This window comes from Lynx rufus, unplaced genomic scaffold, assembly GCF_022079265.1.
Source record: "Lynx rufus isolate CCGP_SWC_20201006 ecotype Redwood Valley unplaced genomic scaffold, mLynRuf1.p SCAF_11, whole genome shotgun sequence".
NCBI classification, from domain to species: domain Eukaryota; kingdom Metazoa; phylum Chordata; class Mammalia; order Carnivora; family Felidae; genus Lynx; species Lynx rufus.
This window is the reverse complement of record NW_025814825.1, coordinates 41,008,038-41,078,654: the sequence shown is the minus strand read 5'-3', so window position 1 is coordinate 41,078,654 and position 70,617 is coordinate 41,008,038. Positions and strand designations below refer to the sequence as shown.

The 70,617-nt window shown below is 53.4% G+C and overlaps 1 protein-coding gene across 1 annotated transcript; it reads left to right on the top strand.

Annotated features, from left to right (window-relative positions):
* The first annotated feature begins 35,371 nt into the window (after positions 1 to 35,371).
* Positions 35,372 to 36,911, top strand: LBX1 (ladybird homeobox 1). Its single transcript, XM_047072688.1, has 2 exons — positions 35,372 to 35,696; positions 36,391 to 36,911. The coding sequence occupies exons 1-2, from the start codon at positions 35,372 to 35,374 to the stop codon at positions 36,909 to 36,911; spliced, it is 846 nt and encodes a 281-aa protein (XP_046928644.1).
* Positions 36,912 to 70,617: the final 33,706 nt, after the last annotated feature.

Genomic DNA, 70,617 nt, shown 5'->3' with positions numbered 1-70,617 from the left:
TATAGCACCACAGTAACTGGAAAACCAACCATCACTTGCCAAAAAAGGAAAGTTAATATAAAAATAAGTAAAATTTGAAAGAAGCTAGGATATTCAGTTCCAGCTGGATACCACTGTCTGCTGAGAGCTCCTGAGCTTATGCTGAGCTCCTTTCTTTGTTAAAAAGGGAAGGAAGAGAAATATATGTTAGAGAGGTGTTACACTACCACCAAACGGAGACTTTCTCTTTGATAAAACTGGAAGAATCAAACAACCCAAAATGCCCATCAATGGAAAATGTGTATATTTTTTATTTATGTAATTTTTAAAAATGTTTTTATTTGTTTTTGAGAGACAGAGAGTGAGCAAGGAAGGGACAGAGAGAGAGAGAGAGAGAGAGAGAGGGAGACACAGAATCCGAAGCAGGCTCCAGGCTCAGGCACAGAGCCCCAATGTGGGGCTCAAACTCACAAACCACGAGATCATGACCTGAGCCGAAGTCGGACGCTCAACCGACTGAGCCACCCAGGCGCCCCTGGAGATTGTTTCTAATAGGTAAAATATATGGAACATGTAATGTCGCCATTTTAACCATTTTTTTTAAATTTTTTTTTAACGTTTATTTATTTTTTTTTTTTAAATTTTTTTTTTCAACGTTTATTTATTTTTGGGACAGAGAGAGACAGAGCATGAACGGGGGAGGGGCAGAGAGAGAGGGAGACACAGAATCGGAAACAGGCTCCAGGCTCTGAGCCATCAGCCCAGAGCCCGACGCGGGGCTCGAACTCCCGGACCGCGAGATCGTGACCTGAGCCGAAGTCGGACGCTTAACCGACTGAGCCACCCAGGCGCCCCCATTTTAACCATTTTTAAGTGCACAGTTCGGTGGCATTAATGACATTCCCATCGTTATGGAACCAATCACAGTCACCCACCACCACGCATCTCATCTTCCCAAACTGAAACTCTGTCTCTATTAAACACTAACTCCCCATTCCCCTCGCGCCCCAGCCATTCTACTACCGTTCTACTTCCCGTCATCGCTATGCAGTTAACTCCTCTAGGGTACCGCATATAAGTGGAATCACACGCTTATTTATGCCTGGCTTATCTTACTTTGCATAATGCCTTCAAGGTTCATCCATGTCATAGCATGTGTCAGACTCTTTACTTGTAATCTCCAATTTTTTTTCAAGATTTTCTTAAGTAATCTCTACGCCCAACATGGGGCTGGAACCTGCAACCCAACCCTGAGCTCAACCCAACCGCGTGCTCTTCTGACTGGGCCAGCCAGGCGCCCCAGAATTCCCTACGAAGGCTGAATAGTATTCCGCTGTATGCATGTACTACATTGTGTTTATTCATCTGCCCGTGGACACCTGGGTTGCTTCCAGCTTTGGTTCTTGAGAAGAATGCTGCTAAGGACATGGTGTAAGGAAAGCGATGCCTTTGCACTAGCCTGCGGTATCCTCCCACGGTGGACTATGAAACCGTAGTCAAAAAGAGGAAGCCAACTGGCACGCGAGGGTATAGATGACTCAGCAGTATAATATTATGTGAAATAGCAAGTCCAAAATATTTATATTCAGCCTGATACCACTTTTGAATAAAATTAAAAGCAGTTAAAGTTAAAAAAAAAAAAAAAAAACAGGGAAAGTCTAAAATACACTCCTTAAGGGGCGCCTGGGTGGCGCAGTCGTTTAAGCGTCCGACTTTCGCCAGGTCACGATCTCGCGGTCCGGGAGTTCGAGCCCCGCGTCGGGCTCTGGGCTGATGGCTCGGAGCCTGGAGCCTGTTTCCGATTCTGTGTCTCCCTCTCTCTCTGCCCCTCCCCCGTTCATGCTCTGTCCCAAAAATAAATAAACGTTGAAAAAAAAAATTTAAATACACTCCTTAAGATTACAAAACGAAAAAAAAAAGATTACAAAACGTTGCAACTCTATTAAACGATATTAAGTATATTAAAAGGAAAGCAAAGGAATGGTGAACATGGGATTCAGGATGTCAGTTGCCTTGGGTCAGAGGCAGGGAATGGGATCGGAGGACCATTTGCTGAGTTGTTAGTTATTGTCAAGCTCCGAGATTTTGTGTTGGGTGATAAATTCATGGGGGCTTATAATATTCTTTTCAAACAACTAATAAAAATACTAACTATAATAATAAAGTAGTCATGCAAGGACCACGATGACGCTGTGTCATGAACTGAGAAATATGATGACTCCAGTTCTGTGAACCCAAGGTTCAATAGAAAAAAAAAGAAATGGCCAAGAAAATAACTTTCTCACTATGGGATTCAGTGTGATTTAATGTGTTGTCAATGCACCATCGAAAATCATCTGGCATCCTGCCAGAGGTGCGGGTTCCGCACTCGGGTAAACAGCTCTAAAATATCTCCACCATGAGGCTGCCTGCCTCCGCCCGCCGTCTTGTTTACCTCCAACGTGAGGGAGCTCGGGACTTCTAGAGGCACTTACTTGGACGGAGCCTTCTGTTAGGAAATTTTCCTTTGCACGGACACCATTCGGCTTCCCCGCAACTTCTGCCCACTGTCTTGCTCTCACCTGGGTGCCTGGCACGGGCTTGGGCACACAGGAACCCAGGATTTGCACACCAGTTGCTTCATGTGTGAGCCTCCAGCCCCAAAGCAGGAGCTGAGCTGGTGTTTCTGTCAGACAAAAGGATCCCAAACGTGTGTGGGTCGGGGCCTTTTCGTCTCGGCCGTCAGTTTCCCATCTACCTCGCCAGTTGTCAGTGCGAATGTGATGCATCTTCTCCAGACTGCATTTCTGTACGTCCATTTTAACAGGTATTCTGACCACTGGTCTTTCCTCTAAATGCATCAACCAGGAGGTAATCCTTTAAGCGGTCTCTTCCAGGTCTCTTCACTTGCAGTGAGACTGAAATAAAACGTTGACACATGCTCATAAATAAATGTTCTAAACAGCCTTTTTTATGTGTGTTGTGTATGTGTGTTTCTTTAACACAACTTGAATACTTGCAAGTGGGCTAGAATTTCTTAGCCATATTTTTACTAATCCCCAGGCTGGGATTAACTGAGACTTCTTGATCCAAAACTCCTTGACCAGACCCTGTGGGGCCCCCTCCCAGCTCTGACCAGCCACTCTCTTCTCCTGACAGAGTCCGTGGCCTTGGGAGTTCCTTCCGGAGCAGGAATGGACGGAAGGAGGGAAAGGGAGGAATATAGGCCTGAATGTATCTCCACAGATCCAGGTCCTCCTTGAATCTCAGAACTAGGGACGAAGCTGCCTTCACCCCCTTGCGTGGATCTGAAAGCCAGAACCACTTACTGGGGGAGGGGGTAGAGACCCCCGGTCAGAGGCTGACTCTGAGGACCCCTCTATCCTCTTTTCGAGGACTGGGGTTGGGGAGGCTCTGTGAACACTGGTGACTCAGGTAGCTGTTTGGCCAGCTCAGTCCTGAAGACCTGGCCCCTGTCCAGCTCGGAAATGAGCCCCCTGCCTCCCATTGGACACGGGATTGTCTTCAGGCACAGCTGACTCCCAGCTGCTGAACCTCTGCCCCTCCCCCATGGGCTGCCAGAAAGGGGGGGGCCCACCCAGGATCACCAAAACAGACGTGGGGAGTAGACGTGGGCCTGGGGTCTGCAAAAGTTCTAGGTCTGCCTTCGGAGTGTCAGCCTGACCCCAGGATTATCTTCTGAATCTTTGTCATCATTTCTGAATTATAGATGTCGACAGAAGTCTGCGAACTATAGAAAAGTGTAAAAAATTAAATCATGCATAGTCTTACATTCAGAAGTCACCACTGTCTATATACTGCTGGCTTTATTCGAGTCTTTTTGTTTAAGCTATCGATTTATTTATGTTTCATAATGGGACCATTTTATACTTTAATGCCTTGTATCCAATTTTTTTTTCTGATGATGTCCCCAAACCGTTCTTTGTGTGATTAAAATTCCTTGAATATCTGAATTTTAGGGGACGTGAGTTAGCATAAAACCCACAAACCACAATGCTCTCCCTTCCACACCCAGTTTCCAAGGGTTCCCAGTACAAGGTCTGCAGAGCTGTAAGTCCTCTCTGGGGGCAAGGGGAGGGCTAGGCAAAGCCAGAGGAACTCTCAAACTCATCCTGCGGGCAGATTCCTCCAGTTCTGGAAGCTGCTGCACCCCTCCCCCTGCCCCTGAGAGAGTGAAGGGGAATCTTTGCTTTTTGTTCATCCCCACCCTAGTCACCCACGCCGTCAGTGCTCTGTCTTTCCTCAACCCGCGTTTGCCCCAGGAAGTGGGTTTCCAGCATCTCTGTGGTTGCTTAGGCAGCTGTTCGACACTCTGACCAGCCTCAACATCCCGTACCACTTCCCCACTTCTCCGTGCTTCAGGCAGCCCTGGGCTGGAGTTGCCTTTTCTTGGGAACGGTCAGTGCAGAAGCTGAATGAATGGGAGGGAATAGTGGGTGGGGAGTCCAAAGGCAAAAGAAGACCAGGAGCCAAGGTCAGACATCCGGGTTAGAAATCTCCACCCCCTCCTCACCTGCAAAGCTTCCAGGAGCCTCAGAATGGCCGAGCAGTGGCGCCCGGGGGAGGAAGGATTGGTGAGGCCCTGGGGACAGAGGGGCACTGTCCCCTCGTCTCTGCTGCCCCTCCTCTCTGCCTCAGCAAATCCTTTGTCCCAGGCCTTCCTCCCAGCCCCCCAGGTCCCTGCCCTAACGGTGCCTGCCCACCTGTCATATGCCTCGCGCAGGACCACCTCCACACTGGCGACCCTCGGCGCACTCGGGCAGCGTGGAAACTCCCCTCCTGCCCCATGAGGAAACCTCTGGGCCCAGACTCTAGAGGCAGGCCAGGGACAGGTGCCAAGCATCACTCAGTTTAAACTGACCTAGAGAATAACAAGACTTCAAGGGTTGCTCCCAGCGCTCCTCCCCAAGCCCCAAGCGGTAACAATTCTATCAGTTGAGGAGGGCACCTGTTGGGATGAGCACTGGGTGTTGTATGGAAACCAATTTGACAATAAATTTCATATTAAAAAAAAATAGTGCATTCGGAGGCACCTGGCTGGCTCAGTCAGAAAGTGCACGTGACTGTTGATTTTTGGGGTTGTAAGTTCAAGCCCCACGTTGGGTGTAGAGATTACTAAAAGAAATAAACTTTAAAAAAAAAATAGCTCATTTTGTGCAGTACTCTAAGCAGCGTATGTCCACCTGTGTCTTCTCGTTTGATCTGCTAACATTGCTATCCGACAAGTAGACCTGGTCTTATTTTCCTCATTTACAGGTGAAAAACCTGAGGCCCGAGGTGGCCATTGGTAACGTCAGAATTTAAGTCCCCTGATCTGCACACCCCAATGCAGCCCTCCTTCCTCTACACTCGGCTTCTCTGAACGCTGAGAAATGAAGTTCCCTCCGTCTTGGCTTTTCTGGCCTGCAGATTTCAGACAGAGACAGCCCCTGGCTCGTCCAAGCTTAAATGCTGCCCGGTGTCCATCGAGAAAAACCCTTCTCTGTCCAGGCATTTGTTTGTCTTGGTTCATTCCCCTTCGTGGATTGTGTTGGGAGGGGTGGGGAGGAGCTCCTCATTTTGAAACCTGTCCTAATTGACTTCTCTCTGATGAGGTGCCATAATCCCTTCTGGCTGCCCTTCCTGAGTCTCCAGTTTCTTCCAACAGCCTCTCCATACCCTGTCTCCCAGCCTCCCACATCTTCCCTGGGCTCGAAATATCTTGATTTTTTTTCCTGGATGCCATCATCCATGACAGGCTTGTGACCCACATGTCGGTCAGGAGAGCCCAGCCTCCCAGAGCCCCCCACACAGGTGCACACAGGTACACACACACACACACACACACGCACACGCGCGCGCGCTCTCGGGTGGGGGCAGGGGTCTTTCACCACATTCTGCTTTGTCCACTCTGCACAAGTCAGACTGAGGGAGAACAGCAGCTTCAAGGATGAATTTAAAGAATTCTGCCTGAGGTGAGGTCTTTCCTGCCAAATCTATCAATGGCTTGCTGGGGGTTAAGGGAAAGTGTGAGGCCTGCCGCTCATTCTTTGCTCAGCCTTGGGACAACCGGGGGAGACAGGCTTGCCTGGGTAACCCTGATCCTCTGGCTAAGGGAAGGCACATTCCCCTAGACCGCTGGCTGCCTTTTCCTTCAGGTCCCCTATCTCCTTCACTGACTCCCCTTCCCGGGAGGAGAGCCACAGAGGCCAGCTGGGCAGACATAGATGTCTCTGGCCCCAGACCTCCGATGCCGGGCTAGACCAGAACTCAAGCCTCCCATCCTATCATTCTTGTCCCCCCTTTCATCCAGCCGGTGCTGGGGGAGGGAAGGAGATTGGCTGGGTGCAATGCAGTGTTTCTGGGGACTGGGGTGGGGGGCAGGGGAGTCCATTCAAATTGACAAAAATAGAACATCAGCCTCATATCATTTTTCTCAAAACAAGATTTATTGAAGTTCTGTCGGTGAAAATCGCTGCTGTGTGGAACGCTTAACTTATAGATTAGATTACTCAGTCGTGCCTTACTACATTTTTCATTAGAAAAATATTGGCTGGGAGAGTTTGACCTCATAATCTCTGCATTTTAAACAATAACCAGAGGAAAACCAAATAGAAGGCACAAGTTAACGGGTTTTTCCCCCCCGGCATTTCCCCCTGGGAGAGATCCGAGCGAGGCCGGGAAGGGAACAGGAGCGGAATCTGCTGCGTGAGCAGTTCCCCATCTCCAGACCTGCTCCCCAGAGGCTGTGGGAGGCGGCTGGGGGGGGGTGGGCAGAAGCAAGTGGGGGCTGAGCTGAGTCCTCGGGGCTTAGGCCCTGGCAGATCCCTGCTCAGGGCGGCCTGGAGCTCTGCAGGGCCCTAGCCCAGGCGGAGCCGTAGGTCAGCGTCCACTCATCCCGAGGGGGAGGCGCAGGAATCAGGAGGGAAAGGTTCTTCCCTGCCCCAGGCAGTGCCCAGTCTGGGTGGGAAGACCAAGCAACAGACAAGCCCCAAAAGAGTCCAGAACCCCAGAGCAACGGTGGGGCTCCACCTAGGCTGCTGGACTCAAGGGGAAAGGGCACCGCTACCCCCTTCCTCCCCCACCCCAGGGGGAAAGTCTCCCTCCAGGAGGATTTCGTGGAAGAGGGAGCTTCTCCCAGGCTAGGCCAACAGGGATAGTCTAGGCTGGCCTCAGGCATTCTGGCCATTCTTCTGGGCCCAGGAGCAAGGGCTTCTAGGGGGACCCAGGCCAGAAGCCTCCAGGGTGAGGGGAAGCACAGGGTGCTGGCTGGCTCCAGAGAAGGGCAGGGGACCGCCCAGGTACCACTGGATCCCTGGCTACTTTACGACTCTGATCTTATTCCTTGGAGAGTGGCACCCCCACCCTGTCTCGGTTTCTACTTTCTGAGGCTTTGGTGATTTCCAAGTTCTGACACAGTCATTAGTTACAAAGAGCAATTATTTTTTTTTTTTGTCATTAAGTCATTTTTTAAATGGCTCCGGGCGACATCACAGAACAAAGAAACAAAATATCCATGAAAAGACTTAATCACAAATTACTAATTATTTCACCCCCTCCTCCCTCCCCAAATCGTGAAATCTGAGCCCCATGAAAAGGGAGAAGGTCTCCCCAGCCATGAGCTCTCCATGGCTCTTAGGCACCTAATCCATCATGGGGGGTGCATTTCCTGCCGTCTCTGAGCCCCCTGGGGGGGGGTGGTGGTGGTGGTGGCAGGGAGTCCCCTGTTCCTGACCTTTGAAGTCACCTTCCGCCCGTAGATACAACCCCTCAGCCAATGGTGTGGGGGGGGGATTTGAAAGTAAGTGGGGGACCCCATCCAGAGCCCCACACCTTGGGCCCCTCCTCCCAGGCCGGCATTCTCCCCAGCTGGCATTCCACTCTGGGCCCTTTGAAGCCTCACGGGCCAGAGCAGAGGAGCCGCCCCCCTGCCGTGGGGCTCCTAGAGTCTCCAGCTGGAAAACAAGCCGGAGGAGGAAGTAATCCTGGAGGGGAAGCCCCCGAGCCCCCAAACGTGAGGAAATAAAATGTGTTTGACACCAAGATGTATGGGAGGAGGGGGAAGTCCAGGGTATGGGCCCCTCCATCTGGCCAGGCCTTCTCCTGGAGCTGATTGTAGTTTCCTTATCTGACCCTTGGTGAGTGAGAAAGGGGCTGCATGGAGGAGGAGGCCGGCAGGGAAGCCCTGTCTCAGTTCAAGAACAAAGGTGATTCTGCCAGGGGGGTGGGCTTTGAGACAGGGCACCTCTTAGGACCGGCGCTCACTTGCCCTCTCTGCTCAGCACACGTGGTTCCCCACGAGAGTCACCTTAGCAATTGTGGAAGGAAGGTGGCATTGCCGGTCCCGAATGGAGTCCCTGAGAAGGAGGAATATGTGTCCAGCGTGGAGGGGCTGCTATGGAGTCCCCAACCTCAAAACCCAAGTAATCTCCCACAGGCTCCCCTCATACATCAACTCTGAACCTGACTCCGGAGTAAACCCAGTCCCAGCATTCACCCATTCAACACATGCTTATCAGACCCCTCCCATGTGCCAGGCTACGGGAGTAGGTGACCACAGAGAGACCTAGACTCTACCTCCATGGATACATAGTTTCCTTTTCTTGGGAAGACCTGGACCAAAGAGAAAGTCAAAGCCCTGCCATGCCCAGTGTCCCATCCCTTTGCTCACTCCTTGGTTGTTTGGACAGTTGCCCTGGGTCGTTTTCTGACTCCCCAGTCACAACGTTGCCTTAAATACAGGCCTCATATTCCTCAAAAAACTAGAACTAGAACTACCCTACGACCCAGCAATTGCATCACTAGGCATTTATCCACAGGATACAGGTGTGTTGTTTCGAAGGGACACATGCACCCCAAGGTTTAGAGCAGCACTATCAACAATAACCAAAGTATGGGAATAGCCCAAATGTCTATCGATGGATGAACAGATAAAAGAGATGTGGTATATATATATATATATATATATATGATGTGTACATACACACACACACACACATACACACATACATACATGGAGTATTACTTGGTAATCAAAAAGAATGAAATCTTGCCATTTGCAACTACGTGGATGGAACTGGAGGGCATTATGCTAAGTGAAATTAGTCAGAGAAAGACAAAAATCATATGACTTCACTCATATGAGGAGTTTAAGAGACAAAACAGATGAACATAAGGGAAGGGAAACAAAAATAATATAAAAACAGGAAGGGGGACAAAACAGAAGAGACTCATAAATATGGAGAACAAACTGAGGGTTACCGGAGGGGTTGTGGGAGGAGGGATGGGCTAAATGGGTAAGGGGCACTAAGGAATCTCCTCCTGAAATCATTGCTGCACTATATGCTAACTAACTTGGATGTAAATTTAAAAAAATAAAACAAGTTAATAAAAATACAGACCTCATATATCTCCTGGATCCACCTCCCTGCCAACCCTGGGCACCTGGTAGAGGAAGAAATGGTCATAGGTGGCAAGAAAGAAGGCAGGCAAGCAGGCTTTTAATAAACAGAGCCTACTTAACAAGTGTTTGCGGCCATTGTTCCTATGTCGCATGACCAGTGAAGACCTGGAGTATAAATGTCTAAAATATTGGAATCATAGTCACTGTCCCGAGCAAGAGAGCTTAGAATTCAAATAATCATCCTTGGCCACACATAGGTACTCATTTCTCCTGCTTATTGAACTGTCCTCTTTCACCCCTCTCTTAAGACCTTTCTGATCAAGGAACATCTGGGAATATGCTGAGACTTGGACTGCCTTTATTAAAGGCATTTCTTTAAAAGGAACAGGATTTAAAAAAAAATTAAAAAAGAAATAAAGGAACAGGCTGTTCTTGGAGGTTATCTGCTCTACTCTCCTGCTGCCCAAGGCTCTATGCTCAGACCTGTTGGATGTGTGAGCCTGGGGGCACAGCCTCACTCTGAGTGCAGCAGACTGCCAGTTGTCCCCTAATATCCATTCTCCCCTTCTTTTTATAATTTTTAAAAAAAAATTTTAATGTTTATTTATATTTGAGAGAGAGAGAGAGACAGAGTGCAAGCGGGAGAGAGGCAGAGAGAGAGGGAGACGGAATCTGAAGCAGGCTCCAAGCTGTCAGCACAGAGCTCAACATGGGGCTTGAACTCACACACAAGCCGAGAGACCATGACCTGAGCGAAGGTCAGGCTGAAGTGGGACCCTTAACCGGCTGAGCCACCCAGGCGCCCCTCCCCTTCTTTTGAAATAACAAAACCCCCAAAAGTTAGGCGGAACCTGACCACTCAGTTTAGGACCACATTCCCCAGACTCCCTTGCAGCTAGGTGTGTCCAGGTAACGAGATTCTGGCCAATGAGATGCAAGCGGAAGTAATGTTATACCTCTGGGCTCAGCCCTTAAAAAGAAGGAGCCGACCCTCCACATACTCTAGTCCCCCTTTCACTGGGTGTGAAATGGACATGGCAACAGGAACACCCATCTTAGAGCTCAAGATAGAAATCATGTATTGAGGCTATGGCCTTGACACTGTGGAGTGGAGCTGCCATCTCTGTGCCAGAGGGCTTCTGCTTAGACTTAACGGGAGACGGAAACAAACTTGTTATGTGCTTAACCCGCTGTCATTTTGCAATTTGCTTTGTTTCTTTCCGTTGGCCTCCTTGAACAAAGGAAAGGCAAACGATCTAAGGCAGCGCTGAACAATATAATGTGAACCGCATGCGTTACTTAAAATTTCCTAGTAGACGCATTTTTTAAAAATGAATTAATTTTCCAAATCCAATGTCTATTTTACACTCCCATCTCAATTAGGCTAGCTGCATTTCAAGTGTTCAGGAGCCACATTTGGCCAGTAGTGACAGGACTGGCCAGTACAGGTCTAAGAGAACCGCCAGAGGTTGAACCAATTAGGGACTGCGGACCAGCCCTCAGGTAAGTATAGCAGCAGCTACAGTAACCAGTCCTCCTACTGCTACAAAGAGGGCCAGATGCCTGGCATGTCCATTATGCTCTGGCTCCAGCCCATAAGGGAAAGACCTCTATACCTTTGTTTCCTATATTGGGCCTTGGAGAAGGGCTATTTTAGGAAGCAAGTAGACCCCTCGGGAGATGGAGAAAGGGAAGGGAAAAGTGGGATGTGGGTTACCCTCCAATCTCCGCTTGGCCTGTAATCCGGTCTGATCACAGAGGCATTGAGTTTGATCACCTAAAGGATCAGGATCATCTCGTACCCCGATTGGGATTAAGAAAACACCAAACCAAGAGTCCACATTTACGAGCGTAATCCTCATCACCAACTCCTCCATCTGGACAATTCAGCAACTCTACCATCATCACAGCCACCGTCGCCTGGGACCATAATTATTATTACCACCATCCGGTGATACTACCATCACCCCCAAAATGATTGCGCCTGTAACTGCCAGTTTCAATATTACCACGTTTCGCCATGACAGTAACCATCATCACTTACTCCCCTTATCACCATAGCAGCAATCATTAACAACACCATCATGACCACTCATCACCCCATTCCGGCTATCACCACGATCATACAGTCACTATCATCAGCCTCACTACGACAACCACTTCTACACCATCACCATAATATTAGGACCTTCAACATCTCCTTCACCTCATTTTAATTTTTTTTGATGTTTATTCATTTTTGAGAGAGAGACAGAGTGCAAGCAAGGGAGGGGCGGAGAGAGAGAGGGAGACACAGAATCCGAGGCAGGCTCCAGGCTCCGAGCTATCAGCCCAGATCCTGATGTGGGGCTTGAACTCATGAACCGTGAGATCATGACATGAGCTGAAGTCGGACGCTTAACCGACTGAGCCACCCAGGCGTCCCACCTTCACCTCATTTTATAAAGTCACCCCCAGTTTGTCCCTGTCCTAATTAGAAGTCCTTGGAGTGTACCCCTCATTTCCACCTGTTCAAAATAACCCCTTGTACCTCAGCATCCCCCTCACTCAACCCTTCTTGTCTCAGAATCAAGTTTTCATTGCCCAGTTTGAACTTCTGGATTCTGGACTTTTGCCTACACTGACCTGTCCACTGAAATCTACAATCTCTTTCTGCCTGTTTGGATGCTCTGGGTTTTGGATCCTTGGTTGATCTTTAACTCACAGCCGCTTAGTCCTGGACATTCTGCCATTAGCTACAGAGGTCCGCCTGGCTAGGCCTGGGGGGCTCGGCATCACCCTGCCCTCGCAGGGGACTAACATCCTGCCAGCACCTTTTCTGGAATTTTCGCTGAGTGAAAACAGCCTGGGTGTGTACAGGTGGTTCCTAAAGGCTGATTCGGTGACTCCCAAGCTCAGAGGAAGCTGGGAAAGGGTTTGTCTTTTGTTTTTTGTTTTTTTGCAGGATGCACCACAGACAAACCTAGTGCATAGAAAGTATGAGAGGGAGAGGAAAGGTTGGGGGGTTGGGCGGGGGGGACAAGCTCTTAACTCTCCTTGGTTTGTCCAGTGGAGATTACAGTAAGATGATTGTCCTCATATATTTCCCTGCCAGCCCTAGAAGGATTGGGAACCCTGCTCTTTTATGGAAAGCTTGCTGTAAAGAAAGAGCCTGGGCATCTCTTATCTCTTCCACGGACAGTGAGATCTCTGGGTGTCAGGTATTTTGGGAGAGGAGGCTAGTGATGTCATCTCTCCCCACCCCCTGTGCTCCAGCTGTGGTCACCAGTCACCCTCTTACCCTGCCAGGGATGCACAGGTACCCGGGTGTTCTGCAAGCAGTCAACCCGTCCAGTCACACCTGGTTCACGGGGAAGGAAAGGATGTGCACCTGGATTGAGTTTAGATCTCAAGGTGCATCTCTTGGTTACCCAGAAGGAATGGATCTCCCATCCCTAGATGTGAATAACATTTACCAGGGGGGGGTGAGGTCGGAAGGAGGGAACTGGATCCTTGTTTTACATATATTTTGAGGCCAGCCCCCTTCTCAGTGCCTGCCAAGAGGTTCTGCCCCAGGCGAAAGGGATGGATTTACTGCCCATGAGCACGGAGGGTGGAGTTGGTGGCTCCAGGACCTATGAGCAAGTCTGCCTACACGCTGGGGACAGCCAAATGCTCAGGGATCGTGACCCTCTTCCCAAATGCTGGGCCAGAGGGTTGTGACATGACTTGGGGACGTGGCAGGCGGAAGGACAAAAGCGGCCGCCCCTTGCCACCACAAGAAGATCTTGTGGTTATAAAGGTAGCCATTCACGAGCACCACCTCCTCCCCATTTCCGTCACCAGGGAAAAGGGGCAAAGTCCCCCCCTCGCCCCTCTCTTATGCTTTCATTTCTCCTTCCTGTTGATCAAGCAACTGCTAGATGCTGAGCACTGAACTGGACTTTGGAGACACGAACACGTACAAGACTTGGTTCATATCCTTAAGGAGTCCCCAGTTGTCACTGAGAAGAGAAGGAAAAGATCCACTGGCCTTTCCGGCTTGTCAAAGGTCAACCAAATGCCTGAGCCCGTCCGCCCGAGAGGGCAGTGGGCAAGACTTCAGCAGGTAATGGATGAGGGCAGCTATGCCCTGACAGGGACATTACCTGCAATTGGTTCCAGTCATCTACGGAGCCATGCGGCTTTGAAAATCGTGGGAGGATGGGGACGGAGGAGAGCAGGCCCCACCCCTCATCCCTAATCTGTCCTGATCCCCCTCCTGTGAGAAGCAGGGTATGGTCTTCCATGGCCAGAAGTGGGGGAAACATCGTTTGCCTCTTCTCCCTGCTGGGCCAGTCTCCGCACAGGCTGGGAACCACCCCTGGGGAAGAAGCCCTGAGGGCCCTTAGGAAAGAGGCCACCGGCAGGGACCGCCGGCTCATGAGGTCAGATTCCAGAGCAAACAGCAAGCTGTCTGCCTTTCCCGACTCTAGAAGGATGGGAGTGGGGGTGGGAAAGGAGGAAAGGTTAGGGTCCCTGTGGGCTAGGGGAGGGGCCTCCAGGGTCTGACTGGGCACCCTCAGGACATTGTGTCTGAGCCTTTGCTGGGAAAGGGAGGCCAGAGGCGGCCACTGAGTGAGTGCAGCCGTCAGATTTTCTACATAGAGTCCCATTAGCACAGTCTGAGCTAGAGGAAACCTGGCAGGGCATATGGTCCTCCTCCCTCATCTTGAGGGGAAACTGAGGCCCAGGCCACACAAGGACTACCACCAGCTCCAGTCTCTTCTGTTGGCCTGCCCTTTGGTCTCCCGGGCTACTCTGATGTACAGCAGGGCCCCCTCAGGGACTCTCCGAGCATGGTTCCCCAGGTGAGTAAGTTCCTACCTCCATCCCCAAATACCAACATGAGTGGAGCTAAGGGGACGGTTTCAGATTTTAGGGGCAGCGGTGAAGCCAGCCATGCGGAGGGCCACCTGGGACTCTGGTGAACTCTAGACTCCATGGCCCCCACCCCCTGCAAGGGCGTGGCCAGGCGGCTGCCCTGAGCCTTTTGCCTCCTGCTCTGCCCCAAACTGTTTAGCCCCCAGCATGTTCACTTTTCTGTCCCCTCATGCCTTCTGAGCTCATTTTCTCTCTGCTCTCCTGCAGACCTCCTTGCCAAACCCACCGCCCCTTTGGCCCTTGTCTATAACCCCCTGCATACCTCCCTCAGAGTACTGGGCCGCAGGGGGCTCTCTCTGCTTTTCAGGAACTCTGTCATCTTCAGGGAGGCAACCGAATCGCCTGCCTACCTGAGCGAGTCTCACGGGGACAGGAGCAGGAGTGGTGAGCCCCGGGGGCGGGGCGTGCAGGGTGGCCCCCAGGACTGGAGCCTGCACGGCGTGGGCGTGGTTCCTTCCAAGTCCGACTCTGAGGACCAGTGTCAAGGCCCGCCCCGGTCCCGGGTGCCTGGGCACCAACCCACGGAAATCTTCGCAGAGCCTCAAACAGGCCCGGAAGACGAGGCGGGAGAGCATCCAGGCGCGCGGGAAGGTGCAACCCCTCGCTGTCGCCGCAGCCAACAAGCCCAGGCTGCTGCGCAGGGCAGAGGTGGAGCAGGCCTTCTCCTCAAACGTCCTCCTGTCTCCGGGCCACCCCTGTCTTTGGCCTATTTAGGGGCAAGGGCTTAGAGGAAGTAGGAGAGATGAACGTGCTGGGGACGACACTCACTTGTGCACACACATGCAGCAGATACACACGAACTCCTAGCCTGGGTCCGCACGTCCACATGTGCGTGCATTCACAGATGAATGCACGCACCCGTCCCGTTCGCTCATTTAGTCACGCAGCCAACTTTGGCGGAACTACTACTCTGCCCCGCACGCTAGGCTAGTAGTGTTACCGCCGTGAGTAAGACAGACGTAGACAAGGGGTCCTAGCCTCCACAGAGCTTACAGCCTCGCAGCGGGGACAGTGATTTAAAAGATACTCACACGAAACTGTTGAAGACGTTAAAAACATGACAAGTGCCACGGTGGGGCAAATCGCACCGAACTCTAAAAAAGAGAGTAGGGAGCCTACGCAGGGCCTTGGCTTGGTTAGGCAGATTGCACTTGACACAAGAACCCTCCGTGAGAGCACAGTGGGGAGTTGTGTCTTCGTGTTGGAGGGGGTACCTTTTTCTAATCCTCACAAAGGCACCTCATGGGCCGGCAGAAGCCTGAGATCTAGCCTAGTCTCAGGGTCAGCGTCATAGCTAGTATCTCATACCCAATCTCATGTCTCAAGGCCAATTTTAGGGGCAATCTCACTGTCACACCCACGGCATTATACAGTACCCTAGCGTGCTCTTGCTCAATCGCGCACACATATTCAACATCACACACAGGCTCACGTTGGCTCCAACACCGTCTTACGGACATGACTTTGACACGCGCTTAAGGAGGCCCCACAATCACACGCAGACTCTCACGCACGAACTGTCACATGTGCAGACACAGCTTCACCGCAGTTGCACATAATCCTTCATATCCTGTTACACACACGATTTCTGTCTCCCACTGCTTCCCTATAGTTGCACACAGTCACACCCTGTTACACACACACACACACACACACAGTCTCTCGCACACACAGGCCGCCACGTTCCTGTTAGGCTTCTGGAGACAGGCGTGTGCAGCCCCTGATCACAGCTAAATGTCAGCGAGTCCCTCTCCTCCCAGTTAGAGATGAATTGTTGCTCGGGAGATATTTCATCCTTAATGCCTCCTGCTTGAACTGGAGCATGCGTCTCAAGGAGGTTACGTTTTTCCCAATCCGTCGGCTGCCCCCCGACCGGCTCAGGGAGCTGCCCTCCTGCCTCTCAGCTTTCATGGGGGGAGAGGAGGGCTCCCTCTCCCCTTACAGCCTCTCCTCATCCTTTCCCTCCCCGACAGCTCAGCTCCTGGCAAAAGAACAAAGCCCAGGCAGCCTCCCAGGCGCCCTCCCCAGCTCCCAGCACAGGAGGCGTCCCCAGAGCCCAGGGGCCACAGGCCGGCCACACCCCAGCCCTGCCCCAGCTGCTGGTTGCATTCAGGGCCCACCCGACCGGACCCATTGCCTAGAGAAGAGCTGAATGTAGAGAGAGGGATCTGGAAATGAGAGACAGCCCCTCTTAAGATCTTCTGCACCCACAACCCACCCCCCCTTATAAACTCAAAAACACAGCCTGAGCCATGCTGGCATGAGAGTAAACTGGTACAACCGTTCGGGAGGCCACCTGGATGAGCGGGAGCCACAGCTTCTACACGATGTGTCTGTCCCCTTTGCCCCAGCAATGCCGTATTTAGAAACGCACGGTAGGAAATCAACAGGGATAGTCCAGACCATTTAACTTCAAGGGGGCTCATCCCAGCCTGGTTTATAAGACTGAGAAATTGGAAACGGCATAAACGCCCCACAGTAGGGACTGGCAGTGGCACTACCATCCGCGGAATACCACGGAAACGTGTGGAAGAACGTTTAGCATCACTGAAAGGTGTTTACACAGAATGCTGAGTAAAACAAGCAGGTTGCAAAACAGTATGTGCACTAAACGGGATGTGGGGCCTAGATGGGATCCTGGAGTCAGAAAAGGACATTAGGGGGAAAACCAGTGAAAGCCAAATAAAGTCTGGAGTTCAGTGAATAATAACCTACCAATGCTGCTTTCCCAGCTCTGACAAAGGTACCCTGGTAAAGTAAGAGGTCACCATTAGGGGAAACTGGCTAAGGGGCATATAGAAACTGTACCATTTTTGCAAGTTTTCTATATATTCCAAAATGAAAGGTTCTTTATGAAACCATTATGTATATATAATGTGATCCCTCTTTTTTATTTCTATTTTTTTAAGTTTATTTACTTATTTTGAGAGACAGAGAGAGAGAGAGAGAGAGAGAACCAGTGGGGGAGGGGCAGAGAGAGACGGAGACAGAGGATCCGAAGCAGGCTCTGTGCTGACAGCAGAAAGCCCGATGCGTGGGGCTCGAACTCACGACCCGTGAGGTCATGACCTGAGCCAAAATCGGATGCTTAACTGACTGAGCCACCCAGGCGCCCCTCATCTTTTTTTTAAAAGTATATATACATCAAGCTCTGAAAGACTACTCACCAATATGTTAACTTGAGGAGTATCTGAAGGGTGGGATTATAGGCGATTTTAATTTAGTTTAATTTTGATTATTTGATCATTTTGCTAAATAAATTTGATCGTTTTGATCATGTTCTTTTTGCAGATTCATTACACTATAATTGAAACACAACAGTGTATATTTAAGGTGTTCAATGTGTTGATTCGACACACTTACATATTACAATATGATTGCCACCGTAGCATTAGCTAACACCTCCATCATATCACAGAATTATTATTTCTTTTTTGTGGTGAGAACATTTAAGATCTACTCTCTTTGCAATTTTCAGATATACAACACACTACTGTGAACTGTAACCACAATGCTGTGCATCAGATTCCTAGATCTTTTTATTAATAAAGGAACATGAACTACTTGTGTAATTAAAAAAAAAAAACCCTCAAACCTGAGAAATTCCAGGGGATGCTGGATGCTGAAAGCAGCTCAATCCCAAGCCACCCCGCCCAGCCTCTCCAGTCCTCTGGAGGTATTGGGCCCAGCCATTCTGGACAGTTTCTTTTGCTTCTCTCCAACCACTAACTGGCATGACCACCCCTCACCCCTGGCAACTCCAGAATTTCACAATCTGAAATCGCTTCTTCGATCCCAATCTCCTTTCCTTCACCTCACCCTTTCCCTCATTTCTACTGAGGCATTCTCTGGTCCCTGAATCTCTCCACTTTCTCCCAGTCCATCACCCCCGTTCTGACCTTACTTCCTCTCTTCCTACCGAGGCGCCACATCAGCCATTTCAACAACGTGCTTCCTGCCATCCTGCCTCCCGATCTCCAGCCTTAAGCAACACTGCCATCCACTTTCTGGCTCCTACTCCTGGGCACACTGGACCTGGTGAAAAAACTGGCCCATTTATGCTGCCTCAACTCATGCTTCACCTGTATGCATTAAAACACAAACAAAGGGGCGCCTGGTGGCTCAGTTGGTTAAGCATCTGACTTTGGCCCAGGTCATGATCTCATGGTTCGTGGGTTCGGCCCCGCATCAGGCTATCTGCTGTCAGCATAGAGCTCGCTCCGGTTCCTCTGTCCCCCTCTCTCCCTGACCACCCCCCTTGTGTTCTCTCTCTCTCTCAAAAATAAGCATTACAAAAAACCCCTCTTTTCTTCATCTATAGTTGACTCCTCATTAGAATTCCACAACCACCTCATACTTCCCTCTGCAAATCTTCAACTCTAAACTGAGCAAGAATATGGAATCAATCCTTGAACAATGTTTCTCCGTTCCACCTGTCCCCAAACCCATCAGTTCATCCCAGAATTTCCCTGGGCCATTACCTAGTTTCTTCCCTCCTGTCCCTGAGGAAGAAGTTTTTCTTCCTTACCAACGACCCAACCTCTACAGCATTTTCCAGAACTTCCTCCATTGAGCACCTTCTCCTCCATCTTGTCCATTTCACTCTCCCTCCTTTTTTTTCTCCCAAACTTTTTGAATGAGAAATCACCCTAATCGCCTCTAGTTCTTTGCCAGTCACTTCTCATGCAACATCTCCACCACCCTGTAGTCTCTTGCAGTTGCCTGTGACCTTGGCATTACCAAACCTGCTGGCCATCAACTCTATTCTCCTCAGTGATGAGTCTGCAGGATTTAATACCCATTCCCTCCCTTAAAACTTCCATCATCTCCAGGCCACTAGCTTCTCTTGTTTTCTTCCTAACTTCCCAACTATTCTTTCTTAGTCTCCTCTGACTCCTCTCTTCTCCTTCAACTCCCCAAATACAGAGATCTCCCAGGATTCAGCTTCTAGTCTTCTCTCACTCTGCCCTTTCTGTCTTCTGTCCCCAAGTTTCCACGAGCCATCTCTTTGGAAGAATCCTTAACTGACAGCTTCTGAGGTCCTGTCTGGAATGTCCAATTTCCTGCTAAGCATCTCTGAGTGGATGTCCTGGAGCTCCTCAAACTCATTGTAACCACGATCATTTTCTCTACCCCCTACCCCCAACAAGCGCTGCCTTCAGACTTCCACCATTCTTGCCAACGATCAAGCTGAACACCTAGGAGTCACTGGGGCTACCCACTTCTTTCTTATTCCCCCCAATCCATTCACCTGCCACGTTTGCTCAATTCTACATTAGCCCTGCCTCTTGCCCACACTCCTTTGTGTTCTAACTTCTGTGCCCCCACCTGGTTCTGGCCTTCCTTGACCGGACTATGGCAATATCCATGCTTATCCATGATCCTTCTGCCTCTCAGCCTGCGCCGCCATCACTAATCCTAGCAGAGTAATAGCCCACAGCCTCTAAACCTGGAGTAACCATGTACTTCGCAGTTCGAATCTAGATACTTCGGAAAATGAAAAGGGACTCCGTAAAGTAGTAATAATAAAAAAACTTTAGGAATAAAAATATAATAATGACAGTGGGGCAAAAGGCATGAACTGAAACTGCCCTGGACATAGGGTCATCCTACCTAAAGCACATGTCTGTTCACATCCCTCTCCTGCTCAAAGACCTTCCATGACTCCCTATTGAATTGAGTTCACATTCGTGTTGGCATTCAAGTCCTGCTTTTCAGCCTCTACCCCAGGCACCCCCCCTCTCCTGATAAGCAGAACTAGCCGGTGGCCCTTGAACATGACTCGTGCTATCCCAGTCCCGCACCTGTGTTCATGCTTTTCCTCTCTTCAGGAAATCCTTGTTACCAACTCTGCTCCCCAAATCCCATCTTATTTCAGGACCAAACCCACAAACTGCCCTCCAAGAAGTCTCCCCTCATCCTTCTCCTGCCCCTCTCCTCTAGCACTCTGCACTTTCCCCTAAATATGATCTTATTTCTCATCTTGGATGTAACAAGGATGCTGATCCGTGGCTGCACACGGCCCCCCTCCCAGCCAGCTCTTTGGCTGGGCAGCTGCTTACAGTGTGGCCTGGCATTAAAAGATGAGCTGGGCCAATCCGATTTCTTCTCCTGGGAATTTGAACTATGAAATATGGAGAGACTAGAGCAGTTAGCAGAGGTGATGTAGAGAGAGGCTCAGAGAGGCCGGCTGGTCAAATGCAAGTCACAGTTATGAGAAATTATGAGGAAACCCAGGAAGCTCTCAAGGCTGCACAGAGGTCAGAAGCAGTTATGAGCTGGGGCTCTGGAGGCCGACCTGAGTGAGAATCCTGACTCCTCCACTTTGTGGCTTGCACTTAGGGGCAGGGTACCTAACCTCCTTGAGCCTCAGTGTTCTCATATGTAAAATGGGGTAATGATATCAGCTAACTTGCAGTGTTCTTAATAGGATTTACTGAGATAGCATGGAAACCAATGTGTCGGGCATTTAGTATGTGTCCAGAGCTGGTTAACCATCATTCCTCCTCCTCCTATTATAATAATTATTATTTCATTAATATTAACGAGGAAAGAGACACACAAAGAAAAGAGAGACCCTGTGGTGTGCCCTTCCACCTTACCCTGAGAGAGAAGGTGGTCCCCAGAGCTGCCTTGGTCCCTGCGTGCTGTCTGGGCCCAGTTCTAACGCCAAGTCACGTGCTTCGATGCAAAGGCCCTTTTTCTCGTGATCACATAAGTGTACCTCTGTTTCTTACAAACAGAAGGACACCTGCCCAGATTCCTGTCTTCCTCCTGTGTCTGGACCTGAGCTCCTTACAGCTCAGTATAATGAATGTTCTACCTCAATATTCTGCCTGCGCCTTGAACACAGCTCATGTTTATTTCTTGATGAATGAATGAGTGCATAAGATTCTAAATCCTCTCCTGCCTCTACAGAAACACGATTTTTTTAGAAGACTCAGAACTCCATGGGGTACGTGGTTGGGGAGAGTCAGCTCCCTAATTCACTGTTTCATCCCTCAAAGCAAGAAAGGAGGAAAGCCAGGACTAGGGTCACTCTAGAGATTGATGCCGTAGGGTCTGAGTTCTGCCCTCATGCTGCCAGGCCTTGCCTCCTCCTTTCCTCACTCCCTCTGAGCCCAGAAGTGGGGCAATAGGGTCACAGGAGGGAAAACGGAGGCAAGAAATCTGCCAGGTCAGGTTGCCAGCCTACTGAAAAAGAGCCAGACATCGCTTACCAGGCCCGGCCCCGCCCCACTTCTCCACCCACACCGCAAGCCCCAGTCACACTCACATCTTTCCACACCCTTACCTTCACCGTGCACTTTCTTATTATGTCTTCGTCCATGCTATTCCTTCTCCCCCACAAAGGCGCTTCCCTGCCTTCACGTCTGATGAAAACTCTTACCGGTCTTTCCCCCAGTGCAGAGCCAGATCGTCCCTGGATCTCGCAGGCAGGGTTGAGTGCTCCTGCTCTGTGCTTCCAACCCTTGTGGAGATGCTTCTGAGCCCTTTTACCAATTACCAATTACCCATGTATTTGTCTGTCTTCCCCTGAGAAGGTCCCAAGGATAGGAATTACGTCCTAGTCACCATCGTGCCCCCAGTGCACCGATGTAGCGAAGGACTTAGCACATAGTAGGCTTTCACTAAGTGTCGTTGACTGACTGTATGAATGTATGAATGGATTAATTAACAGTTTCTCTCAGCTCTGGGAGCCCGGGGCCCTGCTTTTTTCTCTCTTCTCTAGCTGTCTTGGGCATTGCTTGAAGACTTCTGCAGTCTCACGATGATTTCTCCCAAAGGCACCACTACTCATCTCCAGTCCTGAGCAACATCTGGAGTCCACCAGGCAGGACACTGCAGGGCCGTGGATCTGGAGCATTTCAAGGCTAGAAATTTGGGGGTTAAGCATTGAGCAGGGGGCAGAGGAGAATGAGACAAAGTGGGGCAGGCTGGGGGCTTGAATGTCTTCATTGCCATTTGGGTCCTGGCAGGTGGGTCCAGGCTCTCCCTCCCAGGCAGGCCTCTGACTGGGCTGCTGGGCATGGCTGCCACTTGCCTGCCCTCCTATCTCCCCAGGCCCATGGCTGAGCGGCTGGCAGAGGCAGCACTGGGCCAGCCCGAGCAGACAGCCTTGCGCGATTGCTGGCTCCAGGCCTCCCAGCCCAGCTTGTAGCTCCCCCCAGAGTGGCGGGATTGATTGGCTGCAGCCGGAATGGGCACCAGTCTCCCTGGCTTGGACAGAAACGGGGCCATCTGTTACACCTCTAGTTAAAAGTACATAAAGTTGAGCATTTGTGCGCCGACAATACCACCCCTGACACCCTCCACGCGGCACAGCGCTCCGGCTCCTTGGCAGGCTCGCGCTCCGCGACAGGCCGGCAGAGCAACGCCTACACGCTGGCTGGGTTGGCACCACCGCAGGCACCACGGCTCCACCCTCCGGCGCCCTGGCCCAGCTGGGTTCAGCCTAGAAGCCGAGATCCCACCTGTATCAGAGGGTGGAGGGGAGGGCAGGGTGTGGGGGAAGGGTGCAGATGGGTGGGTGGGTGACATTCAAGGTATTCCACCAATGTCTTTTCCCACTCATCTTCCGCTGGTGCTCTTTCCAGCTAAGCCAGCCTTCCCGACTCCAAAACCGCTGTGGGCAGTCCCGCTCTGCCCTCTTGCTCTGGTGGCCCTCCCGCTCTGACCTGGAATACTCCATTCTTCCCATCGGCCTCTCAATTTTTCCCACCCTTCAAGGCCCAGCTCTAGTCCCAACTCTGCCGTGCAGACTTCTCCCTGCTCTCGCCTCCCAGAGGCCTCCTCCCCCACCTGAATGGCCTCTCCTGAGGCTTGTCCAGTATGAGCCTTGAGCTCTGCCTGCGTTGCCAGAACTGGGCTGGCCCTTGTCTTACCCACAGACTAGAACAGGGCTGGGTCCACGATGCGGCAGGAGGATCTATAAGTCCTTGCCTGAACTCAGCTCAGCTGTGGGGCAAGGGGGACAATGACTGCAGAGGTGGTACCGGCCCTCCCAGTAGCCACCCAGATGGCTTTGCTGGTCGTAGCCCGGAAAGTATATGGTCAGGCGTACAGACAGTTCTTGATAGTGGTTTACTCACGTGTTTGTTCAACACATATTTGTTAAACGTGTGTTATATGCCTCATTCTGTGTGGGGCATGGAAAAGGAGGGGGAACGGTAAAAAAAAAAAAAAAAAAAAAAACCCATGAGATTAGACACAGTCGGTGCCCTTAAAGAGTTTACCCACTAGCAAAGGCCATGAGACAAGTCCAAATAATACCTATAATGCAATGAGCCACTCAAATCAACAGAAGTGCCCTCTGTCTTCTGCAACAACAGACTCTCAGAGCTGAAAAGGACCCAGAAGTTCAGAGACTCTGATTCCCATCCTTGGCCCAAACACGTTTATGTGCATTACATGAGATAATGTGGGAAAACTCTTATGTGGCACAAAGGGAGTGATGGTAAAATAGCGAAGATGATGAGGATGACAATAAAATTGTGTCTACCAGCCTTCTCGGCAGATTCTAAGCCCCGCTTGCATACTCCACCTGTTGGGGGGAGCTCACTCCCACACAAGGCAGCTCATTCCATTGTCTTCGCTTCTACCCTTCAGAAAGCCATTCACAAGGATAAGCTGAAGTCATCCCATCTCTGCTCAGCAATTTGTGGTGGTGATTCCACCCCTGGGACCACACAGAAGAGCTGGGACTAGGGTGAGGCAAATGAGATGCTTAAGCCCGGAATTTAAGTACATAGCGCTCAGAGCGAGTACCCCCTTCAGTCCTGTGCCCAAGGCACCTCACTTGCCTCACCCGAGTCCCAACCCGGCCACACAGTGGGTCTGTATCCTCCTCCCCCAGCCAGCCCAGCTGGAAACTGTCAGATTTGTCCAATACCCTTAGCCTCCAAACAAACTCCACCAGCAGCCTACAGTGTGGGGGGTGCCCTAGTACAGCCCCAAATACGAGGTGATGGGGGCACAGGAGGACTATGGGAGGGTATTAGTCATAACAGGGGGACTTACCTGCCCACTCCAATCTTTGTCTGCACATCACCTCCTTCTGGCCTGGTCTAGTTGCCCCTAACCTTTCCCCACAGCACTGGTATAAGACAGGCTGATGTTCCCAAATCTGGGCCTTAAAAGAACCCAAGCAGCAGGCTCTAAAGGACATTGGGCAGTGAGCCTGGATGTGGAAATCCGTGTGACTGTTTCTCCTTCTCCTGAGCATCCCCAGGTAGGGGTGTGTGTGTGTGTGTGTGTGTGTGTGTGTGTAGGAAGCAGAAATGCAAAGCTCATAAGCCATGGAAAACCCTGGAGGATGGGGCTGGAGAAGGGAGGGGGGGGAAGGTAGGGAGCAGGAGGGCTGGGGGAAGAAGGGAAGGGAGCAGCGTCTGAAGACGGTATGATCCAGCGTGCTACATTCCAGCGGGGGCACCTCAAACAAGCCTCTTGACCATTCTGAGTGTCAGTGTGCTAGCTGTAAACTGGACTACGGAGACCGTTTGCCTACCTAGGGGGTGAACCATGGGAGAGCCCACTGTGACAGTCCCAGAGCTCTGCTACACACAGTCGCCTTCACCAGCGGCTGCTGCGGGTAAAGCCCAGGTGAACCGAAAGCTTCCCGGCTCGGCTCAAACTGGAGTTGCGCTGGCTCTGCAGCCTGGCCTGGGGTTCAGCTTGAGAGTCTGTGTTGTCTAGAACTACTTTTGTGACCTCCGTTGTTTCTCTCTGGCCCTCGTCGACCCCCATCTCGACAAATCCTCGCTTTTTTTCCTTCCTGTTTATAAAGCCCTGTCCACCCCCGAGGCCTCTTCAGCCTCCCAACGAAGAGCCCCGAGAGGAAAGCGGTTATGGAATTCTAGTCCTTCGCCTAGGCACGAACCAAGGCTCACAGTCAGTTAGAAACTCGAGCGGGGTGGGGAGGGCTTGGACTCCGCTCTTCCGAGGCCCTCCTCCCAGGCCAGGGCCCGAAGGGTCACCGAGCCACGGCTAGGATGAGCACTCAAGCGGGAAGGGCACCGGGCGCTCTGGGTGGGCGCCGGGCGCCCCCGGCCAGGGCCTGAGCTTCCCCGGGGCCGCCAGCAGCAGGCGCTGTGGCGGAAGCGCCCTCAATACCCGAGCATTAACTTAAGAATAGCTCACACTAATATCCCTGGCTGTGTGGAAACAGCGTTTTATTAAATGCTTCACACAGATTTGGTATAATAAAGATGAATATATTATATCCATTGCCTCCCCCAGAGTGAGACAATAATAAGAGAGGGAAAAAAAACCAATAAAGTGAAACATAAATACAATATAATGGGACTTGTGTCGAGGGACGCATGGCCTGTCGGGGCTGCCACGGGGCGACCTTGCAGCGGGAGCTGGGGACGGTCGCCGGGGAGCCGGATTACAGCCCTCCCCTGCCCAGTCAGGGGTCCCCAGGCCCCAGCTTCCAGCCTACCCACCCCTACTCCCCCACAACCAGTCCCACTTCTGCAGCTAGGAGGAGCCTACCTCAGAGAGACGCTCCTGGAGAGAGTGAAAGAGTGGGGGGATCGTTTGGCCATACCTCTGCCCTGGGCCGTGTGCCTTCTCTCTGGTGCTCCTTCTCTCCCTCGGTGGGGGGCTTCTGGGGACGTGGGCCCCACAGGACAGATAGATTCATGAACAGATGCATAGACTCGTGGGAGGAAAACTTGGGGAGCGATGGCTTCTACCTTGGCCCTGCCAAGGCCACCTCCCCGGACTTGGGCTTGGAGAAACGCTGTCCTCCCTGTCCTGTCCCAGAGGCTGTCCCATTATATGCCGGAAGTCCCTCACTGGGTATTATTTCGATCCTTCTCTGGGAGCCGCCAAACTCGTTCACCTAAAAACAAAAATTTCAAAACTTTCCCAGCACGGAAAAAAAAGGGGAACGCTTGGAGATTCAGCCCAACCCCTCCATGCTTAGGTAGCAGCCAGCCCTGTGGGGTCTCAATTCGCCAGTCCAAGGCTAGACTGTGTGGCTTAAACTCAAGAGTGCCTCCCAGCTTGATATGGGTGTGAATCCTACCTGTGGCACTGACCAGCGGGAGGTGATCTTAACCTCAGTTTCCTCTTGGGTAAAACCGGGACCCGGCCAGGATTGGAGAGAAGGTTTCTAACACCTGGCACCCTATCAGCTGTAAAAGAGAAAAATAAAAGCAGCTACCAGCTGTTCCCGGAAATATTCGTTAAAATAAATAGCCATTCTAGACCTCGAATTCTCCCGAACCTCACTTCCTCCTTGGGCCCCAAAGCAGGCAACCCCTTTTCCCGAATGAAAAGTCTTAGTCTCCCATCTCTCTCCCTAAGTCTCCTGACTTTGCCCCCATCAAAGCTCAGAGAGGTTAACAGACTTACCCAAGATCACACAGCTGGCCTGGAGTGGAGTTGTCTGAGGTCATGGTGCCATCAGCCTTCTCACCTGCCTCTGCAAAGACACTCAGGTGGCCCTGCTGCAGAAGGCGTTCGAAATTTGGTGGTTAACCCAGCGTTTCAGCTGAGGACTCAGAGCGGCCGAGTAAGCCCAAGCCTCCCCAGGAGCCAGAGGCCGGGGCTGAGCACCCCACTGAACAAAAAAAGGAATGAGAAACAAATGCCTGGAGGCTGAGGAAAGAGGAAGAGGAGGAGTAAGCCTGGGCAGAAGAAGAAGATTGCTGGGGGTGCCGAGTAGGGCAGGGGGGACACGAGCTGCCCTCCGCAGGGCTAACGTCTGGCTTCCGGTCAGGAACACTCTGAAGACTAGGTGTGGGGGCCTTGCCGGCGCCTCCCCGGGCCCCAGGCGGGCCAGCGGGGCCGGCACGAGGGTCTGGGCCCTAAGTTCAGCACGCAGGAGCGGTCGCTACTGCAGACAGGATGGGTGGACCTAATGGAAGGGGAGGGGCGTGGGAAAGAGCTGGAGCAATTAAGCGTCGGTGGATGTTTGATGGGATGTGATCCCTCAAGATCAGGAACATAGGGACACGTGGGAAGTGGAATAGCCAAGGGGAGCTGGTTCCGCCCAAACGAAATAAGGCTGCAGGCGCTCGCACTGACCCTCTCGCTCAGGCCCAGCAGCCTGGGGCTCCCTTCCCTCCCCCTCCGCCTCTCCCCACCGCCTCCCGCCTCCCACCTTCCGCTCGAGCACTCGGCCCCGGGGCCCGCACCCGAGGCTGGCGTGGCAGGAACCGGCTCCGTGGGTCCGAAAGGCGGGAACAGAGACCGGGTAACCTGGGATCCACAGAAAATGAAGGGCCCTGCGGCTTGCCTGGAGCTTCGCTCGGCTCGCTAGGAAAATCCTGGCCCGAGGAGCAGCCTCAGGGCGTCCGGGCTCTGAGCGCGGGACTGAGCCGACCTTCTTCGCTTTGCTGGGAGCCAAGCCGCCCGCATTCTGCGGTGCGGTTGGGCACTGCAGCAGCTTGGTCCTCCGCAGTCGGACCCCGCGTCCCCTATTCTGGCCTTGCTTCTGCCGCCTGAGTGGTCTCGCCCAGGGTCTTGAGAGCGGCTGAGCTGGAACAGCACTGCCTGGCAGGCAGCCCTCTGACCTTGGGGTCGGAGGAGATCGGGGACCAGGGAGTCTTCTGGGACTTGGTCCCGGCAGAATCCAGGATGCCAGCGGGCAGGGGGGTCTTCTACCTGGCTCCCCTCTTCGAGCGCGTGAGTGACCCCCTCCCCTCAGCGGGAAGGCGAGGGGCTGAGCTGGCGGCGGCACTAATGCAATGAGCCCCCGCAAGGCTGCTGAATTATTCACGTGCAGTTTATTGGGAGAAGCCTGACTCAGGCCTTTCCCGAGCCGCCTAGCCCCGCTGGCCCGCCCCTAGGTCTCCTTGCCATTCCCGGCCGTGAGACACTTCTGTGGAATGGGAGGCACCGACCAGCATCAGCAGCTTTGCTCAAACCCAAGAGTTCCTGGGCCATCTAGGTTAGTAAGAGAGGATCAACTGTTGGAGTTTCTGTGGGTAGCAAGGAAAATGGAACCCCCACCCTAGGTCCGGGAGCAGCAGGCTGGGGGTGTGGCCTTTTTCCAACTGCCCCCCTCCCTGTGGCCCTACGTAGCCATCCTGGGAGCCCACTAGGCCCTGCCCCAGGCTGCAGACCTAATGGGGGTGCACAAGGGACCAAGGAGTTCACCCCCCCCAGAGCAGGTTGCTGCCCAGGCCACAGAGGGAGGAAATATGGGGGGGGGTGGCATTCTGGCTCCCCCTCTGGGCTGACACTGCTGGCCTCCTGCTTAGCTGTTTCTCTTGCCTGGGAAGTGGTCCCCGCCCCTGCACCTACCCAAATGCTCTTGGTTTTTTTTTTTGTTTTGTTTTGTTTTAAATTTTTTTTTCAACGTTTTTTATTTATTTTTGGGACAGAGAGAGACAGAGCATGAACGGGGGAGGGGCAGAGAGAGAGGGAGACACAGAATCGGAAACAGGCTCCAGGCTCCGAGCCATCAGCCCAGAGCCTGACGCGGACCGCGAGATCATGACCTGGCTGAAGTCGGAGGCTTAACCGACTGCGCCACCCAGGCGCCCCACTCTTGGTTTTTTTAAGGCTCAATGCAAATGTCACTTGCACTGGGACAGAACCAGACTCCTCCCACTTATCCTCTTCACAGCCCCCTGGGCTACTGGGATGAAAATGTCCGTCTCCTGCCACTCCTGTCTGCCCATCACCCTCCTTCTTCTGTCTGTCTTCCTCTCTGTTTCTGGGCCCAAAACATGATGGGGGCTCAATCCTGTAGAAAGAAAGACAGGGAGGAGAGAGAACAGAAACTCCATTCCTGAATCAGGCCACACCACAGCTGGGTCCAGAACCCAGGACCTCCCACCTCCCTCCACAGCCAAAAGGCATTAAAGAATGAGGTCTCTGTGCCCCTGTGTGAGTGTTGGAGGTATCAGCAGCAGGGGCGCCTCACACATCTGCACACAGCTGGCAAAACAATGCACCTACCCTTCACTCATACCCTTGGTCCCCTCTCTCCGGGGCCCAGGCTGAATGAAGTCCCTGCCTGGCTCTCTCTTGTCTCTTATTATTCATTTAGTTTACTCATTCAAAAATGCATGAAGAGGGGCGCCTGAGTGGCTCAGTCGGTTGAGCGTCCGACTTGGGCTCAGGCTCAGGTCACGGTCTCGTGGTTCATGAGTGTGAGCCCCGCGTCAGGCTCTGTGCTAACAAACAGCTCAGAGCCTGGATCCTGCTTCAGATTCTGTGTCTCCCTCTCCCTCTCTCTCTCTCTCTCTCTCTCTCTCTCTCTCTCTCTCTCCCTCTCCTCTGCTCATGTTCTGTCTGTCTCTGTCTCTCAAAAATAAATAAATGTTAAAAAAAATTTTAAAAATGGATGAAGAGCCCTTGCTATATGCCAGGCTGGCATAGGGCATAGAGAAGAGATCCAGGTACCTTTCTTCCCAAAGCCAGGTGGAAAGAGAGGCAGAAGGGCAGACAGACAAACCAGCACGTTCCAGACAATCTGGCAATGACTCTGAGGGAAGTTTGCTAAGGAGCATAGAGGAACTGAACAGGGCAGGGAAGATTCTGCAAGACAGCTGAGCACTAAAACCAGAGCAAAAGGTACAAGGAAGGGAAGTGACTGAGACCCTTCTGACCCCCGGTTGAGGGGAGCAAAGGACCATAAAAAACGAGCGATGTTCTGGAGGCTCCAGAGTATGGTCACTTGGGTCTTGAGCACCTCCTGGGAAGTCTCTTCCCATCTCTACCTGTCTCCATCACTCAGTAGTCTGTTTATGCACCCCCCCCCATTTCCAAATGGCACCCCCTCCATGCAGGGCTGAAGTGCCTGAAAGAGGTTGGCCTATGTGGTGAGGCCACCCTGTCAGTAGGCTCTGGGGTTCAGTTCACAGAAGAAGTGAGTGGGGGAGAAGCAGGAAGGGGTGTTCTCCAAAGCAGTGGCCTCGCCATAGCCATAGCGCCTTCCCCGACCTGGGCAGGAAGAGGTCTGAGAGCCAGTGGCCACAGATAGCAGGGCAGGCCCAGAAGTAGGCTTGGAGCCTGGCCTGGACTTTGGAGCGGCTGGCTCCCTGCTCCCCAGACCTGCCAGGGGGCAGCTTCCCTCCCTCTGGTCGGCCTGCTTCTGGTCTTAACCTTTTCTGGACCTCCAACCCCTTTTGAGAATCCAATGGGTTATGTAATATTGCCCCTGGAAAAATGTGCCCACTTGGGCTCACATCCATAATTTTACACACAATTTCTGGGATCTGCAGAGCCCCCCGAAGCCCATTCAAAGAGCACCCCCCCCCACCCCAGGGCGGGGGCTAGTTAAAACTCCATGGTTCCGGGATTAGAATTAGAGTTTGAAAAACCAATCTTCAAATCCTAATTACTCTAGAACAAGCTGTGTGACTTTGGATGGGTTACTTAACTTCTCTGGGACTCATTTTCCTTATATTTAAAATTGGCGTGATAGCGGTAGCTACTACCTCATAGGGTTGTGAGTAATAAATGAATGAATAAAACTCTTAGCCTGAAGCCAGGTACGCGGTAAGGGCTTCTGGTGTTTATTGTCATGGTTATTGTTGTTGTTGTTACTGCTGACGGTGGCCCAGGGCGGAATATAAAAACCGAGGGGGCAGTCCTGGTTCAGCCAGGGAGGCAGGAGGCCATCTATCGGAGTCTACTTCAATAGCAGAAGAAACACTCTCTGAATTCCACAAAGACTGTCAGAGTAGCAGGTCCCTGGGGGACAAAAATGATCCCAATTGGTGGTCAAGTTAACTCATTTCAAGCGGTGTCAGAACCTTTTTTTCTAAGGGGAGCTCGGGCCTAAGGGCCATTGCTGGTGCTTACACAAATAATCTGGAAACAAATGGGACTACCAAAACAATCTGGATTAAAGCCGATGGAATGTTTGGGGGTTTACTTGAATTATTCTCTTGTGCTAAGGAATAACTCATTTTGTTTGGGTCTACAGGGTCCCCTTATCCTGGCAATTCATGCAATGCTCTTTCCCTCGTCTTTGTCTGAAATATTCGCTAAACTAGGGGGAAAGCAGATTTTTGCTAGACTAACCCCTTCCCCTTCCACTGAAGATAGAATAAGGCTGGACCCTGGCAGTATAGGCAGCAAGCAGGAATTTGGCAGTCAGGATACAGTATAGACCAGGCTGTAAAGACGGCATTGCCTCTGGGCAGCAGACTCCAGGGGCCGATTGCTTCCAGCTTCGTGGGAAATGACACTGGTTCAGCTACCTGGGGGCAGGGGACCCTAGAGTGTCTTCCCAACCCAGCTTTGGGTCCCAGGAAAGGGGGTGGGCAGGATAGCTCCTCAGGAGCAATGGCAGAGTTCCTATCTCCCCTCTCCCCTCCCCTGACCCTGAATTACTCCCCTAATTTTCACCATCTCCGGAACCCCCCTGAGGGGGAAAGTCAAGGCCCAAGCCTTCCCCCTCCACAACACATAATCATTTGTACTCCATTCACTCAAAACAAAAACCAAAAAACAACTCATTGAACCAGTAAGCGGAGGGCACCAGGTGCTCACCTGCCTGGGCAGGTCTGGTGTGGATGGAGTCCCCAGATCAAGGTCCCTGCCCTCAAGGGTCTCCTCATCTAGTGGGAGAGGGAGTGAGTCTGACTGCAAGCCCGAGATACAGCTCTCTGATCTGCCAGAGGGGTACGGAAGCCAGTAGTTTTGGGTTTCCAGGAGTTCAGAAGATCCTAGCAGCCCACACACTGGGGTCTGGAGTGGGGGAAAACGGTGGGGTTGCAAAAAGGTCGGTGGGACAGTTGGCCTGGTTTTCGAACATAGCCTGGGTGAGGCAATAGAAGTAGGGGCCCTAAACAACAAAATGAGTGGGTAGCACCACGTGCCCCCTGAACCCCCAGCTGTGCCTGCTGGGGCTGTTTTGTTGGGTGTTCAACCAATGAGGCTGAAAACAAAGCCTCCGGATTGGGCCGCAGGAAAAAGAGGTCGGCTACAGTGAGTATAAGAGGTAATATAGCAGGTGATTGTGGAATGTCCTGTCCACTTGGACATGATGTGGCCGAAGACGAAAGATCCCCGGAAACAGGACCCCATTGAAGGAATTCTATGCTCCTGCCCCTCTGCTCCCCAATTCACATTCCTCACCTTCCTGGCAGCTTTGTCGTAACACTGAGGTCCACTGTTCCTGAGGGACTGGAAAAGGGACAACAGCAAGGTTGTCCTTAAGATCCTGTCCTGCAGACAATACCAGGTGCAGACAGGAAGAATGGCAGGGGGTTATGGGATGAAGCCCCTTCCAAGATAGCGACTCAAGAGTCCCTGTTCCTTGATCTGGAGGGGCCTCCTCTCTAGCATGGGGGATATGGTTTGCCCGAGGCTCTGGGTCAGGGCTTTTGGGGTTATGTTGGGAAAGGGCTGGGGACCAGAGGCTGAGGCAGGAAGTGAGGAGAGCGCAGACCCCTCTCGGTCCCTAAGCTTCCAAGCCTGCAGAGTCCATCAGGCTCCGGGACACCTTCTCGCTCAGGTGGCTCTCCACCTCTCTCAACTCTGACTCCACTGTTGGTAGGCCCAGCATCACCTCACGGTTTCAGAACAGTGTTGATGCACTAGAGACGGGCCTGCCTTGAGGACAATTCTGCAGCTCTGGAGGAACTGAGAAAGAATCCCATTCTCACCATTCCTGCCTCTGAGCACCTGTCCTCCCCACAAATGCAGGAAAAAGATGGGAAAAAGGCTAAATAACTCTTCCCAATACTCCCAAGCAGGGCCAGGGCAGGCACTGGGGTCCCAAACAGGAATCTTTCCTCCCTACACTCTCTCTTTTACTCTGGGGAGCTGCAAGCCGTGTTCTAAACAAATAACTAAATGGGCGATGAACCAATCTCTGATGTGCAGAGACCCCCATGCTGGAGGCATCCAGGGAGAGAGCCTGCCCCCTGCCCCACAGCCCAGCTTGGCTCACTTCCTCTCTGGGGCAGTATGGAAGGAGGTCCAAGAAGTCTAGAAGGTCCTATTCTTCCCATCCTAACCTCTAGGCTGGGCCACAGTCCTCTGCACTGGCCTGTCTGGGCCCTTCTCTTGACTAAGCAGGGCTGCCTGACCACACCGTCTGCCCAGGAGTTTACAAACAAAGCCAGGAAAAGGGTTGAGGCTGTATGTGGGGAGAGAAACAGCTCCCTTGGCTCTAACCCCCTCCTTGCTCCCCTCCTTTCTTCAGGGACAGACATGGAAAATTTAGGTGGTGGGGCCAACGGCCCCATACAAACCAGAGGAGAGAAGCCAGAGCAAAAAGAGCCCGGGGGGTACAGCCCCTTTGGGTGCCTTTGGGGAATGAAAGACATAGGGTTCCAACGCGCCTAAGTACCCACAGGTTTACACAAATACACCACATTTCTAACCCCACGCAAATGTACATATTCAAACGTAAACACATTCAAATACCGCTGTGCACAAATGCTCGCCTGATATACAAGAGTCCGGCCGGCCGTAGGGTTCCCAGCCCCCAGTCTGACTCGAACCGGGCTTCCCTGCGGGTTCCTGGGAGCGCAGTCCCAGCCGTGGCCCGGCCCCCTCCGGGCCCCCGCCCCGCATCCGGAACAGCTGGAGTCGGGTGGTGTACTCCAGCCCGGCACTGGGCTGGGCGGGGCCGGCAGCGGGGCCCCGGCCGGGGCCTGGGCAGAGCGCAGCGGGGAGGCCCCGAGCCGGCCCCGTTAGCCCAGGCAACCCGCCCGGCTGCCCGGTCGGGCGCCGGTCACCGGGCGGGCCGTGGCCCCAGTCGACCGGAAGAGCCACAGCCCGAGGAAAGAGTGTGCAAGATTGCAAGAAGAGGTAAGGCTGTTGCTACTGCCTCGGGCCGGGGAAGAGGTGCCTGGAGCCACCAACAACTCACCCGTCAGCTCTCGGCTGGTGAAGACTGAGTCCTCTGACTGGCCCCCTCCCCCAACCCCTGGGGTCCTCCAGCCCTGTCCCGTGTCGTCTCATCCAGGGCTGCAGTACCCTCACGAACCTCCCGCGGGCCATCCTCGGAAGCTGCAGATTCCCTCTCCCCAGGCGCATGGCCCGAGGCCGGGGGTGACAGACAAGAGGGTCGAGGGGTAGGGACGCTGGGTCCTTGATATCAGCTCGGCAAAGTCCTCGCTGGGCGGTGGCGGGGCCCATCCCGGCTCCTGGTCTTACCTGGCCCGCGTAGCGGCCACGTCCCTCTCCGGCTGGGCTCACGCCGCCCTTCTCGGGCGCCAAATCCCGGGTCGGAGAGCCTGAGACCTCCGGGCCAGCGCTGCCATCGCAGCCAGACCGGCGGGAGGCGGGTGCGCCGGGAGCGAGGCTCGCAGTTTGGGGTGGGGGCGGCGGCTTTTGAGTCGCCCGAGGTTCGGGTGCAATAAAGGCGCGGCTAATGTAATTTACAAACAGCTCGGGCCGAGCGCGGCGCGGCGCCCGGACTGACAGGCGCATTAGGCAGGCTAATTCCAGCCGGCTCCTCCTACCCCCGGCCCGCTAATTAATGAGCTTCCCAACTTAGAGCCGCCTGCATTGGACAGACAGAGAGTGAAAGAGAGGGCGAGGGAGAGGGAGAGAAGAAGAGAGACGGGGGGGAGCAGAGAAAAGAGAAGAGAGAGAGAGAGGGAGGGAGAGAGAGAGAACAGGAGGAGAGAGAACAGAGAGAAAGAAGAGAAAGGAGAAAGAGAGAAAGGAAAGAGAAATAGAGAAGTGCCGCTGCAGATAATTGATTACTCCTCGATCAAGGCTAACTTGTTAGCAATAGTCAATTGCCCCATCTCTCCGCCTCCCCTCGCAGTACGGGATCGGCGCCCTCGCCTCGGCTTTTCCAACTGCCGCCGCCAGGACCCGGGGCCAGGAGCCGCCGCGGAGCCACCTGACACCTTTAAATAGCACCGGGGCTGGCGAAACTGGAGCCCCGCGCGGCGCGCCCCGGCTCGGGCCGCGGATTGCTGGAAGCCCCGGCGGCGGCGGCGGCGCCCGCGTCAGCGCCCTCCTCCCGGGGCCCCGTGCGGCTCTGCTCGCCTCTGCCGCTGCGCTAATCGGCCCCGCGCCTGGCCCCGCGCCTGGTCCCGCGCCTGGCCCGGCGCGGCCTCCTTCCCGCCCGCCGCTACCGCCCACCCGCGCCGCCCGGCGCCCGAGCTGCCCGCGGGCTGGGTCCCCGCGGCCCGAGCCGCCCCGGCCGGGCCCCCAAACGAGGCCGAGATGACTTCCAAGGAGGACGGCAAGGCGGCGCCGGGGGAAGAGCGGCGGCGCAGCCCGCTGGATCACCTGCCGCCGCCCGCCAACTCCAACAAGCCGCTGACTCCGTTCAGCATCGAGGACATCCTCAACAAGCCGTCTGTGCGGAGAAGTTACTCGCTGTGCGGGGCGGCGCACCTGCTGGCGGCGGCGGACAAGCACGCGCCGGGCGGCTTGCCCCTGGCGGGCCGCGCGCTGCTCTCGCAGACCTCGCCGCTGTGCGCGCTGGAGGAGCTCGCCAGCAAGACCTTTAAGGGGCTGGAGGTCAGCGTCCTGCAGGCAGCTGAAGGTAGGCGCCGCCGCTGGGTTCCCTTGCGCCCACTACCCGGCTCCCTGTGCCCCACTCTTTGTGCCCTGTGCCTCTGCCCGCCTCCTCCTGCGCCTGCCGTCAGGGCCCTCCAGCCCAAGCCGCTGCCGCTGGGAGTGGAAAGGAGTGGGACAGGACCCAAACCCAATTTCCTAGGGGCCTCTGGATAGGCCAGAGTCGAGTGACCCAGGAGGGGTGGCGGGAACCCAAGATCTCTCCGCAGTTTGCCTGCTCTGCTTGGCTCCCTCCAGTTCCCGGTGGCCTGGGTGCTCCTTGCCCTGTTCCTGGGTTGGGGAATGGAGAACCTCTCAGCTAGGACCTTTTGGGTAGGGATAGAGTCATAGAGTCCGGCTGTTGGGAAGAGGTGTAAACCAACATTCACAGGGCAGTCAGGGCGACCCTGACTGGCTCCGTTGTGCTCTAGCGACCTCGGATCTTTCAAATCAACTCTTAGGTGGGGAGCAGGGACTGAAACAATTTTTTCCTAGAGACTTCCGGTAGACAAGAGTCGGGGGAAGGAGGTTTGCCAGAGAGGAGGCTTGCCCTAGTCCAGGAGGCCGAATCAAATCCGAGAAGGGAAGTGCAGCAGACTTCAGGCCGATAAGGCCTGGGTGGGGTGAGCCGGGGTGTGGTCTCCTCTCTCCTGGTGCAAGCCTATATTATGGTTTCCTCGCAGGCCGCGACGGGATGACCATCTTTGGGCAGCGACAGACCCCTAAGAAGCGGCGAAAGTCTCGAACAGCCTTCACCAACCACCAGATCTACGAGTTGGAGAAGCGTTTCCTCTACCAGAAGTACCTGTCCCCCGCCGATCGCGACCAAATCGCGCAGCAGCTGGGCCTCACCAATGCTCAGGTCATCACCTGGTTCCAGAATCGGCGCGCCAAGCTCAAGCGGGACCTGGAGGAGATGAAGGCCGACGTGGAGTCCGCCAAGAAACTGGGCCCCAGCGGGCAGATGGACATCGTGGCGCTGGCCGAACTCGAGCAGAACTCGGAGGCCGCGGGCGGCGGTGGCGGCGGCTGCGGCAGGGCCAAGTCTAGGCCTGGCTCTCCGGCGCTCCCTCCAGGCGCCCCGCAGGCCCCGGGCGCCGGGCCCCTGCAGCTCTCGCCCGCCTCCCCGCTCACGGACCAGCCGGCCAGCAGCCAGGACTGCTCAGAGGACGAGGAAGACGAAGAGATCGACGTGGACGATTGAGCGGCGCCCGGGATCTTCCACCGCGCCGGGCCCCTAGCGCCCGTCTGCCCGCCGCCTCCCGGACCGCCGAGGGGAGCTGGGACCTCCTCTGCAACTCCCGCCTTCTTCCCTGTCTCCGGCCCGGACTCAGCTCCCGGCAGCCGCCTCCTCCCTCTCGAAGCAATAAACCCGGGCTGGCCGGCCGGGCCGGCCGCCGCGCGCGGCCTCGGCCGCCCCGGGAGCCCTTGCCGTGCAATTCTGTATGGCTCCTGTATAAATATTTAAACCTATATAGCGGGTTCTTCCCACCTCAGCCTGACTTTTTTTCTTTCTTTCTTTCTTTCTTTTATTTTTTAAAATCTCGGAGATTTCCATGTTTTCAAAGCTCTCAGGCTGCCGGGTTTGCTGAGGGCGAGGCAGTATCGAGGGTAACGAACACTGAAGCCCGCGGTCCGGAGGAGGGGCGCGCCCCGACTGTTTTGATTTTTCTCTGCATGTGGCGAATGCACTGGCCCTCTTCCTCCTCGCCTCCCTAGGCCTATTGCAGTTGACTTCTTTTATTTCCATCTGCCCCTTTTCCCCGCGTGGGAAGGGGCTGAGGGGGACAGCCGGGTCCTGACTTGCAAGTTTCAAATCGATCTCTTCTCTCCCCCCACCCCCGTCCCCAGAAGTCTGTTTTCGATGCCGGTTTCTGCCTCCCAATGTCCACTAACGCTATTTTTAAGATTCCTCCTTACCCTCTCTCGGTTTCCTTGGATTGACTGCTGGGGTCCGGGTCTTAGGGACAAAGCAGGGGGAAATCCAACTGATCAACCAACTAAAACAGAACCCAAAGCCCTAGAATTATTTTTTACTCTTTCTAGAATTTTTTTGCATGTGACAGAGACTAAGAGGAGGCCAACCTAAGCCCTCACCCCACCTCCTCCGCAGCTCTGGGTCTGTCTTGCAGGTCTCCAACGCCCCGCTCCTAGCTCGACTTGGCCAGACAAGGGTGACTCGATGAGGGTGGGTCCTGCGTGCCCCTTCCCTGCTCCTGCCCTCTCCTCTCCGGACTGTACCCAAGGCCTCTTTCTCCGATAAATAAAGTCTTTGCCATTTTACTAGAACCGGCGGTGACCGTGTCTGAATGAGTGGGCCCTATTCAGGGAAGCCGCGGCAGGCTCCGTGTCTCGCCGCTGCTCCTTGCCGGCTGCCCAGGCCTTGGAGCTTTGGAGGAGTTTCAGGGCAGGCGTGAGAATAAGGGGCCAGGGGAAAGCAGGAGGCGAAGGCGCCTCTTGCCCGCAAACACGCGGCAACTACCAAATTGGGGGTGGGGGCGAGGGAAGCGGGCTTCGTCAGGTCCGGGTAAAAAGTGAGGCATGCGTTGCTGGGGGAAAGTGCGTACACTGGGGGCGCCACGGATGGAAAATTAATTTCTGGGGGGTAAAGGGTGGGTGGGTGGGGGGACTTGCCCTGCGGTTCGTGCATCCCACCCCCACCCCAGGGCATTCTTCCCGCGCTCTGCGGGACGCGGGCTAAGCGTCCGGTGTACTGCAGGTAGAGCTTAGTCGGCAGCAGGGTGCAGCCGGCTGGCTCCAAGTTTGGGTTCCGCCGCCGGAAGGCCTTACCCTTGCGGGAGGGAGGAAAATGGGGCCGAAGGCACCAAGGGCAAGCTGAATTGCGCACACGGGCACAGGGAGATGTGAGCCCGAAGCGTCTGAGAGTTGGGGTGAATTTCTGGTAACATTCACAGATTCTGGGCCCCCCAACTTGGCTGGGGGCAGAGACATCAATCTCCCCAGGACTCTCTGGGGTCCCCGCGCCCCGAGGGCGGCTGGGGCAGGGACGCAGGCGGCTTTCACTTTTCCGGACAGAGCGGGTTTCTCTCTGGGCTTTTGTTGTCGCTGGGCTGGCGAGTGGCCGCTGTCACCAAAGGAGGGTCCCGCCTCCGGGCCGCGCGGCTCTCTTTCTCGGCAAAATTGATGTGAGAAATGCGCATCTGGTCTCGGGCAGGCGATGGGGCCCCGGGGCCTGAGTCGGGAACGTGCGTGTCCAGGAGGAAACTAAGACAGGGAGACACAGAAAAAGAAGCACAGAAAACCACTCCAAAAGCAGAGATAGAAAGTGGAGAGCCACAGACAAGGCGGGGGGGGGGGGGAGGGAGGAGGAAGAGAAAGAGGAAAAGCTTCCCACAGAGACAGAGACGGAGAGACGGAGACGGAGAAGAGGGAACGGGAAGGGAATATCGAAGGGAGAGAAGAGAGCGGAGAGAACGAAAGAAGGAAAGAGGCGGCGGGGCAGCCAGGCGGTCGTGCGGCCGGTTCCTCCCGGGCGACATAAATCGCCCTCTCTCAGGATGGATGGGTCTGTAATTCGGAGCGCGGACCATGAAGGCCGGGACGAATGGACCCGGGCGGCCGCTGACAGGCGACAATAGCCGGGCCCAGCCCCCCGCGGCTCCGGGTGCGGGCGCGGCCGCGGCCCTCCGCAGCCCAGAGCGCGCCGGCGCTGGCGACCATATGGTTTTTGAATTTTCTTCACAATTTGTAGACAATTTGATGGATTAGGTCCCCGCGCGCGCCTCCCCGGCACAAAGGCGGCGCGGGGACCGCGGCGCGGCGGTCACCCGGGCATCTGCGCCCGCCGCGCGCACCCCCGCCCCCGCCCGGCCCCCGCCCCGCGCCCGGAGCCCGGGGCCGCCCGCCCAACACGCCCATGAATCCCAATGAAGCGGCCCTGGCACCTCAGGCCGCTCGCTGCTTCGCGGCCCCGGGCCCGGCCCCGCTGGGTCCCTCCGGGCTGGGGGCGGCGGCCCCGGGGCTGAGCCCACCCGAGCTGCGGCGCCCGCGGGGCGCGCAGCTAAGCAGGCGCATCGGGGCTGAGGAGAAACGGGGCCATTTATCCGCCCGTCTAGTTAAAGCGGGTTATTTGTTTGCTTCTCCGGCCTCCCCTCCCCTCCCCTCCCCCTTCCCTCCTCCCCCCTCCTTCCCCTTCTGCCTTTTATTCTTTTGTCTCTAAATGGATTTAATGAGCCTGAAAAACATGACAATTGAATATAACCAAGAAATAAAAAATAACGAGGGAGGAAGGAAGGAGGAAAAGAAAGAGGGAAAGAAGGAAGGGGAAAGATTAATAAAATAAAGAGGAAAATCCTTTCCATTCAGCAAATGCTTATTGTGCGTCTTTTCTGCGCCAGGCCGCGCTGGGGGCTGGGGAAATGGAAACGAATCGGATCCAGTCCCTGCCCTCAAGGAGCTCCCAGTCTAGCGGACGGGACCCGTCGCACCCCCCTGGCGCCATCAGGAGGGCTGGGCCGAGGGGCAGGGAAGTGCCATTTGCAGAACTCCGGCTCCGGGGGCTCGGGGTGGTGGGGGCTTCTCGGAGGAGGTGGCACTGGACCCAGGCCTTGAAAGATGAGAAGGAATTCGTTGTTTCTATAGGTCAGAAAGAAGGGCGGGCGAAGGAAGGGCCGGACGGTCGTCGGAGGGAAGCGGAGAGAGACACTGGAGCCCTGGGCTGAGCCTTGCCGAGGAGGCCTGGGGAGAGAGCGCGCCGCGCGTTGGGTCCCGCACAATTTGGGGAGTGAATTCAAGCCCCCCGTCAGACCCCTCGGCTCTGCTGGATGCGAAGCCTCCGCGGGGCTGCCAGGGGGCTTCCGGGGCTGTTTTTGGCCAGACTCCGGATGCCGGAGCACCGCGGCGTGCGGTGGTTTCCCGGCCCCCTCGCGCAGGGAGGCGGAGGCCGTGGGCAGGGGCTGAGGGGTCGACCGTAGGCAGGAGCGAAGGGCTGGGAGTTAGGGAGGCCTAGGCTCCGACCCACTGTCTCCTCAGCTCTCCTGGCTCTGACGGGAGCGCTCGGGTGGCCCTGGCCGCGCTTCGGGAGCTCCCGCGGGGACCTGCGATGTGAGAGGGCCTCGAATCCCAGCGCGACCCTGGGCCTTTTAGCGGCCGCCGGCCGGGCCTGCCTCGGGGGCGGCCGCTGTGCTGTGTGCACCAGCTGCGTGCGCTCCGAGGGCGCGGGCCGCGCGCGTTCTGTGGCATTCCCCGCGTGTGAGTGTACGTGCGAGTGTGGCGCAATGGCCTGAGGGGCTCGGGGCCCTGCGCCCATTCTCGGGGCGAGACTTGTTAAGGCTCGGGACCCTCTGTGCCGCCCGCCTGTAGCCAGAGGTCCTTGACCGCCTGGGGCCGTGACAAGCAGGTTCCCCGAGGACCCTGGCCTCTCTGCAGACCCACTTTCGGTTCCCGGCCGCGCAGGGGAAGCGGCCTGGCTCTGCCTCTTCCTTCCCTATTCGGTCCGGGGCCCGGGCTCGGCTTGCCGAGTTCCAGGATGCGGGCGGTCTCTGCTCTCCGGCCCGGGCCCCACCGCGCGAGCCGGCTGCCTCGGCTTTCCCCGCTCCGCCTTCCCGGGCCTTGCCCGGCGGCCGGCGCCGGGTGAGGCCGGGAGGCGCAGTTCCTTATTTTACGAGGTGTCGGGCCGGTGTCAGACGCAGCTCCGATAAGTAATACTCCAGTCTGAGGGACCAGAACGTGGTAATTAATCCCAAAGACTTAAGTGTATTTTAGTTCAGGAGAAAAAAAATCACTAATTCAATCGTCCGGAAAATTGAAGTTTGATGCATGAGTCCCCCCTGAAAGGGACGGGCTGGGGCCGCGCGCCTCCCCTCCGCCCCTGCCGGTCGCTCCGGGGACCCCCTCCTCCCCCATTCTTCTGAGCCTCCAGGTCCAGGGAAGTCCACTCACCCTGTCCTGCGTGTCCTCGGCCACCCAAACCCAGGGGCACTGTGGCTTTGCTCCCTAGCCTCAACAACCAGCCCCTCTTTCTTGGAGCCCAGAAACTGGTTTGTGCGGAGACTACAGATGTTCCCCCAAACACGTACACCAGGGAAGGGGCATAAGAGAGCCTGGGAGGTGAAGGAGTGACTAGATAAAGGGCCCAGAGTGGACACGGTCAGGCGCAGCAGGGCACCTGGAACCTGAGAAGAGTGCGGTCCTGGGGGCCAGCAGGTAGGAGGCTGCTGTTGGAAGGCAAGGCAGAGAAGCACATTTGGCTGGCTGCCAGGTGATGTGAGTGGGAACTAGAAGTGCTAGGTGCAGGGTGCTGGTGGTTGGAATGTAGAACTGTGTGTGGTTGAGTCGTGTGGGAAATGGGTGCATCCCTAAACCGCCTGTGCACGACAAGGCATCCCGGATGCAGGTCAGCAGGCCTGGGGGAACTGCAGCCTGACCCTGAGAGGGTCCACAGGCCATATGTCCCAAAGGAGTGGCTCCTGGGACTGGTGTGGAGGAAGGTGGGGGCTCCTGGTGCACGCTGAGGAGTGGCGAGCGGTTCGCTGGAGGGAGCTACCACCCTGCACTCACAATCCAGGGCTGCCATCAGCAAATCACCTTTTCTCCTCCTGGCAGTGACTGGTCCTAGGAGAGACCAGGGGCTGAGGGTGCGTGTGTGTGTGTGTGTGTGTGTGTGCAGCGAGCTTCACAGGCATCAACAGTGTCTGCCGATGAGTGTGTCAGAGAGTGTGTGCAACTGAGAGACTGGGCATGTGCGGCTGATGGATGGAAACAGAGCATGTGCAGCTGGGGGCGACCGGGGGTGTGCGGCTGTGTTCGTGTAACCAATTGTTGCAAACTAGTGTGTGCAACTAGGTGTGACTAAGTTTGTGCGATGGGGAGGAGAGAAGTAAAGCTGTCACTGGGGTGGGTGTGACCAGCAGGTGAGTGATGCTCCAGGGTGCGTGACGCGTGCTGGGAGCTGGTGGGACCAGATAACCGGGAGAATGAACATCCGATGTGGAGCTGAAGCTACAGACCGACGACCAGAATCCTAGCTCCAGACAGCTTGACCAGCCTGGCTCCTCGATTTTACACTGACAATGCGGGGTTGGCGGGGGGGGGGAGGTTGGAGAGATGAACACATGGCCTGAAGGGAGGGGGGCGCAGGAGGGGAGTGAGCGGAAGGCGAGATGGAGAATCTTAGCCTGGGCATGAGTCTACTCTGAAGGCAGCTGAGGTCAGTGAATAAACACGATGTGGGCACGGACTCTGCTTGTTTGAGAACACGTTGGGGTGGGGCTTGTCCTCTGCTGCGCTGTTGGGTAAAGGCCAGGCTGTCCTGCCTGCCCCTTCCTTCTCAAGTTGGGCCCCAGGCTGAACCTTCGTCTCTAGAGTGATCTGCAGACCCGCCTTTGGCTCTACCAGTTCCAGGACTCCCTTGAAGGCCCAGCTTCCCCCAGCTCACTCAAGGGAAGTCCCCCCGCCCCGTGGGACTCGGCTCTGCCTTAACTGGGGAGAGTACCCATGGCAATAGGCACGCGGGTGCTTGGTGGCCCCGCAATGCTGCCAGCAGTGTTGGGGGAGTCCTGCCCGCTTTGCTTTGGAATCTGGTTTGTGTTCTGTGTGAGTGTGTGCAGGGATTGCTGAGCGCTGGTGTGTGCACGTGGACGAGTGCGGCCTTCCCCCGCGGAGAGCTGGAGGCAGCTAGCTGTCTGCGAGCTGGGGTGGGCTCAGTGGGGAAGGGAGATTAGTTACCTTTGAGTATCGTGGGACCCGAGTGGTTTCAGTGATCAGCATGTGTATACAGAGGTTTGAGATGAGTTTTTATCACACGTGGATGTGGCATCTGAATATATGAGTTAGAGGTGTTCCGAACTGGGTGTCTGTGCCCCTGCCCCAACCCGATTCAGGGGCCTAAGTCAGAAGCAGTGGGTCCAGGGCTCTGTGGAGAGGGATCCAGGTCTGGGAGTCCCTTCCACCAAGAAATGGAGGCCTTCATTTGCCCTTCCTTTTACCCCACCTTCCCACCCCCACCCCACACGGGCTGGAAGAGGGGCCAGGGTGAGGAAGAGGTGACCCCTCCCATCTCTCAGAGACCGCTCAAGGTGAAGTGCTAGGTCCCCACAGGGATGATTCCCCCCCACCCCCCAGCCTGATAGGGCCTATTGATCTGGCTGCCTGAAGCCCCGCTGGGACCACGTGCCCGCGTACAGATAAAGGGCAGACTCAGCTAGGCTCTCACACACCACGCACGGCCAATCCAGAGCACACACAACAGTTGAACGGATAAACCTTTGCTGTTAAACAGATACACAATCCCCACTGTTACATACACCATACAGACACAGTGACAGAAGCACAGGCCACAGTCACCACAAGCACACAATGCACACGCTTCCAGACATTCGACGCAACCACAGGCGTGGGTAGGGAGGTGGCTGCTTTAGGCGACTTTGGGGGAAGTGCTGCAAGTGTTCTGATGTTCAGAGGGGCTCCCAGCAGCGGCCGAGGGCAGCAAACAGCAGACCAGGGTGGCGGGGCAGGGAGGCTCCGGCCGTCTGGGGGAGCTCCCAGCCCTTGGCCCAGGAAAAAAACCAAGTCCCCAACCACCTTAGAAATGCAATCAAAGCTGCCTGCCACCTACCCGCCCTGCACAATGGCTCTGGCTGGAGTCGTTATCATTTTTGTTAACTTTTTATCGACTGTTTGCTAGATGGCGTGTCAGTAAAGTGTATGATTTGAGATGAAAAATTAGGCAGATTAACCTGAGGGGAGAGCCTGATTGATTACTAAATAGGATCAATTTGAAAGTTTTAGTCCTGGCGTTTCTGCAGAGCCTCTTAATACTTCAAACTTCAATTTTACGGGCGATTGAACTAAGCATGTTTCTGACAAAATTGATATATGTATTAATTTGCTTTAACTGGTGATTAATTACTCTCCACTGAAAGAATTATATGGAGCTGTTTGCCTGCGATTTGCATATTAATCAAATTCTAGTTGATAATTCCGCTGGTGGGGGGGTCGGGGGCGGGGCGTGGGGCACAAGGGTGTGAAGGGGTGTTTGCTCGCGTGCCGGTGTGTGCGCCTGTGTATGTGGGGGGGGCTCCCCACCCCCCCTTTGCTCGCTCCCTGCTTAGCTGCCAGTTTAGTGCATTAAAACCAAAGATGCAGAACGAGTTTGCCCGGCTATTTGGCGGGAGCAGAAATTGCCTGTCCGGTTTTATGATCTGCTCAGCCTGAGCAGCCGGGTCCTTAATGTCCCCTGTCAAAGTGTCCGCGATTTAAAGGGAAAACGGCCCCCGCTTTAGCGTCGCGCCGGCCTGACAACGGGCGAGGCAGGGACGAGCACCCTCTTAAATAACTCCCCTTCCAGAAGGACCGTGGTTTCCGGATAGCACCCCAGCTCTGGGGACCCTCGGAAACCTAGCCGTGTCCTTGGAGAGGTCTCAGTTCTTGTGATGTTCTAGCCATGAAGCGCCCCCCACCAACACTCCATACACGGGGGGCGGGGGCAGGGGTGGCATGCAGGCACAGCAGAGACCTAGAGACACGGTCGAACACTGTCACTTGAGCTGACGGGCAGGAAGCCACCCTCTTAGACACGTGCAAACACAGCTACCCAGTCACACTCCCCTTCACTTAGACCCCTGCTCTTGGGCCTGTCTGTAGACACACTCAGCTACCCACACACACACCCAGACCCACAAAACTGCACTCAGGCAGGGAGCACACATAGGCACCCAAGTCACGTCCACACGGCCTTTCAGGCACACGTGGTCACGCGCACTCAGACACACGCACATTTTCAGAGCCACACGCAGACCTCATCCCCACACACACCCAGGCAGGGAGGCCCTCTCGCATGGGAATTCGCAGCAGGGCACACGTCAAATGTCAGCTCACACCCTGCCTGGCACACACAGTGCCCACAGCCCCCTCCAAGTCCCCTTGCCTGGCCCGACTCTTTACGCTAAAGGGGGCGGCGCCACTGAATCAACTTTTCCCATCTCTGGATTCAAAGGGTAGGAGTGTAATTAAAACCAGATAATTAATGAGACAATATTCCTCCAGCTACATCTTTAATGAACAAACCCCTTCAGGGCAGCCTCTTCTTCTAGGCTCATTAAAGAGAAGAAAGTTGGGCGGCTCGCGGACTTCCCGGCGCGTTAATAACGAACCCGGAGTGGGTGCCTCGGCCGGGAGCGCGGGAGCCACGGCCGGCCGTGAGCCCTGGCTCGGGTCCTCCCGCCACCACCTTGTACCTCTGGCTGCCCCCACTCCCACCCTCCACTCTCCACCGCCTCCTGGTCCCACCATCTCGGCCGCCCTCCCGCAGTCCCCGAAGCCGCTGTTCAGTGACCCCCTGCTCTGCCTGACCTCTCTCTCTGGCGGTCTCGCCAGCCGTAGGCAACCTGCGCTCAGACGCCACGGGGCGTCGGGCCACCCAGTTTCCCTCCTGCGGCGCGCTGAGCGCTCCAGGCTCTCCGGCTGGGTAGGGATGGCTCTGTACAAGGGAAATCCAGGCAAGGTAGGGGCCCGAGTGTCCTCCGAACTGCCCTACCGGATCCACTTATGATTGGCATTTGGGCCACGGTCCTGGGAACTCGGGGCGGGGGTGGAGGTGGGGGGTGGGGAGTAGGGCTAGAGATCACTTCATTTTTCACGCGCACCCTCGCTCACTCTCAGGAACGCGCACTGGCAATCACATGCATGTGCACTCGCGTGCACGAGAGCGTGCATATACAGGCACGCCCTCTTGCCTCGTGCACCCAGGTCCAGAAGGCTCCGGTCCAGACCGGCGCGGGCCCGGGGCGGCCGGGAGAGCCTGGCTTGGACCTTCCCCCCGCCGCGTGAGGTCGCCCTTGCGTCATTCGTCTCCAGGGTGGGAATCTTCGCTTGGCACGCAGCCTCCGGGGCCTGAAGCGGACAGCTCCGCCAGAAGAACCAGAAGCGGACGGCCTAATGGGGGCCCAGGGCCCGGGAAGCCCTAGTCAGACCCAGGCGGAGGCGGTAGCTCTGGCAGCGGCTTTGGCGGAGGCGCCTGTGTTCGCCTGAGCTGGCTTTTAGGGATGAGTTATGTGGCAATGAGCGAAGTAAATCTGCATGCGCAAAAGATGCTAATTACTCTTAATAGCCTACCCAGACGCCCCGAGACTGGAAACCCAGAAACGTAAATCTGCTCCCGATAAATATTTTTAATTGTGAGATTTCCTGGAAAGATGACTTTGGGTGCGCGGGCCGAGGCATTTGGCTTTGGAGGGAGGGAAATGGCCCCCACTCCGGAAGCCGGGTCCGGAGTCAGGGCCCCGCGCAGGGGCGCCAGGCGCGGGCCGAGCGACCTGAGCCCGGCTGGCCGGCGCTGGGTAAAGTTAGTGATGTATCGCATTAATTACCAGTGTGAGCTGCAAATGGTTCGAGGCCCAGGGAAAATTAATGGGAATCCAAATTCTAATTATGTAGCTGTTGTTAAAGAGTTTAACTAGATAGTCACGGAGAAAATTGGATTATGCATAGAAATATGCAGCCAGCGCGCGCGGTCCGGGGGATGGGTCCGGGGACTGTCAGGCCACCCCCCTGTCCTGGAGGACACTCCTCCCCTCAAAGGAAGGAAAAGATCCACCCCCGCCCCAGAGTATAAATAAAGATGCCCCGTCTTGCGATGGCAGTGGCAGGCTGGGTCTCAGGATGGGAGGAGAGGCCGAAGCTTGCGGAGCCGCGCGCTTGGATTCGGGGTCGGTGTGGAGGTCCGGGGTTCCTGGGTCTCTTGGTCTGGGTAAGCGTTTGTGCCCATTTCTCAGGTTGCCTCGGGGTCTCAGCGAATCTACCCTGCACCTCTTTCTGATAATCATATAATTACGTCTGGGCGCTGTGGACTTACATTTTTTCCCACTGTCAGTTTAAAGATATAGCCACCAACCGGAAGCCCAATTACACCCGATGCCTCGTCATTCACTTTATTAAGGACCCTGGATATGTTTCCATTTTCGCAGGAAATGAGGTCTGATCAAGCAGCACTAATACCTCGGGCCTCGGGAAGGGGGCGGGGACTCTCGGGGGCGGGCTCCAATCCCCCAGAGGCCCGGCTGCGGGTGGCGCCTAAGCTTCGAGAAGGGTGGGGCACCTTGGGTCGGCAGACTCCCAATCCTCCACTTCTCCCAGTTTCTCCCAATTTTCCCCAGGACCCTGATTCACTCTGTCGCGGGCCACCTACCCCGCAGGCCCACACTCTCCGGCATCCCAGCGCGCGGGGCCTGGAGCCCCCGCCACGCTGGCGCTGTTTGGGGCAGGGGGCGAGGGCCTGTGGAGTTGAGGGGACATTGCAGCCCCCAAAGGGAGAAATAGCGTCGTTTCAAGCCCACCTACCCCTTCCCAGGAGCTTGGCAACCTCCAAGGACGCTGCTAAGGCCTATGGAGCCGGGCAGGTGGGCCTGGACGGCAGGCGAAAAACGCCTCTCCATACCAGTCCTCTCCCCTTTCGGTCGCGGCTTCCAGATTTCTAGCTCCCTTTCGACAAGATCGGAACCTCTCCCCGCCACCCCCTACTTTAGAAGGGGAAGCCGGTGGGTCCGGATCTCACCGAGGAGCTCCAGTTCGCCAAGCCAGACCGAGCTCCACGCTTAGCGGATTCTAGCGCCCCTCATCGGACCTCGATTTCCTAGAGGGATAGGATTAACGCTTGTGCTGCTGGCGGCGCGGGCACTGGGTCTAAGTCTTCCCTTCCCTCCACACAGGCTCCCAACTGAACTCGTTAGGTGAGGAGTTAGTTAGAGACGGGACCTCTGGGCCAAACATCAGGAGACCGGGATGGTCTGAAGGGAGGACCCCACAAGTTTGGGGCATCAGAATCTCAATAATTTTCAGGCGGCGGTGAGAAGCCAGATTAGGGCCGGATGGATCAGTCAGGGAAGGCAGCAGGCAGAGAAAGACGCATGGCCCCTGGGGTGTCCCCCGAGACAAATCCTGACCTGGGAAGTGGGTCTGAGTCACATGCGTTTAGAGCCCATCTCCCATTACCCCTGGGCTCTGAGGGGGTTGGGGGGGCGAGTTTCTCAAAGCTTGGGGCCAGCTTCCTGGTGTCAGCAGAGCACATCCTAAGGGACAGCAAAGGAAGGGAGGGAGGCCAAAGATTGGGAGATTACACCCCACTCCACCCTCGTGGCATGGGGTGAAGTCTGGAAGGCCCAGAGCAGGAGGAGATACACAGATCCACACATCCCCGTGGAAAAGCAGATGGACAGCCATGAGTATTCTCTTGGATTTCTTATTCCTAGGCTGAATTCGGATTCTAAGATCCCGAATTCTCCCCCCCCCCAGTGACCTCAAAACAGAACTGAAATCCGGAGAGGCAGGTGGGCCAATAACAGACTAAAAGACCGGGGATCCCCCACCCCTTTCCAGCTCCTGGGGAAGGTCTGGGGGATCCTTTCTCTGTCTTCACCAATGCGAGCAATGCCTTCTGCACCGTCTTCTCGCCCCTTCCAGGCCTCCTGGGAACCCTGGCTGCTCCTTAGGACCCCAAGTACCCAAGCGGTCCCTAGTTTCAATGAGGAGGGTCCTTGTATAGCAACTGCCGCCTTCCGGCAGCCCTCGTGGGGTCTCCAAGCCACCCCCTTCCACCTGAGCCACTCTTCAAAAAGCCTGCACTTCTCTATGATGCGGGCTTCGAGCGCCACCTAGTGGCGTTTATGGAGACTCACAACAGCAGCGCGAGCCCTCCTGCCACCTCTTCCTCCCCTACTCCTCCTAGAAAGCCCAACGCCTATACCACTGTCAAACCACAAGCCCTTACGTTAGCACGCTTCACCTCCACTTCCTGGCACTAAGCCATTAGGAGAAAGCCACGGCAAGGAAGAGCAGGGGTATGCCTGGGGAGCCCCCTGGAAACCCGCAGATGCTGGAGACGATGCTCTTTCAAGGGATTGGGTGCGAGATGGGGCTGAGAAAGGGGCCACCTCATGTCTCCGCTGGTTAGGGGCGGGAGAACAAAAAAGGGCCCTCCTTGTGACATCGCAGACAGACGCTCCTTTTGGGTGAGTGCCTAAAGGGAAAGTTATGAGTCCCTAGTCCCATCCCTATTACTCAAGCTGGGCCCTCCTCTGCAGGCACCCATCTGGTCACTAGAAGCACATTACCAGAACCCTCCTGGCTCTGGAGGTTCTGGTAACCGCCTCTGCGCTGGAAAGGTTAGGCAAGAGCTCCCTCTGCTGTCCATTGCTTGGCACTGCTGCAGGCTGCCCTACGTGAGGGCTGCAAAATTCAGACCCGAAGCAGGATCAGCTTCTCGGATGCTGATCTGATCTGCTAGCGGTCATCTTAGCTATCCCTCTGCCTCCAGGAAGGATATCCCTTCCCAAGATGGGCAGAAGAGGCTTCTCTGGTCTTCATTGGTTTTCACAGGGATAAAGGACTCAGTCCTGCTGAGTTCCACCCCTACTGTTAGTTCTGTGCTAATCTTCCCTCCTTCCATTCTGCTGCCGGGCCAGCTGCCCTCCATGCCTGGAAAGTTAGAAGTTTCTTCCTCTACAGTATGATCGTTAAGCCTGACAGGTGGGGCCGTGTTCCCTCCCGAGCACTCTACAGATGGTAAGGTCAGGGGAGGAGAGTGCCAACCATTTCTGGGTGATAGCCAGCCATTCCCTGGCAGAGAGCCCCCATGAGGGTGCTTCGAATGCCTGACACACGCTGATTCCCTGATGCACCAAATATCCCCTCACACTGACACAGGTTACCACCATCTATTGGCACTGGACCTCCTGACCCTGGCACAGCCACACTCTGGCACAGGATGCCCCACACCCTAGCACAGACACCTCTCCTGAGTTCTCCCATCACAGAACATTTTCCAATCCTACACAACTAGAAGAAGGAAGGATCAGAGTGGGCAGGAACCCTAGGCAGGTGTGGAAGCAGGTGTGGGACAAGGCCATCTGTGAAGGTCCCTCTGAGTATTTAACCTCGATTTTGGGGAGGTGCCTGGGTGGCTCAATCACTTAAGCATCGGACTTCAGCTTGGGCCATGACCTCAGGGTCCATGAGTTTGAGCCCCGCATCAGGTTCTGTGCTAACAGCTCAGAGCATGGAGCCTGCTTCAGATAAGCCTGTGTTTTGTTTTGTCTTAAAAAACAAAATTCCCCCAGGCTGGTGAACTTCACATGTAGCTACTTTGTTAATATTGAAACCACTAGGTAAACCCAATTCCTTTATGGCAAGGGTAAGAGATCAGTTCTGTTTCTTTGGTGGGAGAGGTGGACTGGGAAAAAACAGTGGAAGCAGTCTCGGAGAAACCCCAAAGGAGGGGGCTGTCTCCCCTGGCCTGGGAGACTTTACTGGACCGATTAACACCCTACACCTGGTGCTGAAGTTCTTGACTAACAGCCAGCACTTGTACTGAAATGTGCCTTTTACAAAGCTCCTTTTGGGCACATTAGGCTCATCTGGCCCTCACTGCAAACTGAGGCAAAGATTACTGTCCCCGACTCACAGATGAGGAAAGGCAGCGGAATGAAGTGATTTGCCCAAGTCCCACAGCTAGGAAGTTACAGGCTTAAACCAAGGATGGCGGGTTCCTGATGACAGGCTTGATTTCCTCACCTGTCAGCCATTCTAGGAGGAGTGCGTAGGAAGGAGACACGTTCCGCACTGCTCACAGATTAGGGCCCTTAAGAATCTGGGCAAGAGGTGAAGAGGGAGCGGACTGCCACATCAAAGGGAAGAGCCTACTCCCAGGGATTCCAGTGGCTCTGGAGTTGGGTCCTGAAATCTGCATCTTCTCAGGCTCAGATTAGCCACCTCTCCCCTGCTGTCTCCTCCTCCTAGACCTGTGTGGAGGAGAAGGGGACACGGAGTATCCTAGATGTAAGTGCAGTGACTCCAAGGGCCCCAAGATGCCCACACTTGAAGGAGGTGGAGGCACTGCCCCCTGCATGGGAACTACTGAAGACCTCAATACAGGAAAGAAGGAAAAGAATGAAAAAGGCCAGAAGGCTCCCTTTCACCTCTTTACCCATCTAAGCCTTGGGTTTAAAGATGGTCATTTTCTTGCGCTACCTAGAGTAAGTGGAAATTCCCAGTATTGTGACTTACTCTGATCAGTGTCCAGATGGGGAGTCCTGCTTTTTGGACATGGCAGGTGGGCAGGGGGAGGCCTGGATCAGAGCTCTGAGAGACGATTCACAATCACAAAGCATCATCTCAGATGAAAGGTTGTCACCAGATTTCACATCACAGGGGAACCTTCAAAGCCCTGTGTCCATTCTTCTGTCACATACACAGACCCACATTGCCCTCCCTCTCTCTAAGGACAATCCCCAAAATCAAGGTTAAAAAATTCTTAAATGTTTATTTATTTTTGAGAGACACAGAGACAGAGAGCAAGCAGGGAGGAGCAGAGAGAGAGGGAGACACAGAATCCACAGTAGGCTCCAGGCTCTGAGCTGTCAGCACAGAGCCCGATGTAGGGCTCAAACTCGTGAACCATGAGATCATGACCTGAGCTGAAGTCGGACGCTTAACTGACTGAGCCACCCAGACACCCCCCAGATTCATGAGTTTCAAGGGGAGGGGTCCTGACTGGGATATTTTCATCTTGGTCTCCAGGCAATTAGGATTCCTTTGTCACTGAGACCCTCTGCCTTAGAACATCCAGTGTTATTAATGATAAGCAGGCAGTGAGGCCCTACCAGAAAAGCTCCGCCAGAGGTTTCCTGTCTCTGGTTTCTTCTAAGGCAGAAGCTGACATTGGGGTAGAGAGTAGCGAGCTGGGCAGATGAGGGGGACAATAACCTACAAGAGCATTGACTTAGAATGACAGGAGGCAGGTCTAAGGCTGGAGAGCATTGCAGGGGTCTCGCTCATGCTAGCCTTGTAATCTGGGCCAAGTTCCTTGACCTGTTTAAGCCCCAGTTTCTTCATCTGTAAAATGGGGATGACATTGAGACCTGTTCTGTTGCAGAGTGGTCACGAGCAGCCATGGTTTCTAGAGAGGGGGTTACATCTTCACAGACAGACAGATACGTGCACACGTATGAAGGGATGAGATCAGAACATGCATTCTGTTCTGAAATGTGCTTTTTTCATCTAATGATAGATGTTGGATATCTTTCCATGGCGATATCCTGGTGATACCTTGTAAACTGTAAACTGCCGAACTATTGAAAAGTTACTTGATTTAAATAACAGACACAACACTACCCTTTGGAGAGTGTTGAGGGGCCGTGTCCTTATTGGGGTGTAGTGTGTGGGTACCCAAGTCTATGAGACGATATGTTGGAGGAAGGGGAGGTTTGGTGAGTATGCATGGATGCTTTAAGAGCTAGTGATGGGGATTTTTCTGATTTTTAATAATACGCAGTCTGCGGTGGAAAGGAGGGACCCTATTTAGGAGCCTTTGGCCTTTAGAGAGGCCTTTAGAGAGGCCTCCTACACCCGGGAGTCCACCTCCTTGGCCACTGGTCTTCAAGGGGCTCACACTTGGGACTTCGGCAAGGGGGAGGCCCATGTTCACCTCTGGGGTGGCACAGAGGGTATATTAAGGGATATCTAAGCTGCTGGAACAAAGGGGTCCCCCCCAGCACAGAGGCTAAGCGGGATCGATGTCGATTATTCATCACATAAGAGTGCAGAGTGTAGACGTCTCTTCTGTATGCTGTGATAATTAAGAGCAGACCCTGGAACCAGGTTGCCTGGGCTCAAACCCTGCCCATTGGGACCTGACAGAAGTTTCTCAACCTCTCTGTGTCTCAGGTTCCTCATCTGTAAAGTTGGAGTGATAATAGATAAGGACATCGTAATCTTACCTCATAGGATTGTTTGTGCAAATTAAATGAGTTAAGTCCCCCCAAGATTTACTTATTGAGCGCCTATTATGTGTTAGTCACTGAGGCCATGGTAGCTCCCATCAGTGGGTCAGATTGGCTGCTCTAGCTCCTTCCATCATGTCTGCCCCCCAGTCAGTGGGAAGAAGGAAAGGGCAAGAGGAACACATACCCATTCCTTTTAAGATCATGGCGTAGAAGTGGCCTACACCTGACCTCTTGATGGCCATCGGTCACAACTTAGTTGCATAGCCTCACCTAAGCTGCAGGAGAGGCTGGGAAGTATGATCTTCAGCTGTGTGATCATATATATGCCGGCTAAAACTCAGGTGTGCTAAAGAAGGAAGGAGAGAGCAGATACTGGTAGAAAACTAGCAGTTCCTTCTCTGGTTCTAGGGGCAGCTGCATCTTACATACAGCCCTGAGGGCAACAGTGATGGAGGGAAGAGTGGGTGATGGAGGGAAGAGTGGGAGGGAGCCTGAGGGAGAAAAGCGATAGAAGGATCACAAGAAGGGAGGTGGTGATGGGAGGGGAGAAACCAAGACTGGGGCCGGCAGCTTGTGGCCAGGATCTGGGGTCCGGGAGATGTCGTGGGTCCGTGGACCATTTTTTATGCATTTGGATCTTGTCTATTTCCTGCCATGCCCTCGGGGTTCTGAGTAAAGGTCTGTGAAGACCCGTGGGAGAAAGGGTGCGTTATCTTGTGTGCTAGCCTGAGCCCAAGAGGAAGAAGACCGAGAGTGTGCTGGTGGGGGTGCTGGCAGAGTCCTGAGCAGTGAGAAGGGAATCAGCCACGGGCCAGAAAGAAGTGGCCCGGGGTTTTTATGCCAACCAGGGCAATGCACTGAGATACCTGAGGATCCAGGAGAGGCGGCTGACAGGGATGCTCAAGCTGGGTGTGTCTGTGCTCTGACCTGGGGGACAGTGCACAGGGCAGCTGTGGGTGGCCACTGATGGTGTTGGGAACTTGAAGGCAGAGGGACCGCGTGAGGACACTGAAAACTAGGGACCTTCGCCGTCCCCACCATCTCACCCTGTTGTCCAGCTGTGTTCTGCTAGTACTTCTAAGCTTACAGAAGCTTCTAGACCCAGCATTCTTACCCAGCACCCCGTTTCCCCTGCAAGTGCAGACAGTTGCGTGAGCGCGTGCTTAAGTATATTTCTGAGTGGTGACGATATCGAGTGCTTTTCTCGGATTCCTAAAGAGTCTGTGACCCAATGGAAGTTAATCGCATCAATTTCCTTCTCTTTTCCTCATCTCTGCTATGAGGAAACCACCTCGATTAGATGCTGAAGCTCCTGTGACTGCATATATAAGTGTTTGTGTGAGTTAAGTTTGAAGACCAGCAGGAGCTCCGTGGCCCCTGCCCCTTGGAAAACAGCTGGCAGGAAGTGGCTGAGGTTTGGGCCAGAGGAGAAAGGGGAGAGAGATGCCAGGGAGAAGGGGGCAGGTGCTAGACGAGCCGCGCCGCCTTCACCCCTTTACCAGCAGGAGGCTCCCTTGAGGAAGCCTTGAGGACGTTCCTTGAGGAACTGCCCAGGGATGCAGTTTTCCATCCTGTGTGGACCCCGGCCAGAGAAGGAGGTCAGAGTGAGGGAGGCACAGAAGACTGAGACAGACAAAGGAGAACTTTGCTCCTTGGCAAGTGGGGGTAAGATCTAGCTGGCTTTTGGCTTCTTTTCAACTCCAACCTTTTGCAAATCTGGATTCCACAAGGCAAGAGACTTCAGACAACAAATTGTTTGGAAGCCCACCGTGGGTTTTTAATGTGTATCTGTTGACGGAATGGATAAATAAGGCACAGCGGCTTCCTGAGGGCTCAGCCGTGTTAATGGAAAGCCAGAGCAGCACAATCCTCGGAAGTCCGGCCGGGGCCTCGCCAGTCTCAACAGGCAGTTGTGCTGCGAGTGCCGAGAGCCTCGCGTGTGATTACCTCATTCAATCCCCAGCACAGCCGCGACACAGAGGCACTGGGAGTAGTGGTACCCACTGTAGAGAGGGCGATATGAGGCTGGGGGGCCGAGGCACTCGCCCCACGTGGCAGGTTGCAGGCGATCAGAACTAGACCTGCTTCCTGACTCGGCAGAGCCCACGCTCCGCTCCTCCCACCGGGCCGCCGTTGCCAGCTCGCCCTTCCGCTCAGGCGGGCCAGGCTGGGCTTTGTGTCTTCAGGGTCACGGCTTCCCTTTCAGCATCTCTTCCCCTCCCCCCAGGTGAGGTGGCATCCGACTCTCCAGCTTCGTGCAGCTCAAAGGGTGGTCCTGGGACCCACAGCGTTGGCGTGGCCTGGCGGCCAGTTAGAACGGCGGAAACTCAGGCCCTACCCAGACCTGCTGAATCAGAATCTGCATTTTAACGAGATGGTGCCAAGTGATTCATGTGCACAGTGGAACTGGGGAAGTTCAGCTTCGGATCTGTGCCAGCTCCAGGTAAGGGAAAACCGTGGCCAACCTCATCTGTGGGAAGCCGCTTCCCCGCGGGATGCTGGCTCAGGGATCCCTGTTTCGTTCGAGAACCGCAGCCTCTCCAGTTCTACATCAGACTCAGGACTTTTCTCTTTCAAACCTTTCCTCCCCTTTCAACTGGAAAGCCAATCCTCCTGCCCCCTGCCCCACATCTCTGTATTGCCTTTTAAAAAAAAAATTTTTTTTTAACGTTTATTTATTCTTGAGACAGAGAGAGACAGAGCATGAACGGGGGAGGGGCAGAGAGAGAGGGAGACACAGAATCGGAAGCAGGCTCCAGGCTCTGAGCCATCAGCCCAGAGCCCGACGCGGGGCTCGAACTTACGGACCGCGAGATCGTGACCTGGCTGAAGTCGGACGCTTAACCGACTGCGCCACCCAGGCGCCCCTCTCATTGTTTTTTTAATTAATTAATTTTTTTTTTAAATTTTTTTTTTTAACGTTTATTTATTTTTGGGACAGAGAGAGACAGAGCATGAACGGGGGAGGGGCAGAGAGGGAGACACAGAATCGGAAACAGGCTCCAGGCTCCGAGCCATCAGCCCAGAGCCCGACGCGGGGCTCGAACTTACGGACCGCGAGATCGTGACCTGGCTGAAGTCGGACGCTTAACCGACTGCGCCACCCAGGCGCCCCGAGCCTTTTTTTTTTTTTTAAGAAGCTTTTAATTTTAGCACGGTTTGAAGTTTACAGGAAAGTTGCAAAGGTAGCACAGAGACTTCCCACAGACTCCTCACCCCGTGTCCCCTCTTGTTAAAGTCTCACATTACGGAGGTGTGTTTGTCCCAGCTAAGCAAACAAACTTTAGTAGAGTTCCTACTAAATAAACTCTGCTTCCTTCAATTTCACGATTCCACCGATGTCTTTTTTCTGTTCCAGGATTCCATCCCGGATCCCACCTGCATTTACTCACCACGTCTTCTTAGTGTCTTCTGGTCTTTCTTTGATGTTTGTTTGTTTTATGCCCTTCACAGTTAGGAGGAGTACTGGTCAGGTATTTTGTAGAATGTCTCTCAATGTGGATTGCCCAGTAGTTTTCTCGTGGTTAGGCTCGGGTTGTGGGTTTGGGGAAGAAGACTACAGAGGTCATGTGCCCTTCTCATCACATCACACAGGGGGACGTGTAATCCACATGACTCGTCATTTGATGATGTTAAACTTGATCACCTGGCCACGGTCCTGCCTTACCTAACGTTCCCTTTCTCCTTTCCCCGAGTCTCTACAGGTCCTTTCCTGGTAGTTTGTCATGGTTTTAGTAATTAATAATATGTTTGTACCTCAACATCTCCCCTGGCCCCTCTCCAGTGTTTCCTCCTTATGCCATGTAGGTTATCGCTGGATGCTTTTGTTACGGACAGGGTGTGTTGTTGAAACACATCCTCTGCCAACAGAAGTACTGCTGTCATGTGTCTCCTCCAGCATGAAGCCAAAAAGCTAAATGCAAGCTGCCCACCAGGGTCGGGGGCAAACAGGAGGTCCGGCCTTGAGCAAGCCAAGATATGCTCTGGGTGATTTTTGAAAGTGTATTCTACTTAGGTGGCAGGAGAAAATTAGAGTTAGCTTGGAGAGCGGTCAGGAACAGGGCCAAACTGGGTAGGTGAGGGAGGCGGGGAGAGAGGGAGGTATCCAGGCATGCCTGAGTGTTTGCATTTCTTTATATTTTATTCTAAATTCGGAATTATCCCTTTCAGTCACATTAGGCAGTAGTTATATGCTTCCGCTTTAACACAAGCCAGTGATACTTTAGATTTGGAATAGAAACACTGAATAGAAAACATCCTGCTCTTGGGGCACCTGGGTGGCTCAGTCAGTTAAGTGCCCGGCTTTGTCCCAGGCCATGATCTCGTGGTTTGTGAGTTCAAGCCCCGAGTCGGGCTCTGTGCTGACAGTTCAGAGCCTGGAGCCTGCTTCGGATTCTGTGTCTCCCCCTCTGTCTGCCCCTCCCCACCGTCTCTCTCTCTCGCTCTCTCTCTCTCAAAAAATAAACATTAAAAAAAGAGAAAAGAAAACATCCTGCTCTCCTCCCTGCTTTGAGCCTTTAATCTGCCTGTGATCCAGGAGGCAGTTTCCATCCCCACCTTGGGACATAATTGCCAAGTGATCATGGAAGAAAGAGAAGTTAAAGGCATACTACAGGGGCTCCTCCAAGCTGACTGGGTACTAGGTACTAGGTACTAGGAAAGGAAATGCTGGCCTCTGGGTGGAATTGATGTCCTTAGAGTCCTAAGTACAGGGGTGGGAGAGGTGCCCAAGACTCGTGCTGATCTGCTTCAGCCCCTGCAGCCCTACCACCTACCACACCTAGTGACATTGAGAATCATCGTCAACTTCCAGAATTCTCCATTCAGGGCTAAGTCTATACGGTTCCAGGACTGTCTGGAGATGGTGAAATATTGGTATCTGTCCTTCCTGAAAGGGCAAGTTATGACGTACATGCCAGGTAGGAGTCTGGCAATGAAATATTCTGTAGGATTCTTTGCCACCCTACACAGGATGCATGATGGGTCTGGGTAATAGGTCACTAGTTTTCCCTCAGTGGTGGCAGTGGGTGGTGGGGAAAGAGAGGGGCAGTCAGCCGCCGCCACCACCACGAATTCTGGTTGTTCACAGGACAATCATCGTGAAAGAATGTTCTCTGCTCTCCTTTGGAAAAATCTTGACCTTTGATCCAGCTGGACATACCCTTGAGCCATACACCTTTCAATAAGGAGAGATGAGGGGCAAACAGGCACCCCGAGGCTATCGACAGTAGTTTTAATCAGTTCTGTGTAATGGCAATGAATGGAACCCTACCCAAAGCAGTCTAATAGAACATGGCTGTAGAGGACTCCTCTTTGACCCTCCCCCAGAGGTGGGCTACGGAAGCTGGAGCACAATGTAACCCCCCCACCCCAACTGACACGGCTGATTGGAACATGGTGAATACTGACCCACACTAGGCCCCAGAGCTTTGCTGTTTCAGAAAGGGCTAGAGAGTGAGAACATCTCTGTGGCCACTTGAACGCATGCACTTTGGGGCTATGAAGCAGCCATGTTCGGCCTCATGCACATGGAGAACTGAAGGAAGTTGGTCTCAAGCATTTTACTTGAACCCGGAGAAGGACTGCCTGGCTTCTAAGCCCTCCTGGGGCCTCAGTGTGCCACTTGCCCCCAGGTTCCGGGAGACACCTATCCTTATAACAACTACCCTTTCTAAGTTAGCCTAGGTTGGTTTCTGTCACTGATACCCCCAAAAAGCCTAAGATAAGGGGTACTGTAGGGACTCAGGGAAAGGAAGTGTGGGAAAACACAGTAGGGCTTAGGAACTGGAAAAATCATGTCTTTCTCTCAGTCTGGTTCTTTTCTTACCCTTATTTATCTAAACAGATGAGTTTTCTTTCTTGTTTCCATCAATAAATTCCCAACCAAATGGTTGCCTTAGTCCTGGATCCATACAACCTTTCAGTTCCAGCCAGTGGACTATAGTCTCTATATCTAGTGTTTTTTAAAATTTTTTAAATGTTTATTTATTTTTGAGAGACAGAGACACAGTGTGAGTGGGGGAGGGTCAGAGAGGGAGACACAGAATCTGAAGCAGGCCCCAGGCTCTGAGCTGTCAGCACAGAGACCGGCGCAGGGCTCGAACTCACGGACCGCGAGATCATGACCTGGGCTGAAATCTGACGCTTAATCAACTGAGCTACCCAGGTGCCCCTCTATATCTAGTTTAAATATGAGAGACAGGCAGAAAGGGGAGGGGAGAATGACAGAGAGTGAGAAAAATTGATTTTGCTTGGCTTGGGGGACAAGGAGTCTTACACAGGATATTGATCAGGACCACCCTGCCTCTTTTTTTAAGGACAGAAGTCCAACTCCAGGAAGCCCCAGAGGAAAAACAGGAATGGATTAGCTCAGGTCACTGATACGATCAGAGTGGAAACGGCTTCAGGAACAACTGGATCCAGAAATGCCAACAACGTCACTGGGCTCTCCTACCTATGTTTGACTCATTCCCTCGTATTGGGCCTTTATGTGGGATACAGGGAAGGCTGACAAGCCTGGGCTTATATCGCCTTAACTAGAGACCCCAGAGGAAAGAAAGGCCTTCTGTCTCCTGTTACCTATGCACAAAATCCCAGTTTAGGACCCAGTTTTGAATCAAGCTCCTTTCCTTGGCGGACCACTATATCTAGAAGGGCAAGGATAGTGTGACGGCAGCCCCAGTGCCCATATGGAAGGGAAGGGGCTTCCTTAAAGACTGGGGTTGGTTGGGAGGGTCCACTGTGCATGGTCTGCAGTATGACCCCCTTTCAGGGGCTAAGGGGGTGGCAGATGAACTAGCAGAGAAGCTGAGTGAGAAAGATGGAAGCAATGGCTCTATCTTCTGTCTTCCGGATCAGCTCTCCCTCAGAGTCCAGTCTCTGCAGACCTCAACCATTCTGCCAACAGCCCTTTGCCTTCTTTATGTTCTAGGGCTCCATGCAATGTTAGTCTCCTGATGTGAGTCATTCTGCCTGGGCTCAGCCCGCTGCCTCTTGGGCGCTCGCTTACACTCTGGAGGAAGATTCTGGAAGCTCTGAGCAAGAGCCTGTAACTCTCCCCATGGGTTGGTATTGTCCATTGGGGCTGGGGGCCTTGGTTCCCAGGGGCCACTGGGGCCTGAGGAGGTCAGTTTATGGAGGAAATGGTCTGTACCTGGTACAGCATCACTGGCCCAGGCATTAGGCCCAGAGGATCCCGAGTTGAGCTGACTTCTGTCCTGGAGAGGATCTTAAGAGTAGCCCTTCTAGCAGCAATTATAAGCTCCTCTCTGTTGACTTCTGTCATCCCCAGGACTCAAGCAAAGTTTTGTCAAATGCTAACAATAATAGAAAGACATTAGAGGTCAGAGGCCTGCAGGCAAGCTCTGCCTTCAAAACCGAGACAGGGGGAGACACCAGGATTACTTGACAACTCTAGCTGTCTCTCAAACAAGTCTGTTCAGACAACTTCAAATATGCATTTTAGCACTTCTCTCTGCCAGAGTGTTGACACTCACGCTGGCTTCCCCAGGGCTGAGTGAGGCCTCAGCGGGTTTGTGTCACACCTTCTGGTGCTCAGAGGCACAGCCATCACCAAGAGGCAGGAGAGTGAGCCAGAGGTGCATTCCTGCTTCTCAATCAGTACCTTTTCTGTTTGCAAATCCCTCAGCACAAACCACTTAATACACATAGACAAATCTGGCCAGACTTCCAAAAGATACAACCCCTGGGGGTAGGGAAGAAGGACAGTCTTCCCCCACACCCTGGCCATGACTTCCTGTCCCTACCTCTCAGCTCAAGCTGGGAAGATTCTGAGCATGGATGAGAAAGCAGAAGCTTGGGGACTTCAGTGAAGCCAGATGATGGGTAAAGACGTTGACACTGGGTCTCACTGAGAGCCTGGGGTTGTGCTGCAAGGGTGTGGACTAGCATCTCTCAGAATCTAACTTAATGCCAGGCTGTGCTAATCTAGTAACTTCCTTTTAGCAACCTTTTTATTTTGAAAATATTAAGGCTACAGAGAAGTTAAAAGAATAGTGTAATAAACTCCCAAATGTCCTTTACCAAAGATTCACTGATATTTTACTACGTTTGCTGTATTGTCTCTCTCTTTTTTTAATCTTTTATTTTTTTTAAGTTTATTTATTTATTTATGGGGGGGGGGGAGGCAGAGAGAGAGGGAGAGAGAGAATCCCAAGCAGGCTTTGCGCCATCGGCACGGAGCCTGATGTGGGACTCAAACCCACAAACCGTGAGATCATGACCCAAGCCAAAATCAAGAGTCAGATGCTTAACTTACTGAACCACCCAGGTGCCCCTTGTCTCTCTCTTTCATACACACACACACACACACACACACACACACACACACACACACACAGGTGTAAATCATTTTTAGTATTCTTTTTTTCTGAACTATTTGAGGATAAGTTTCAGATATCATAACACTTCATCCCTAAATACTTCAGCACACAGCTCTTAAGAACAAGGATATTTTCTTACCTATCTTTAGGACAGCTATCTTAAATAAAGGAAATGCCATTGATAATATAATCTAATGTATGGTCCTTATTCTAATTTTGCTCTTTGTCCCATGCTATCTTTTGTAGCAATTAAAAAAAAATTTTTTTAAGTTTATTTTATTTTTGAGAGAAAGAGAGCACGAATGGGGTAGGGCACAGAGGGAGGGAGACAGAATTGCAAGCGGGCTCTGCGCTGTCAGCCCAGAGCCCAATGCGGGGCTTAAACCCATGAAACGTGAGATCATGACCTGAGCCAAGGTCAAGAGTCAGACCTTAACCCACTGAGCCACCCAGGTGCCCCTGCAGCGATTTTTTTTTCCCTCAGATCTAGTACCAATCCAGAATCATGTGTTGTGGTTTTGCATCTGAAAGCGTTCTTCTCAATTTCTTTTGCCTTTCATAATATTGACTTTTTGGAAGAGTTTAGATGTCTCACACGTTTCTCATGATTAGATTCAGGGTCTGCATTTGGAAAAGGGATGCCACATGAATGATGCTGTGTCCTTCTTGCTATGTCAGTCTTTAAGTACTGACTCTGGAGTGGGACTGCTGGAATTGGAAAACTGGGTCCGCTATCAACCTGTGTAACTTTGGATAAATCACTGAGCCTCTCTAGGTAGGCCTTGCTTTTGTCCCCTGTGAAATGGACAGAATAGTATCTACTTCATGAGGTTATTGGGAGGATTAAATGAACTAATCCACAGGAAGTGCTTTGCCCAATGGGTTATTGCTCAATCGACAGTGGGGGTGTGCTGAAGAGGAAGATGATGTAGGTGATGGCGAGCAGCAGAGCTTCGAAGGGTCCCAGCCCTACGCTAGTGTCTACCTGAGGACGGAACCAGTGGTTGGCTACTTGAGAGGCTGGTGGGTAAGAGAGGCAGGAAGGATATTCCGTCATGTGGGGCTGGGAGGGCCCGGATGACTCACTCTCACTTGTTTACACTGTATCTCTCACCTGCTTCCAGAAAGGCTTTGAAGTGGCTCATAATTAAAGCCTCAGGTCTCAGCCTGCTGGGACGGGAAAGACCATGTCCCCGCTGGAGCTGGCTTGGCCAAGGCTGGCACAGCTGGGTGGGTCTGGGCTCACAGGGAGGGATGGAAGAGGGCCCGACTGCCACAGTGTGAGGGGTGGAGGACGGCAGGTATGAGAGACCAAGGCAAGAAGCTGGGCAGGCCCTGACTGACCACCTGGGGCAGAAGGACAGAGGGACTGGAAGCTGGGAGTGTTCAGGTTGAACAAAGGAACTGGGGAGGGGGAGCGCTGAAAAGGGACTCCACAAAGTCTCAGAATCTGGCTGGGCCCATTTCCTGTATTTGCTGAGTGGCAGTCTTTGGGCTCAGACCATCCCGTAGGACACTCCTGTTGGCCAGCCCTAGGCCCTCCCACTGCCCCAAGGCTAAGGCCCTCTCCACCAACAAGCATCTCTGGAGGGCAAGCCTTTCCACTGGGTTCCAGGTGCCTCTGGCCTCAGGCTGAAATGCTTGTTAGAGGAAATCCTGTCCTCCCTCTACCCCCTTACCAGTTCCCCCACAACCTCCCTCCCTCAGCCCCACCCACCCCACCCTAAGCTGCCCACGCACCTTTATCTGGCAGCAGTTTCAAGGAAGTCCCTGCCCCCAACCTCCTTTCTCCACTTGGGGCCCGAGTTTTGTCTGCCCCTCCCCCACACCATTTCCTGCCTCTTACCTTGAACATCCTGACTTGCCCCCACCTCGGCTCTGCTCAGGTTTCCTTGGCATCCCCACATTACACCAAGTTTTGGCAAGTCCAGCCCAACTGACAGACTTTCCGTCACGCTTCTCTACAGCTACTTAAACCACACTTTACCCTGTAATGGAATACCTCCCATTTGGGGAAGAGGAAGGGGCTCCCCCAGGCGGGATTCAACACGATGACAGTTCCTAAAGGTAGGGGCTGGAATTCAGGCTAAAAAGTAAGGCGGCAAAACTGGGGGAGGGGGGTGTCGAAGTGATAGGAACAGCAGCTGCCAGCCTGGGTTACGGGGCTGCCCAAATGGCAGAGGTGGCCCCTGGGCTCAGAGGATCACCCCCCCCCCCGCCCCACCTCTACCCCTGCAGTGCCGAAGGAAACCCCACCCCTGAGATCAAACTAGAGGAGAAGAAGGACAAGGTAAGAGGGAGCCTGGAGAGCAGAGGTCTCAAAGGAAGACCAGAGGACAGGCTGGTAACTACAGGTACTGGGGTGATCGTTTCATAATGTCTGTAAGTGTTGAATCACTATTGCACACCTGAAACCAGGACAATATTGTGGGTCAACTGCCCAGCAATAACAATTTAAAAACGCTGCTACAGACAACCGAGTGCAGGTTTTTATAGGGACATAGATTTTCAACACATTTGGGTGAATATCAAAGACCACAATTGCTGGATCGTATGTTAAGAGTATGTTTAGTTTTGGAAGAAACTGCCGAACCGTCTTCCAAAGTGGCTGTACCATTTTGCTTTCCCACCAGCAGTGAGCGAGAGTTCCTGTTGCCCCACATCCTCCCCAGCACTTGGGGTTGCCAGTGTTTTGGATTTTGGCCATTCTAACAGGTGTGCGGTGGTAACTCATTGTTTTAATTTGCAGTTCCCTAACGACACGCGACATCTTTTCATGTGCCTATTTTCCATCTGCATGTCTTCTTTGGTGAAGATTCTTTTCAGGTCTTTTGCCCATTTTTTAAAAATCGGATTCTTCATTTTCTTATTGTTAAGTTTTAAGAGTTCTTCGTATATTTTATTTTTAAAAAAATTTTTTAAATTTATTCATTTTTGAGAGACAGAGATAGAGTGAGCAGAGGAGGGACAGAGAGAGAGAGGGAGACACAGAATCCGAAGCAGGCTCCAGGCTCTGAGCTATTGGCCTGACGTGGGGCTTGAACTCACAAACTGTGAGATCATGACATGAGCTGAAGTCAGATGCTTAACCGACTGAGCCACCCAGGCGCCCCGTCTCCTATTTGATCTCTTGATGGTGGCTGGTCAATGAAGCATCCAGCTACTGCTTCCCAGGGAGACCGACACCTCCTCGGTGCAGTACCCGGTGAGAGTGTGCTACCAGATGTTCCGTAGGTTGTCACAACAGCCAGAATGGAGGACCTCAAACAACAAGTTCGGAGCTTAACTGTTCATCAGTGAAAACTAGAAGCTGAGCTTCTTCGAATAGAGGAGTAACACCAGAAAAAGAAGTTGTTCCTGGAAAGCACAGATTCATTTAACAGTGAACTTGAAAGGCTCTGGGTCCAAAGATGGACGGGGATACAGAGAAAATTAGAGCTGAAATTGCACAGGCAGAGGAACAGAACCGCAAAAGCTAGAGAGAGGGAGTAAGAGGTGGCAGAGCGAGTCAAACGGGGTCAGAGCAGTATTACTTCCTGAGGAAGAGCGAGCAGCTAAGAAAACCACAGAAAAGAAAGAAGACAAGAAAGAGGATTCCACTGGAGACGGAGAAGGCGCTTTGAAGAAACGAGAAAGCTCAGAGTGGTGAAGAAGGCACATCTGCTCCTGAGGACAGGGAGAGTGGGCAGGAGGGGCGACCAGTGATAGTGACACTGGCTTGAGGAGCAACACATGCGACAGGAGAGGGCCACCACGAGATCCTATTCCAGAGGACAAGAACAAAGAGACAGATGTCTCTTTCCCGACAGGTGTCGGGAAACGGCGCCTTGGTTATGTGTTCTAAAGAACTTCATAGGGGCACCTGGGTGGCTCAGTCAGTTAAGCGTCCGACTTTGGCTCAGGTCTGATCTCGCCATTCGTAGGTTCGAGCCCGCGTCGGGCTCTGTGCTGACAGCTCGGAGCCTGAAGCCCGCTTCGGATTCTGTGTGTCCCTCTCTCTCTGCCCCTCTCCCGCTCACACCCTGTCTCTCTCTCTTCAAAATAAATAAACATTAAAAGAAAGAAAGAAAGAACTTTATAAATGAAAAAGTGTTTCTGAGTTAAGAAGAGAACAGTAGAGGGATAGAGCCTGTAGAGGCCATTTTTAGGCAACAGGCTTGAGCAATGGAAACCTGAGTAAGGCCAAAGGGCCCACGCGACCACTGGCCACTAAGCGGCCCACATCGAAATAACCACAGACCCTAACTGGCCAATTACAATCAGTCACAGTCCCTAAAATGGCCAAAAAAGGGGGAAATTCCATATGTTCCCATACTCCCTCACTCCACCCATAACTGTGATAACTGTGTCCACCACCCCCCCCAACACACACATACGCATACCCACCTGGTGGCAGTGTCTCCTTTGCTGTCCTGCCTGCCACTCCCTTGTGGTAATCTCAAACTTCTATCTCCTTTGTTCCCCCTTCTTTCACTGCCTGCGCCGCTGGCCCCCACCCGATTGGGACTCCCCCCATTGGGTGGCCCCCAGCTGATCGGAGCACCCCACAAAGCCCTCCTCCATCACGGCATGGCTGGCCAGCTGCTCTCTCCCAAGACTTTGAGTCCTAATGGAGACGGGAAGGCGGAAATGGATGGAGGTCCTTTGTCCATCAGTGTCTGCCATCGTCCATGTCCCATTCTCCCTGCCCCCTCCTCCTCCAGACAGTGGGGCCCTGGCCAGATTGCTCTGGTGTGAAGCTCTTCCTGTCGTTCCTCCTGCCTGGCCCCTGGTTCTCTGGCTTTCCCAGACTCCTTCCGATACATCCCATTTTTGTGTAAGCTAAGTTAGCTACTTAAGTTGGTTTCTGTCACTTGCAGTCAGGGAACTCGAAGCGATACGTGTCGGGAAATGGCTATCCCAGCCACGACTCTATATGTTCTCCCGGTTTAGTAATGACAAGCTAGAGCTCTGTAGCCCACCTTTACATTTCTGAGAGAACCAACCCATTGGCCAGCTTAAGTTAGGTTGGCCCAATCAGGCTGGCTCTAGAAGAAGGCAGAGTAACATAACGCTAACAAGGCTAACGGGGAGGTAGCAGGACCTACATCCACATACGGCTGTGTAGACTGTGCAGTGTGTAACTCCAAGGGGCCCCCTCCATGCTGCAGACATCGTAAAGATGCATATTCATAATGAAACTGTTTTGGCAGATGGCAATAAAGTGTGTTGAGAAACGGGCGCTTTTGTTTCTAATTCTCATTGAAGTGTCCCATGGGCTAGTGACCACCCGAGCTGGGCCTGCTCCTCAGCATGGGGTGGTTTGGGGGGCAGCTCTTAGAGAAAATAGCATGGGCCAGACACACCCCAATAGTGGTTCTACATATGACACGTAGCTGGGGGGGGGTGTCCAGTGACCTTGATATCTGGCACACACATATCATCGCCTCTTAATGTGCAATACTGGTTGTGAAGCATCTAATGTTTAGAAGGCGGTTCGAGGGTCTGGAATAAGAGAGGATGATGGGGGGAGAAGGTCGGGGCAGCAAACTCTGACAAGCTAGGTTCCACCCAAGGGGTTCAGGGCTACTGCACATTTCTAGCAAAATGCACCAAAAGATTTCTCCGCTTTGTATCTCCCTTGGAGAGCGTTCATTGAGTCAGTCAATGGCTGTGTGTCAGCTCTGCATCATGGGCTGGGGGTACAGCAGGAGTAAGAGAGGCAAGGTCTGGTCTAGTGGGGGAGAGACACGCGACAAATATTTACCAGATCATGCACGTGCTATGAAAGGGGAAGCCCAGGGTATTAGGAGAGTGCCCTTGTAATAGGGGGATCAGGTTTAGGAAAAGCTGCAGGGTGAGTAGGATTCAACTGGGTGAAAAGGGGGGTAGTGTGGATGAGGAAGGATTTAAGCTACAGGCTAAGCTCCTGTTAGAAAGAAACTGAAAAATGCAATGGGTCAAATAAGATAGAAGTGCTTCCTCTTCCCTGTAAACTTCTAGCAGGTGGCAGGGTCCAAAACGAGTAGTTGTCTCAGCTCTGTGAAGTCAGATCAAAGTAACAGTGGTTTAGGGGTGCCTGGCTGGGTCAGTCTGAAGAGTATGCTACTCTTGATCTTGGGGTTGTGAGTTCGAGTCCTCCGTTGGGTGTAGCGATTACTTAAAAATGAAATCTTAAAGGGGCACCTGGGTGGCACAGTCGGTTAGGCATCCGACTTCGGCTCAGGTCATGATCTCACGGTTTGTGGGTTCAAGCCCCACATTGAGCTCTCTGCTGTCAGCACAGAGCCTGCTTTGGATCTTCTGTCCCCCTCTCTGCCCGCCCCCCACCCACTGCATGTGCTCTCTCTCTCTCTCTCTCAAAAATAAACGTTAAAAAAAATAACAAAATAAAATCTTTAAAAAAAAAAAACCCACAAAGCAACAATGGTTTAAACAAGAAAGAAATGTACTTCCCTCTCTCATGGTAAGGTCCAGAGCTAGACAGGCCAGGGTTGGTACAGATTTCTGCTTCATGAAGTCTACAGGGAAGTTATCTATGAGGGTCCCATCAGGGAAGCAGAACCACTGTCTTATGGAATCAATGACTTATTACAGGCATTAGATTTTACACAATTATTAAGGGAGCTAGAGAGGTAAAGGTCACAAAGAAGACTTGGAGGATCACAGAAGAGTCACTACTTGGCCATCCAGAAGCACTAGAATATAAGAAATGAATGTTTATTGAAATATGTAAAATGTCAAACTTGGAACAAGAAGAAATAGAAAATAAGCCAACAACCAGGAAAATAAAACTATCTCCTTTAAAATTTTTTTTTCTCAAAAAGAATTTTTTAAAAAACGGATGCCTGGTTGGCTCAGTAGGTTAAGCATCTGGCTTTAGCTCAGGTCATGATCTCACGGTTTGTGGGTTCGGGCCCTGCATCAGGCTCTGTGTTGACAGCTCAGAGCCTGGAGCCTGTTTTGGATTCTGCATCTCTCTCTGTCCCTCCTCGACTTACGTTCTCTGTCTCTCTCTCAAAATAAATAAACATTTTTTTAAATTTTTTTTTCAACGTTTATTTATTTTTGGGACAGAGAGAGACAGAGCATGAACGGGGGAGGGGCAGAGAGAGAGGGAGACACAGACTCGGAAACAGGCTCCAGGCTCTGAGCCATCAGCCCAGAGCCTGACGCAGGGCTCGAACTCACGGACCGCGAGATCGTGACCTGGCTGAAGTCGGACGCTTAACCGACTGCGCCACCCAGGCGCCCCTAAACATTTTTTTAAAAATTAAAAAATTTCTTCTCAACTCCGTTGGCTTTATAGCTAAGTTCTACCAAACCCGTTGTGTTAAGCATGTCTTTTTCTTTCTTTCCTTTTTTAATGTTTATTTATTTTTGAGAGAGACAGAGACATAATGTGAGTGGGTTAGGGGCAGAGAGAGAGGGAGACACAGAATCTGAAGCAGGCTCGAGGCTCCAAGCTGTCCGCACAGAGCCGGACGCGGGGCTCAAACTCACGAGCTGTGAGATCATGACCTGAGCCGAAGTTGGATGCTCAACCGACTGAGCCACCCAGGCGCTCCATGCCTTTTTATTTCTAATGCCTCATATCTGGCACCTTGCTAACTCTGGGGAGACTGGCCTCTGAGGGCCAGCCAGTTCCTAGAGATAGTAAAGGATTCACCTGCGAGCACAACTTTCACGTATAAACTAACCAGTCCAGAGCCCACACCCCGCTACCTCTTCTAACCAGCTCTTACCACACCAGGCCGCTATTATTTCCTTGCCCTAAGGGCTAGGTACCCAGGGCAGGTACCCCAGGGCCAGGTACCAGGCAACTAGGGACAGCCCCTCCACCCAAGAGCCCATTGAAATGGTTTAAACTAGCCAACCCTAAGCCTGCTTGCCTTGCCTCACCTCATCTGCCTTGGAGCACCTTAAACTTGGGTCCATGAGGGGACATGTGAGTGTTGTTTGCTACAAGAGAGTAATTGGCTGCATCCTAAGTATCCATCAATTAGGAGAAGTAAATGTGATAGATGCACTCTGTGGAGTAAATAGGGAGCAATGAGAAGCAATGGGTTTGACCGTAAGAGACTCTTAAAAACTGAGAATAAACTGAGGGTTGATGGGGGGTGGGAGGGAGGGGAGGGTGGGTGATGGGCACTGAGGAGGGCACCTGTCGGGATGAGCACTGGGTGTTATATGGAAACCAATTTGACAATAAATTTCATATTTAAAAAAATTTTTTAAATAAAAATAAATATAAAAAAGAAGTAATGGGTTTGAGATATATAGAATAACATGAAAAAAGTAAGGACTAGAAAGAGATCTAAAATGCGTACATATACAAGACACAATATATTTTTCAAAGATACATACATACCCAAGGACATAAGCCGAATACAATAGATTAAGTGTCTTTGGGGGAAAGGGGAAATAGGAGCAGTGATGGAGATGAAGGGAAGAAAAATCAGCATATAAAAGAAAACAAGAGAAGACCCTGTATGAGCCCATGATCCTGTTGCATGGTCTAGGGAGTGTGGTTAATTGGACTCTGCATCTGAGGCCCACCCCAGCCAAACAGACACTCCCTCCCCCCCCCCCCACCGCATACACATAAAAACTATAGCTTGTGCCAGATTGTTGGTTCCCTTAAAATCAAATCTGGGGCCTCTAAGTTGGCAAGCAGAAGGACATTCAGGTGGATCCTGGGGTGCGGGCAACGTTGTATTTCTTGACCTGCATTATGGGGTATTCATTTTATTACTAACTGTCAAACCGCACAAACAAGTTGTGTGGATTTTTCTTTATTGTTCTTTACATCTCACTGAAAAACACGACCTCTTTTTGAGCTTCACTAGTGAAA

What these genes read in the sequence shown, in the direction of transcription:
- LBX1 (XM_047072688.1), top strand. Translation starts at nt 35,372, where the DNA reads ATGACTTCCAAGGAGGACGGCAAGGCGGCGCCGGGGGAAGAGCGGCGG. An exon ending in CGTCCTGCAGGCAGCTGAAG is followed by an intron (nt 35,697 to 36,390) that starts GTAGGCGCCGCC and finishes GTTTCCTCGCAG; the next exon opens with GCCGCGACGGGATGACCATC.